The sequence below is a fragment of the Nerophis lumbriciformis genome, linkage group LG38, assembly GCF_033978685.3.
Source record: "Nerophis lumbriciformis linkage group LG38, RoL_Nlum_v2.1, whole genome shotgun sequence".
NCBI lineage: Eukaryota > Metazoa > Chordata > Actinopteri > Syngnathiformes > Syngnathidae > Nerophis > Nerophis lumbriciformis.
The window spans coordinates 20,321,983-20,394,071 of NC_084585.2; positions in this window are offsets into that span (position 1 = coordinate 20,321,983).

The following is a 72,089-nucleotide window of genomic DNA, read 5'->3' on the forward strand; positions in this document are numbered from 1 at the left end:
TACTCATAATGACAGTATAACTGCCATATTCAAAATAACAGTTATTTAAACATAACTCCTAAACCAAACATGCTAAATGGCTAATAATGCCTGGAGAAATGTATCTTTGCGAGTTTTACTAGAAACAAATATTTTTAAGGTTTGTAAAGAAATGTTTTTTTTTTTTTTTACTCAATACGATGGTATAACTGTCTCTCTGAGCTGCCACCTTAACGTGGTAGAGGAGTTTGCGTGTCCCAATGATCCTAGGAGCTATGTTGTCCCTGGTAGGGTCTCCCAAGACAAACTGGTCCTATGAGGGATCAGACAAAGAGCAGCTCGAAGACCTCCATGAATAATAAAAAACAAGGACCCAGATTTCCCTCGCCCGGACGCGGGTCACCGGGACCCCCTCTGGAGCCAGGAGGTGGGGCACGATGGCGAGCGCCTGACATGGGGCCCGGCCGGGCACAGCCCGAAGAGGCAACGTGGGTCCCCCCTCCAATGGGCTCACCATCCATAGCAGGGGTCATAGAGGTCGGGTGCGATGTGAGCTGGGCGGCAGCCGAAGGCAGGGCACTTGGCGGTCCGATCCTCGGCTACAGAAGCTAGCTCTTGGGACGTGGAACGTCACCTCGCTGGGGGGGAAGGAGCCTGAGCTAGTGCGCGAAGTGGAGAAGTTCCGGTTAGATATAGTCGGACTCACTTCGACGCACAGCAAGAGCTCTGGAACCAGTTCTCTCGAGAGGGGCTGGACTCTCTTCCACTCTGGTGTTGCCGGCAGTGAAAGGCGACGGGCTGGGGTGGCAATTCTTGTTTCCCCCCGGCTCAGAGCCTGTACGTTGGAGTTCAACCCGGTGGACGAGAGGGTAGCTTCCCTCCGCCTTCGGGTGGGGGAACGGGTCCTGACTGTGGTTTGCGCTTACGCGCCAAACCGCAGCTCAGAGTACCCACCCTTTTTGGATTCACTCGAGGGAGTACTTGAGAGTGCTCCCCCGGGTGATTCCCTCATGCTACTGGGGGACTTCAATGCTCATGTTGGCAACGACAGTGAAACCTGGAGAGGCGTGATTGGGAAGAATGGCTGCCCGGATCTGAACCCGAGCGGTGTTTTGTTATTGGACTTTTGTGCCCGTCACAGATTGTCCATAACGAACACCATGTTCAAACATAAGGGTGTCCATATGTGCACTTGGCACCAGGACACCCTAGGCTGCAGTTCCATGATCGACTTTGTAGTTGTGTCATCGGATTTGCGGCCTCATGTTTTGGACACTCGGGTGAAGAGAGGGGCGGAGCTTTCTACCGATCACCACCTGTTGGTGAGTTGGCTGCGATGGTGGGGGAGGATGCCGGACAGACCTGGCAGGCCCAAACGCATTGTGAGGGTTTGCTGGGAACGTCTGGCAGAGTCTCCTGTCAGAGAGAGTTTCAATTCCCACCTCCGGAAGAACTTTGAACATGTCACGAGGGAGGTGCTGGACATTGAGTCCGAATGGACCATGTTCCGCGCCTCTATTGTCGAGGCGGCTGATTGGAGCTGTGGCCGCAAGGTAGTTGGTGCTTGTCGTGGCGGTAATCCTAGAACCCGTTGGTGGACACCGGCGGTGAGGGATGCCGTCAAGCTGAAGAAGGAGTCCTATCGGGTTCTTTTGGCTCATAGGACTCCTGAGGCAGCGGACAGGTACCGACAGGCCAAGCGGTGTGCGGCTTCAGCGGTCGCAGAGGCAAAAACTCGGACATGGGAGGAGTTCGGGGAAGCCCTGGGAAATGACTTCCGGACGGCTTCGAAGCAATTCTGGACCACCATCCGCCGCCTCAGGAAGGGGAAGCAGTGCACTATCAACACCGTGTATGGCGAGGATGGTGTTCTGCTGACCTCGACTGCGGACTGTGGATCGGTGGAGGGAATACTTCGAAGACCTCCTCAATCCCACCAACACGTCTTCTTATGAGGAAGCAGTGCCTGGGGAGTCTGTGGTGGGCTCTCCTATTTCTGGGGCTGAGGTTGCTGAGGTAGTTAAAAAGCTCCTCGGTGGCAAGGCCCCAGGGCTAGATGAGATCCGCCCGGAGTTCCTTAAGGCTCTGGATGCTGTGGGGCTGTCTTGGTTGACAAGACTCTGCAACATCGCGTGGACATCGGGGGCAGTACCTCTGGATTGGCAGACCGGGGTGGTGGTTCCTCTCTTTAAGAAGGGGAACCGGAGGGTGTGCTCTAACTATCGTGGGATCACACTCCTCAGCCTTCCCGGTAAGGACTATTCAGGTGTACTGGAGAGGAGGCTACGCCGGATAGTCGAACCTCGGATTCAGGAGGAACAGTGTCTTTACAAACCTTACAATTTTTTATTATTTTTTCCAGGAAAACTCACAAAGATACATTGCTCCAGGCATTATTAGCCATTTTGCATTTGTGGTTTAGGAATTATGTTTAAATACATGTCATGTTCAATGTGGCAGTTATATTGTCATTATGAGTGAAACCAATTTTTTGTATTTGTAAACCTTACCAAAATACCTAATTCTGGTAAAAATCACATAGATACAATATTACAGGCATTTTTAGACATAATGCATGTTTGGTTTTGGAGTTATGTTTATACAACTTTCATATTTAGTATGACAGTTATACCATTATATTGAGTAAAAAAAAAAAATTGTGTCTTTATAAACCTTTTTTTTTTCCAGTAAAACTCACAAAGATACATTTATCCAGGTATAATTAGCCATTTATCATGTTTGGTTTAGGAATTGTGTTTAAATAACTGTCATATTGAGTGTGGCAGTTATACTGTCATTATGAGTAAAACCTATTTTTTTGTACCACATCGATACAATATTACAGGAATTTTTAGACATAAAGCATGTTTGGTTTTGGAGTTATGTTTATATAACTTTCATATTTAGTATGAAAGTTATACCATCAAATTGAGTAAAAAAACAAACAAAATATTGTTTTCCAGTAAAATTCACAAATATACCTTTCTCTAGGCATTATTAGTCATTTTGCATTTGTGTTTTAGGAGTTATGTTTAAATAACTGTCATATTGAGTGTGGCAGTTATACTGTCACTATGAGTAAAACCTAATTTTTGTTTTTGTAAACCTTACCAAAATACCTGATTCTGATAAAACTCACATATTGCATATTTGGTTTTGGAGTTGTGTTTATATAACTTTCATTAATAGTGTGACAGCTATACTGTAATATTGTGTAAAAAAAAAAAAAACTTGTGTCTTTACAAACCTTACAAAATATTTTTTCCAGTTAAACTCACAAAGATACATTCCTCAAGGCATTATTAGCCATATTATCAGATTGATTGTGACAGTATACGTATTTATGAGTTAAACTAATATTTTGTATGAGTAAAACCTAATTTTTGTATTTTTCAACATTACCAAAATACCTGATTCTTGTAAAACTCACATAGATACAATATTACAGGCATTTTTAGACATAATGCATGTTTGGTTTTGGAGTTATGTTTATATAACTTTTACATTTATTATGACAGTTATACAAACATATTGAATAAAAAAAACTAACTTGTGTCTTTACAAACCTTACAAAATAATTTTATTTTCCAGTTAAACTCACAAATATACCTTTCTCCAGGCAGTATTAGCCATTTAGCATGTTTAAATTAGGAGTTATGTTTAAATAACTGTAATTTTGAACGTGGCAGTTATACTGTCATTATGAGTAAAACCTACTTTTTGTATTTGTAAACCTTACCAAAATACCTGATTCTGGTCAAACTCACATAGATTTAATACTACAGGCATTTTTAGACATAATGCATGTTTGGTTTTGGCGTTATGTTTATATAACTGTCATTTTGAATCTGGTAGTTATACTGTCATTATGAGTAAAAAAACTAACTTCTGTCTTTACAAACCTTACAAAATATTTTTTTTTTCCAGTTAAACTCACAAAGATACATTTACCCAGGCATTATTAGCCATTTAACATGTTTGGTTTCGGAGTTATGTTTAAATAACTGTCAAATTGAGTGTGGCAGTTATACTGTCATTATGAGTAAAACCTATTTTTTGTATTTGTAAACCTTACCAAAATACCTGATTCTGGTAAAACCCACATCGATACAATATCACAGGCATTTTTAGACACAAAGTATGTTTGGTTTTGGAGTTATGTTTATATAACTTTCATATTTAGTATGACAGTTATACCATCATATTGAGTAATAAAACACTAATTTGTATCTTTACAAACCTTACAAAATATTGTTTTCCAGTAAAATTCACAAATATACATTTCTCTAGGCATTATTAGTCATTTTGCATTTGTGTTTTAAAGTTAAAGTTAAAGTTAAAGTCCCAATGATTGTCACACACACACTAGGTGTGGTGAAATTTGTCCTCTGCATTTGACCCATCCCCTTGATCACCCCCTGGGAGGTGAGGGGAGCAGCAGTGCTGCGCCCGGGAATCATTTTTGGTGATTTAACCCCCAATTCCAACCCTTGATGCTGAGTGCCAAGCAGGGACGTAATGGGTCCCATTTTTTATAGTCTTGGTATGACTCGGCCGGGGTTTGAACTCACAACCTACCGATTTCAGGGCGGACACTCTAACCACTAGATAGGAGTTATGTTTAAATAACTGTCATATTGAGGGTGACAGTTATACTGTCACTATGAGTAAAACCTAATTTTTTGATTTGTAAACTTTACCAAATACACTGTTAAATAAACATAACTCCAAAACCAAACTTGTAATATGTCTAAAAATACCTGTAATATTGTATCTATGTGAGTTTTACCAGAATCAGGTAATTCGGTAAGGTTTAGATATACACAAATTTGGTTTTACTCATAATGACAGTATAACTGCCACATTTAATATGACAGTTATGTAAACATAACTCCTATACCACACATGCAAAATGGTTAAAAATGCTTGGAGAAATGTATCTTTGTGAGTTTTACTGGAAAAAACGAATTTGTAAGGTTTATAAAGATACAAGTTAAATGTTTTACTCAATATGATGATATAACTGTCATACTAAATATGAAAGTTATATTAACATAACTCCAAAACCAATGTTCGTTTTACGAGAATCACGTATTTTGGAAAGGTTTACAAAAACAAAAAATAGGTTTTACTCATAATGACAGTATAACTGCCACATTCAATATGACAGTTATGTAAACATAACTCCTAAACCACACATGCAAAATGGTTAATAATGCCTGGAGAAATGTATCTTTTTAAGTTTTACATGGAAAAAAAACAATTTTGTAAGGTTTGTAAAGACTGCGATGAGGTGTCGACTTGTCCAGGGTGTACCCCGCCTTCCGCCCGATTGTACCTGAGATAGGCTCCAGCGCGCCCCCCGCGACCCCAAAGGGAATAAGCGGTACAAAATGGATGGATGAATGGGTTTGTAAAGACACAAGTTATTTTTTTCTTACTCAATATGACAGTAAAACTGTCATACTAAATGTAAAAAAATTATAAACATAACTCCAAAACCAAACATGCATTATGTCTAAAAATGCCTGTAATATTGTATTCATGTGAGTTTAACTAGAATCAGTTGTTTTTGTAAGGTTTGCAAATACAAAATATTGGTTTTACTCACTATGACAGTACACTGTCACATTCAATCTGACAGTTATTTAAACATAACTCCTAAACCACACATACAAAATGACTAATAACGCCTGGAGAAAAGTTTATTTGTGAGTTTTAAACTGTCAGATTGAATGTGACAGTATACTGTCATAGTGAGTAAAACCAATATTTTGTATTTGCAAAACTTACAAAAACAACTGATTCTAGTTAACTCACATGGATACAATATTACAGGCATTTTTAGACATAATGCATGTTTGGTTTTGGAGTTATGTTTATACTACTTTTACATTTAGTATGACAGTTATACTGTCCAACCATCCATCCATTTTCAACCGTTTATTCCCTTCGGGGTGGCGGGGGGCGCTGGAGCCTATCTCAGCTACAATCGGGCGGAAGGCGGGGTACACCCTGGAAAAGTCGCCACCTCATCATATTAATATAACTCCAAAACCAAACATGCATTATGTCTAAAAATGCCTGTAATATTGTATCCATGTGAGTTTTACTAGAATAAGTTGTTTTTGTAATTTTTGCAAATACAAAATACTGGTTTTACTCACTATGACAGTATACTGTCACATTCAATCTGACAGTTTAAAACTCACAAATAAACTTTTCTCCAGGCGTTATTAGTCATTTTGTATGTGTGGTTTAGGAGTTATGTTTAAATAACTGTCAGATTGAATGTGACAGTATACTGTCATAGTGAGTAAAACCAATATTTTGTATTTGAAAACCTTACAAAAACAACTGATTCTAGTAAAACTCACATGGATACAATATTACAGGCATTTTTAGACATAATGCATGTTTGGTTTTGGAGTTATAATTATATAACTTTTACATTTAGTATGAGAGTTATACTGTCATATTGAGTAAAAAAGAAAACAACTTGTGTCTTTAAAAACCTTACAAAATATTTTTTTTCCCCCAGTAAAACTCACAAAGATAAATTTTTCCAGGCATTATTAGCCATTTTGCATGTGAGGTTTAGGAGTTATATTTAAATAACTGTCATATTGCGTGTGGCAGTTATACTGTCATTATGAGTAAAACCTAATTGTTGTATTTGTAAACCTTACCAAAATACCTGATTGTAGTAAAACTCACATAGATACAATATTACAGGCATTTTTAGACGGATTGCATGTTTGGTTTTAGAGTTATGTTTATATAACTTTCATATTTAGTATGACAGTTATACTGTCATATTGAGTAAAAGAAACTAATTTGTGTCTATGCAAACCATACAAAATATTTTTTTCCAGTAGCAGGTATTTTGGTAAGGTTTACAAATAAAAAAATTTGGTTTTACTCATAATGACAGTATAACTGCCACGTTCAAAATGACAAATATTTAAACATAACTCCTAAACCAAACATGCTATATGGCTAATAATGCCTGGAGAAAGGTGTCTTTGTGAGTTTTACTGGAAAAACATTATTTTGTATGGTTTGTAAACACACAAGTTAGTTTTGTTTTACTCAATATGACAGTATAACTGTCATACTTAATGTAAAAGTTGTATAAACATAACTACAAAACCAAACATGCATTATATCTAAAATTGCCTGTAATGATGTATCCATGTGAGTTTTACTAGAATCAGTTGTTTTTGTAAGTTTTGGGAATACAAAATATTGGTTTTACTCACTATGACAGTATACTGTCACATTCAATCTGACAGTTATTTAAACATAACTCCTAAACCACACATTCAAAGTGACTAATAATGCCTGGAGAAATGTATTTTTGTGAGTTTTACTGGAAAAAAAATATTTTGTAAGGTTTGTTTGGACACAAGTTAGTTTTTTTTACTCAATATGATGGTACGGACGGCGTGGCGCGGTGGAAGAATGGCCGTGCGCGACCCGAGGGTCCCTGGTTCAATCCCCACCTAGTACCAACCTCGTCATGTCCGTTGTGTCCTGAGCAAGACACTTCACCCTTGCTCCTGATGGGTGCTGGTTAGCGCCTTGCATGGCAGCTCCCTCCATCAGTGTGTGAATGTGTGTGTGAATGGGTAAATGTGGAAGTAGTGTCAAAGCGCTTTGAGTACCTTGAAGGTAGAAAAGCGCTATACAAGTACAACCCATTGATCATTTATCATTTATAACTGTCTTACTAAATTTAAAAGTTATATAAACATAACTTCAAAACCAAACATGCAATCCATCTAAAAATGCCTGTAATATTGAATCTATGTGAGTTTTACCACAAACAGGTATTTTGGTAAGGTTCACAAATACAACAATTAGGTTTTACTCATAATGACAGTATAACTGCCACACGCAATATGACAGTTATTTAAATATAACTCCTAAACCTCACATGCAAAATGGCTAATAATGCCTGGAAAAATTTATCTTTGTGAGTTTTACTGGGAAAAAAAAATATTTTGTAAGGTTTTTAAAGACACAAGTTATTTTTTTTTTTTACTCAATATGACAGTATAACTGTCATACTAAATGTAAAAGTTATATAATTATAACTCCAAAAACAAACATGCATTATGTCTAAAAATGCCTGTAATATTGTATCCATGTGAGTTTTAGTAGAATCAGTTGTTTTTGTAAGGTTTTCAAATACAAAATATTGGTTTTACTCACTATGACAGTATACTGTTACATTCAATCTGACAGTTATTGAAACATAACTCCTAAACCACACATGCAAAATGGCTAATATTGCCTGGAGAAATTTATTTTTGTGAGTTTTACTGAAAAAAAAATATTTTGTAAGGTTTGTTCGGACACAAGTTTGTTTTTTTTATTCAATATGATGGTATAACTGTCTTACTAAATTTGAAAGTTATATAAACATAACTTCAAAACCAAACATGCAATCCGTCTAAAAATGCATGTAATATTGAATCTATGTGAGTTTTACCACAAACAGGGATTTTGGTAAGGTTTACAAATACAAAAATTTGGTTTTACTTATAATGACAGTATAACTGCAACGTTCAAAATGACAGTTATTTAAACATAACTCCTAAACCAAACATGCTAAATGGCTAATAATGACTGGAGAAATGCATCTTTGTGAGTTTTCCTGAAAAAAACAACATTTTAGTAAGGTTTGTAAAGACACAAGTTAGTTGTTTTTTACTCCATATGACAGTATAACTGTCATACTAAATGTAAAATGTATATAAACAAAACTCCAAAACCAAACATGCATTATGTCTAAAAATGCCTGTAACATTGTATCCATGTGAGTTTTACTAGAATCAGTTGTTTTTTTAAGGTTTGAAAATAGAAAATATTGAATTTACTCACTATGACAGTATGCTGTCACATTCAATCTGACAGTTATTTAAACATAACTCCTAAACCACACATACAAAATGACTAATAATGCCTTTGTGAGTTTTACTGAAAAAAAAAAAAATATATTTTGTAAGGTTTGTAAAGACACAAGTTAGTTTTGTTTTTTACTTAATATGACAGTAAAACTGTCATACTAAATATGAAAGTTATATAAACATAACTCCAAAACCAAACTTGCATTATGTTCAAAAAATGCCTGTAATATTGTATCTATGTGAGTTTTACTACAATCAGGTATTTTGGTAAGGTTTACAAATACAAAAATAAGGTTTTACTCACTATGACAGTATACTGCTGTCATTTTGAGTAAAAAAAAATTGTGTTGTAAAAAATATTTTTTTCCAGAAAAATTCACAGAGATACATTTCTCCAGGCATTATTAGTCATTTTGAATATGTGGTTTAGGAGTTATGTTTAAATAACTGTCAGATCGAATGTGACAGTATACTGTCATAGTGAGTAAAACCAATATTTTGTATTTGCAAAACTTACAAAAACAACTGATTCTAGTATAACTCACATGGATACATCATTTCAGGCATTCTTAGACATAATGCATGTTTGGTTTTGGAGTTATGTTTATATAACTTTTCCATTTAGTATGACAGTTATACTGTCTTTTTGAGTTAGAAAAAACTAACTTGTGTCTTTACAAACCTTACAATTTTTATTTATTTTTTTCCAGTAAAACTCACAAAGATACTTTTCTCCAGGCATTATTAGCCATTTAGCATGTTTTGTTTATGAGTTATGTTTAAAAAAATTTGGCGGTTATCCGTCAATATGAGTAAAACCTAATTTTTGTATTTGTAATCCTTACCAAAATACCTGATTCTGGTAAAAATCAAATATATTCAATATTACAGCCACTTTTTTTAAGAATTGCAAGTTTGGTTTTGGAGTTATGTTTATAAAACTTTCATTTTTAGTATGACAGTTATACCATCATATTGAGTTAAAAAAAAAAAAAAAACAGTATCTTTACAAACCTTACAAAATATTTTTTTCCAGTAAAAATCACAAAGATACATTTTTCCACGCATTATTAGTCATTTTGCATGTGTGTTTTAGGAGTTATGTTTAAATAACTGTCATATTGAGCGTGGCAGTTATACTGTCATTATGAGTAAAACCTAATTTTGGTATTGTAAACCTTACCAAAATACCTGATTCTGATAAAACTCACATATATTTAATATTACAGGCATTTTTAAATGGATTGCATGTTTGGTTTTTGAGTTTGGTTTTGGAGTTATGTTTCTATAACTTTTTTTAGTTTGACAGTTATACCGTCATATTGAGTAAAAAAACTTGTGTCTTTGTAAACCTTACAAAAGATCATTACTCTAGTAAAACTAACAAAGATACTTTTCTCCAGGTTTAATAGCCATTTTCATGTGTCGTTTATGACTTATGTTTAAATAACTGTCATATTGAGTGTGGCACTTATAATGTCACTATCAGTAAAACCTATTTTTTTTATTTGTCAACCTTACCAAAATACCTCATTTTGGTAAAACTCACATAGATTCAATATTACAGACATTTTTAGATGGATTGCAAGTTTGGTTTTGGAGTCATGTTTATATATTTTCTGCATGTAGTATGACAGTTATACTGTCATATTGAGTAAAAAAAACTAACGTGTGTCTTTACAAACCTTACAAATTGTTTTTCCTAGTAAAACTCACAAAGATACATTTCTCCAGGCATTATTAGCCATTTTGCATGTGTGGTTTAGGAGTTATGTTTACATAACTGTCAGACTGAATGTGACAGTATACTGTCATAGTGAGTAAAACCTAATTTTTGTATTTGTAAACCTTACTAAAATACCTGATTCTGGTAAAACTCACATAGATACAATATTACACATAGACATAAAACATGTTTGGTTTTGCAGTTATGTTTATACAACTTTCATATTTAGTATGACAGTTATACCATCATATTGAGTAAAAAAACTAATTTGTGTCTTTACAAACCTTACAAAATATTTTTTTTTCGTTAAATTTCACAAAGATACATTTTTCCAGGCATTATTAGTCATTTTGCATTTGTTTTTTTAGGAGTTATGTTTAAAAAACTGTCATATTGCGTGTGGCAGTTATACTGTCATTATGAGTAAAACCTAATTTTTGTATTTGTAAACCTTACCAAAATACCTGATTTTGGTTAAACTCACATAGATTCATAATTACAGGCATTTTTAGACGGATTGAAAGTTTGGTTTTAGAGTTATGTGTATATAACTTCCATATTTAGTATGAAAGTTATACTGTCAAATTGAGTAAAAAATAACAAACTTGTAATTTTAAAAACCTTAAAAAATATTTTTTTTCCAATAAAATTCAGAGAGATACATTTTTCTCGGCATTATTAGTCATTGTGCATGTGTGGTTTAGGAGTTATGTTTAAATAGCTGTCAGATTGAATGTGACAGTACACTGTCATAGTGAGTAAAACCAATATTTTGTATTTGCAAAACTTACAAAAACAACTGATTTTAGTAAAACTCACATTGATACAATATCCATCCATCCATCTTCCTCCGCTTATCCGAGGTCGGGTCGCGGGGGCAGCAGCCTAAGCAGGGAAGCCCAGACTTCCCTCTCCCCAGCCACTTCGTCCAGCTCCTCCCAGGGGACCCCGAGGCGTTCCCAGGCCAGCCGGGAGATATAGTCTTCCCAACGTGTCCTGGGTCTTCCCCGCGGCCTCCTACCGGTCAGACGTGCCATAAACACCTCCCTAGGGAGGCGTTCGGGTGGCATCCTGACCAGATGCCCGAACCACCTCATCTGGCTCCTCTCGATGTGGAGGAGCAGCGGCTTTACTTTGAGCTCCTCCCGGATGGCAGAGCTTCTCACCCTATCTCTAAGGGAGAGCCCCGCCATCCGGCGGAGGAAACTCATTTCGGCCGCTTGTACCCGTGATCTTGTCCTTTCGGTCATAACCCAAAGCTCATGACCATAGGTGAGGATGGGAACGTAGATCGACCGGTAAATTGAGAGCTTTGCCTTCCGGCTCAGCTCCTTCTTCACCACAACGGATCGATACAGCGTCCGCATTACTGAAGACGCCGCACCGATCCGCCTGTCGATCTCACGATCCACTCTTCCCCCACTCGTGAACAAGACTCCGAGGTACTTGAACTCCTCCACTTGGGGCAAAATCTCCTCCCCAACCCGGAGATGGCACTCCACCCTTTTCCGGGCGAGAACCATGGACTCGGACTTGGAGGTGCTGATTCTCATCCCAGTCGCTTCACACTCGGCTGCGAACCGATCCAGTGAGAGCTGAAGATCCTGGCCAGATGAAGCCATCAGGACCACATCATCTGCAAAAAGCAGAGACCTAATCCTGCAGCCACCAAACCAGTCGAAGTGAGTCCGACTATATCTAGCCGGAACTTCTCCACCTCGCGCACTAGCTCAGGCTCCTTCCCCCCCAGCGAGGTGACGTTCCACGTCCCAAGAGCTAGCTTCTGTAGCCGAGGATCGGACCGCCAAGTGCCCTGCCTTCGGCTGCCGCCCAGCTCACATTGCACCCGACCTCCATGACCCCTGCTATGGGTGGTGAGCCCATTGGAGGGGGGACCCACGTTGCCTCTTCGGGCTGTGCCCGGCCGGGCCCCATGGGGGCAGGCCCGGCCACCAGGTGCTCGCCATCGTGCCCCACCTCCGGGCCTGGCTCCAGAGGGGGGCCCCGGTGACCCGCGTCCGGGCGAGGGAAATCTGGGTCCTTGTTTTTTATATTTCATGGAGGTCTTCGAGCTGCTCTTTGTCTGATCCCTCACCTAGGACCAGTTTGTCTTGGGAGACCCTACCAGGGGGCATAAAGCCCCCGGACAACATAGCTCCTAGGATCATTGGGACACGCAAACTCCTCTACCACGTTAAGGTGGCAGCTCAGAGAGGAGTGATACAATATTACAGGCATTTTTTATCGGATGTCCATCCATCCATCCATTTTTTTACCGCTTATTCCCTTCGGGGTCGCGGGGGGCGCTGGAGCCTATGTCAGCTACAATCGAGCGGAAGGCGGGGTACACCCTGGAAATGTCGCCACCTCATCATATTAAGTAAAAAAAACTAAATTGGTTCTTTACAAACCTTACAAAATATGTTTTTCCAGTAATCTCACAAAGATACATTTCTCCAGGCATTATAGCCATTTTGCATGTGTGGTTTGGTAGTTATGTTTAAATAACTGTCAAATTGAATGTGACAGTATACTATCATGGTGAGTAAAACCAATATTTTGTAATTGCAAACCTTACTACAACAATTGATTTTCGTAAAACTCGCAAGGATACAAAATTACAGGTATTTTTAAACATAATGCATGTTTTGTTTTGGAGTTATGTTTATATATGTTTTACATTTAGTATTAGAGTTATACTGTCATATTGAGTAAAAAAAACTAACTTGTGTCTTTATAAACCTTAAAAAAAAATGTTTTCCAGTAAAACTCACAAAGATACATTTCTCCAGGCATGATTAGCCATTAACCATGTTTGGTTTAGAGTTATGTTTAAATAACTGTCATATTGCGTGTGGCAGATATACTGTCATTATGAGTAAAACCTATTTTTTGTATTTGTAAAATTACCAAAATAACTTATTCTGATAAAACTCACATGGATAAAATATTACAGGATTTTTTTTAGACATAAAGCATGTTTCCATCATATTGAGTAAAAAAAACTAACTTGTGTCTATACAAACTTTACAAAATATTTTTTTTCCAGTAAAACTCACAAAAATACATTTCTCCAGTTATTATTAGCCACTTTGCATCCGTGGTTTAGAATTTGTGTTTAAATAACAGTCAGATTGAATGTGACAGTATACTGTCATAGTGAGTAAAACCAAATTTTTGTATTTGTAAACCTTAACAAAATAACTGATTCTAGTAAAACTCACATAGATTCAATATTACAGGCATTTTTAGACGGATTGCATGTTTGGTATTGGAGTTATGTTTATATAACTTTTACATTTATTATGACAGTTATACAAACATATTGAATAAAAAAAAACTATATTGTGTCTTATCAAACCTTACAAAATATTTTTTTTCCTGTAAAACTCACAAAGATACATTTCTCCAGGCATTATTAGCCATTTTGCATTTGTGGTTTAGGAGTTATGTTAACATAACCGTCATATTGAGGGTGGCAGTTATACTGTCATTATGAGTAAAACCTAATTTTTGTATTTATAAACCTTACCAAAATTCCTGATTCTGGTAAAACTCACATAGATACAATATTACAGGCATTTTTAGACATAATGCATGTTTGGTTTTGGAGTTATGTTTATATACATTTTTCCAGGCATTATTAGCTATTTATCATGTTTGGTTTAGGAGTTATGTTTAAATAACTGTCATATCAAATAATGCAGTTATACTGTCATTATGAGTAAAACCCAAGTTTTATATTTGTAAACCTTACCAAAATACCTGATTCTGGTAAAACTCATATAGATTCAATATTACAGGCAGTTTAAGACGGATTGCAAGTTTGGTTTAGGAGTTTGGTTTTGGAATGATGTTTATATTACTTTTATATTTATCCATCCATCCATCCATCTTCTTCCGCTTATCCGAGGTCGGGTCGCGGGGGCAGCAGCCTAAGCAGGGAAGCCCAGACTTCCCTCTCCCCAGCCACTTCGTCCAGCTCTTCCTGTGGGACCCCGAGGCGTTCCCAGGCCAGCCGGGAGACATAGTCTTCCCAACGTGTCCTGGGTCTTCCCCGTGGCCTCCTACCGGTCGGACGTGCCCTAAACACCTCCCTAGGGAGGCGTTCGGGTGGCATCCTGACCAGATGCCCGAACCACCTCATCTGGCTCCTCTCGATGTGGAGGAGCAGCGGCTTTACTTTGAGCTCTCCCCGGATGGCAGAGCTTCTCACACCCTATCTCTAAGGGAGAGCCCCGCCACCCGGCGGAGGAAACTCATTTCGGCCGCTTGTACCCGTGATCTTGTCCTTTCGGTCATAACCCAAAGCTCATGACCATAGGTGAGGATGGGAACGTAGATCGACCGGTAAATCGAGAGCTTTGCCTTCCGGCTCAGCTCCTTCTTCACCACAACGGATCGATACAGCGTCCGCATTACTGAAGACGCCGCATCGATCCGCCTGTCGATCTCACGATCCACTCTTCCCTCACTCGTGAACAAGACTCCGAGGTACTTGAACTCCTCCACTTGGGGCAAGATCTCCTCCCCAACCCGGAGATGGCACTCCACCCTTTTCCGAGCGAGAACCATGCACTGGGACTTGGAGGTCCGAGTCCATGGTCCATCCCAGTCGCTTCACACTCGGCTGCGAACCGATCCAGTGAGAGCTGAAGATCCTGGCCAGATGAAGCCAACAGGACCACATCATCTGCATAAAGCAGAGACCTAATCCTGCAGCCACCAAACCAGATCCCCTCAACGCCTTGACTGCGCCTATAAATTCTGTCCATAAAAGTTATGAACAGAATCGGTGACAAAGGGCAGCCTTGGCGGAGTCCAACCCTCACTGGAAACGTGTCCGACTTACTGCCGGCAATGCGGACCAAGCTCTGGCACTGAGCATACAGAGAGCGGACTGCCACAATCAGACAGTCCGATACCCCATACTCTCTGAGCACTCCCCACAGGACTTCCCGAGGGACACGGTCGAATGCCTTCTCCAAGTCCACAAAACACATGTAGACTGGTTGGGCAAACTCCCATGTACCCTCAAGGACCCTGCCGAGAGTATAGAGCTGGTCCACAGTTCCACGACCAGGACGAAAACCACACTGTTCCTCCTGAATCCGAGGTTCGACTATCCGGCGTAGCCTCCTCTCCAGTACACCTGAATAGACCTTACCGGGAAGGCTGAGGAGTGTGATCCCACGATAGTTAGAGCACACCCTCCGGTTCCCCTTCTTAAAGAGAGGAACCACTACCCCGGTCTGCCAATCCAGAGGTACTGCCCCCGATGTCCACGCGATGTTGCAGAGTCTTGTCAACCAAGACAGCCCCACAGCATCCAGAGCCTTAAGGAACTCCGGGCGGATCTCATCTAGCCCTGGGGCCTTGCCACCGAGGAGCTTTTTAACTACCTCAGCAACCTCAGCCCCAGAAATAGGAGAGCCCACCACAGACTCCCCAGGCACTGCTTACTCATAAGAAGACGTGTTGGTGGGATTGAGGAGGTCTTCGAAGTATTCCCTCCACCGATCCACAGTCCGCAGTCGAGGTCAGCAGAACACCATCCTCGCCATACACGGTGTTGATAGTGCACTGCTTCCCCTTCCTGAGGCGGCGGATGGTGGTCCAGAATTGCTTCGAAGCCGTCCGGAAGTCATTTTCCAGGGCTTCCCCGAACTCCTCCCATGTCCGAGTTTTTGCCTCTGCGACCGCTGAAGCCGCACACCGCTTGGCCTGTCGGTACCTGTCCGCTGCCTCAGGAGTCCTATGAGCCAAAAGAACCCGATAGGACTCCTTCTTCAGCTTGACGGCATCCCTCACCGCCGGTGTCCACCAACGGGTTCTAGGATTACCGCCACGACAAGCACCAACTACCTTGCGGCCACAGCTCCAATCAGCCGCCTCGACAATAGAGGCGCGGAACATGGTCCATTCGGACTCAATGTCCAGCACCTCCCTCGTGACATGTTCAAAGTTCTTCCGGAGGTGGGAATTGAAACTCTCTCTGACAGGAGACTCTGCCAGACGTTCCCAGCAAACCCTCACAATGCGTTTGGGCCTGCCAGGTCTGTCCGGCATCCTCCCCCACCATCGCAGCCAACTCACCAACAGGTGGTGATCGGTAGAAAGCTCCGCCCCTCTCTTCACCCGAGTGTCCAAAACATGAGGCCGCAAATCCGATGACACAACTACAAAGTCGATCATGGAACTGCGGCCTAGGGTGTCCTGGTGCCAAGTGCACATATGGACACCCTTATGTTTGAACATGGTGTTCGTTATGGACAATCTGTGACGGGCACAAAAGTCCAATAACAAAACACCGCTCGGGTTCAGATCCGGGCAGCCATTCTTCCCAATCACGCCTCTCCAGGTTTCACTGTCGTTGCCAACATGAGCATTGAAGTCCCCCAGTAGCATGAGGGAATCACCCGGGGGAGCACTCTCAAGTACTCCCTCGAGTGAATCCAAAAAAGGTGGGTACTTTGAGCTGCGGTTTGGCGCGTAAGCGCAAACCACAGTCAGGACCCGTTCCCCCACCCGAAGGCGGAGGGAAGCTACCCTCTCGTCCACCGGGTTGAACTCCAACGTACAGGCTCTGAGCCGGGGGGAAACAAGAATTGCCACCCCAGCCCGTCGCCTTTCACTGCCGGCAACACCAGAGTGGAAGAGAGTCCAGCCCCTCTCGAGAGAACTGGTTCCAGAGCTCTTGCTGTGCGTCGAAGTGAGTCCGACTATATCTAACCGGAACATCTCCACTTCGCGCACTAGCTCAGGCTCCTTCCCCCCCAGCGAGGTGACGTTCCACGTCCCAAGAGCTAGCTTCTGTAGCCGAGGATCGGACCGCCAAGTGCCCAGCCTTCGGCTGCCGCCCAGCTCACATCGCACCCGACCTCTATGACCCCTGCTATGGATGGTGAGCCCATTGGAGGGGGGACCCACGTTGCCTCTTCGGGCTGTGCCCGGCCGGGCCCCATGTCAGGCGCTCGCCATCGTGCCCCACCTCCGGGCCTGGCTCCAGAGGGGGTCCCGGTGACCCGCGTCCGGGCGAGGGAAATCTGGGTCCTTGTTTTTTATTATTCATGGAGGTCTTCGAGCTGCTCTTTGTCTGATCCCTCATAGGACCAGTTTGTCTTAGGAGACCCTACCAGGGACAACATAGCTCCTAGGATCATTGGGACACGCAAACTCCTCTACCACGTTAAGGTGGCAGCTCAGAGAGACAGTTATACCATCGTATTGAGTAAAAAAACAAAAAAACATTTCTTTACAAACCTTAAAAATATTTGTTTCTAGTAAAACTCGCAAAGATACATTTCTCCAGGCATTATTAGCCATTTAGCATGTTTGGTTTAGGAGTTATGTTTAAATAACTGTTATTTTGAATATGGCAGTTATACTGTCATTATGAGTAAAACCCAATTTTTGTATTTGTAAACCTTACAAAAAAATACCTGATTCTGGTCAAACTCACATAGATTCAATATTACAGGCATTTTTAGACGTATTGCAAGTTTGGTTTTGGAGTAATGTTTATTTAACTTTCATATTTAGTGTGACAGTTATACTGTCATATTAAGTGAAAAAACTAACTTGTTTCTTTACAAACCTTATAAAAAAAACGTTTTCCAGGAAAACTCACAAAGATACATTTTTCCTGGCATTATTAGCCATTTTGTAATTGTGGTTTAGGAGTTACAGTATGTTTAAATAACTGTCAGATTGAATGTGACAGTATACTGTCATAGTGAGTAAAACCTAATTTTTGTATTTGTAAACCTTACCAAAAATACCCGATTCTGGTAAAAATCACATAGATACAATATTGCAGGCATTTTTAGACATAATGCATGTTTGGTTTTGGAGTTATGTTTATACAACTTTTATATTTAGTATGACAGTTATACTATCATATTGAGTAAAAAAAAAATAACTTGTGTCTTCACAAACCTTACAAAAAAATATTTTCCCAGTAAAACTCACAAAGATACATTTCTCCAGGCATAATTAGCCATTTATTACTGTCATAATGAGTAAAAAACTACTTTTTGTGTTTGCAAGCCTTAAAATAGCATATGTTTCGAGTAAAACTCACAAGGATGCATTGTTTCAGGCTTTTTTAACCTATTTGCATGTGTGGTTAGGGAGTTAAGCTTAAATAACAGTCAAATTGAATGTAGCAGTCATTATGTCATTATGTCATTATGAGTAAACCCCTAATTTATGTAATTGTACACCTTACCAAATTAACTGATTCTTTTAAAACTCTCAGAGATACAATATTTTAGGCATTTTTAGACATAATGCATGTTTAGTTTTGGAGTTATGTTTATATAACTTTCATATTTGGTATGACAGTTATACTGTCATATTGCATTAAAAAAACTAACTTGCCTCTTTGCAAAACTTACAAAATATATTTTTTCTAGTAAAACTAACAAAGATACATGTCTTCAGGCATTATTAGACATGTTGCATGTTTGGTGTAGGAATTATGTTGAAAAACATTTTTATTGCTTATTTCTCATTATCTCAGGATTTTAAGAACTTTACTGTCATAATGAGTAAAAAACTACTTTTTGTGTTTGCAAGCCTTAAAATAGCAAATGTTTCGAGTAAAACTCACAAGGATGCATTGTTTTAGGCTTTATTAACCTATTTGCATGTGTGATTAGGAAGTTATGTTTAAATAACAGTCAAATTGAATGTAGCAGTTATACTGTCATTATGAAAAAAAAACAATTTTTGTATTTGTAAACCTTACCAAATTACCTGATTCTGGTAAAACTCACATAGATACAATATTTTAGGCATTTTTAGACATAATGCATGTTCAATTTTGGAGTTATGTTTATATATATTTCATATTTGGTATGACAGTTATACTGTCATATTGAATTAAAAAAACTAACTTGCCTCTTTGCAAAACTTACAAAATATAATTTTTCTAGTAAAACTAACAAAGATACATATCTTCACGCATTATCAGACATGTTGCATGTTTGGTGTAGGAATTATGCTGAAAAACATTTTTATTGCTTATTTCGCATTACCTCAGGTTTTAAAGAACATTACTGTCAAAATGAGTAAAAAACTACTTTTTGTGTTTGCAAGCCTTAAAATAGCATATGTTTCGAGTAAAACTCACAAGGATGCATTGTTTTAGGCTTTATTAACCTATTTGCATGTGTGATTAGGAAGTTATGTTTAAATAACAGTCAAATTGAATGTAGCAGTTATACTGTCATTATGAAAAAAAACTATTTTTGTATTTGTAAACCTTACCAAATTACCTGATTCTGGTGAAACTCACATAGATACAATATTACAGGCAATTTTAGACATAATGCATGTTCAGTTTTGGAGTTATGTTTATAAATAAATAATGATAAATGGGTTGTACTTGTATAGCGCTTTTCTGCCTTCAAGGTACTCAAAGCGCTTTGACACTACTTCCATATTTACCTATTCACACACACATTCACACACTGATGGAGGGAGCTGCCATGCAAGGCGCTAACCAGCACCCATCAGGAGCAAGGGTGAAGTGTCTTGCTCAGAACACAACGGACATGACGAGGTTGGTACTAGGTGGGGATTGAACGAGGGACCCTCGGGTCGCGCACGGCCATTCTTCCACTGCGCCACGCCGTCCCAATTATATAACTTTCATATTTGGTATGACAGTTAGACTGTCATATTGAATTAAAAAAACTAACTTGCAAACTTACAAAAGATAATTTTTCTAGTAAAACTAACAAAGATACACGTCTTCAGGCATTATTAGACATGTTGCATGTTTGGTGTAGGAATTATGTTGAAAAACATTTTTATTGCTTATTTTGCATTATCTCAGGATTTTAAGAACATTACTGTCAAAATGAGTAAAAAACTACTTTTTGTGTTTGCAAGCCTTAAAATAGCATATGTTTCGAGTAAAACTCACAAGGATGCATTGTTTTAGGCTTTATTAACCTATTTTGCATGTGTGGTTAGGGAGTTATGTTTAAATAACAGTCAAATTGAATGTAGCAGTTAACTGTCATTATGAGTAAACCCCTAATTTATGTAATTGTACACCTTACCAAAATAACTGATTCTTGTAAAACTCACATAGATACAATATTTTAGGCATTTTTAGACATAATGCATGTTCAGTTTTGGAGTTATGTTTATATAACTTTCATATTTGGTATGACAGTTATACTGTCATATTGGATTAAAAAAACTAACTTGAGTCTTTGTAAAACTTACAAAAGATAATTTTTCTAGTATAACTAACAAAGATACATGTATCCATGCATTATTAGACATGTTGCATGTTTGGTGTAGGAATTATGATGAAAAACATTTTTATTGCTTATTTCGCATTATCTCAGGATTTGTAGAACATTACTGTCATAATGAGTAAAAAACTACTTTTTGTGTTTGCAAGCCTTAAATAGCAAATGTTTCGAGTAAAACTCACAAGGATGCATTGTTTTAGGCTTTATTAACCTATTTGCATGTGTGTTAGGAAGTTATGTTTAAATAACTGTAAAATTGAATATAGCAGTTATACTGTCATTATGAGAAAAACCCAATTTTTGTATTTGTAAAATTCACATAGATACAATATTTTAGGCATTTTTAGACATAATGCATGTTCAGTTTTGGAGTTATGTTTAAATAACTTTTACATTTAGTTTGACAGTTATACTGTTATATTGAATTAAAAAAACTAACTTGCGTCGTTGCAAAACTTACAAAAGATACATTTTCTAGTAAAATTAACAAAGATACATGTCTTCAGGCATTATTAGACATGTTGCATGTTTGGTGTAGGAATTATGTTGAAAAACATTTTCATTGCTTTTTTCGCATTATCTCAGGATTTTAAGAACATTACTGGCATATTGAGTAAAAAACTACTATGACATTATACTGTCACATTCAATCTGACTGTTATTTAAACATAACTCCTAAACCATGCAAGCAAAATGTCAAATACTGCCTGGAGAAATGTATCTTTGTAAGTTTTACAGGAAAAAAATAGTTTGTAAGGTTTGTAAAGACACAAGTTAGCTTTTTTTTACTCAATATGACAGTATAACTGTCATACTAAATATGAAAGTTGAATAGATATAACACCAAAACCAAACTTGCAATCTGTCTAAAAATGCCTGTAATATTGAATATATGTGAGTTTTACCAGAATCGGTTATTTTGGTAAGGTTTACAAATACAAAAATTGGGTTTTACTCATAATGACAGTATAACTGCCATATTCAAAATAACAGTTATTTAAACATAACTCCTAAACCAAATATGCTAAATGGCTAATAATGTCTGGAGAAATGAATCTTTGTGACTTTTACTAGAAAAAAAATATTTTGTAAGGTTTGTAAAGACAAAAGTTAGTTTTTTTTTTTTACTCAATATGATGGTATTTCTGTCATTCTAAATATGAAAGTTAGATAAACATAATTCCAAAACCAAACTCCTAAACCAAACTTGCAGTCTGTCTTAAACTGCCTGTTGTATTGAATCTATGTGAGTTTTGCCAGAATCAGGTTTTTTGGTAAGGTTTATAAATACAAAACTTGGGTTTTACTCATAATGACAGTATAACTGCAACATTTGATATGACAGGTATGACATGACTCCTAAACCAAACATGATAAATGACTAATAATGCCTGGAGAAATGTATCTTTGTGAGTTTTACTGGAAAAAAATAATGTGTAAGGTTTATAAAGACACAAATTATTATTTTTTTTTTAATATGATTTGTCATACTAAATATGAAAGTTATATAAACATAACTCCAAAACCAAAATGCATTTTGTCTAAAAATGCCTGTAATATTGTATCTTTTTTAGTTTTACCAGAATCAGGTATTTTGGTAAAGGTGACAAATACAACTTTGTCAACAGTATACTGTCATAATGACAGTATACTGCCACATTCAATATGACATTTATTTAAACATAACTCCAAAACCAAACATGCATTATGTCTAAAAATTCCTATAATTTTTTATGTACGTGAGTTTTACTAGAATTAGTTGTTTTTGTAAGGTTTACAAATACAAAATATTAGTTTTACTCATAATGAGAGTATACTGTCACAATCAATCTGACAAAATGGCTAATAATGCCTGGAGGAATGAATCTTTGTGAATTTTACTGGAACAAATATTTTGTAAGGTTTGTAAAGACACACGCTAGTTTTTTTTAACTTAATTTTACAGTATAGCTGTCATACTATATATGAAAGTTTTATAAACATAACTCCAAAACCAAACATGCAATCCGTCTAAAAATGTCTATAATATTTATTATATGTAAGTTTTATCAGAATCAGGTATTTTGGTAAGGTTTACAAATCACTCATAGTGACAGAATAACTGCCACACTCAATATGTCAGTTATTTAAACATAACTACTAAAACACAAATGCAAAATGACTAAAAATGACTAGAGAAATGTATATTTGTGAATTTTACAGGAAAACAATATTTTGTAAGGTTTGTAAAGACACAAATTAATTTTATTTACTTAATATGATGGTATAACTGTCATACTAAATATGAAAGTTATATAAACATAACTCCAAAACCATACATACTTTATGTCTAATAATTCCTGTAATATTGTATCGATGTGGGTTTTACAAGAATCAGGTATTTTGGTAAGGTTTACAAATACAAAAAATAGGTTTTACTCATAATGACAGTATAACTGCCACACTCAATATGACACTTATTTAAACATTACTCCTAAACAAAACATGTTAAATGGCTAATAATGCCTAGGGAAATGTATCTTTGTGAGTTTAACTGGAAAAAAAACATTTTGTAAGGTTTGTAAAGACAGAAGTTAGTTTCTTTACTCATAATGACAGTATAACTACCACTTCAAAATGACAGTTATATAAACATAACTCCAAAACCAAACATGCATTATATTTAAAAATGCCTGTAATATTAAATCTATGTGAGTTTGACCAAAATCAGGTATTTTGGTAAGGTTTACAAATACAAAAAGTAGGTTTTACTCATAATGACAGTATAACTGCCACATTCAAAATTACAGTTATTTAAACATAACTCCTAATTTAAACATGCTAAATGGCTAATACTGCCTGGAGAAAGGTATATTTGTGAGTTTAACAGGGAAAAAAAAAATTTTTGTAAGGTTTGTAAAGACACAAGTTAGGTTTTTTTATTCAATATGTTTGTATAACTGTCATAATAAATGTAAAAGTTACATAAACATAACTCCAAAACCAAACATGCATTAAGTATAACTGTCACACTCAATCTGACAGTTAATTAAACATAACTCCTAAAACACAAATGCAAAATGACTAATAATGCCTAGAGAAAGGTATATTTGTGAATTTTACTGGAAAACAATATTTTGTAAGGTTTGTAAAGATACAAATTATTTTTTGTTTTTTACTCAATATGATGGTATAACTTTCATACTAAATATGAAAGTTATATAAACATAACTCCAAAACCAAACATGCTTTATGTCTAAAAATTCCTGTAATATTGTATCGATGTGGGTTTAACCAGAATCAGGTATTTTGGTAAGGTTTACAAATACAAAAAATAGGTTTTACTCATAATGACATTATAACTGCCACACTCAATACGACAGTTGTTTAAACATAACTCCTAAACCAAACATGATAAATGGCTAAATATGCCTGGAGAAATGTATCTTTGTGAGTTTTACTGGGAAAACATTTTTTGTAAGGTTTATAAAGACACAAGTTTTTTTTTTCTTTACTCAATATGATGGTATAACTGTCATACTAAATATACAAGTTGTATAAACATAACTCCAAAACCAAACATGCATTATGTCTAAAAATGCCTGCAATATTGTATCTATGTGATTTTTACCAGAATCAGGTATTTTTGGTAAGGTTTACAAATACAAAAATTAGGTTTTACTCACTATGACAGTATACTGTCACATTCAATCTGACAGTTATTTAAACATACTGTAACTCCTAAACCACAATTACAAAATGGCTAATAATGCCTGGAAAAATTTATCTTTTTGAGTTTTCCTGGAATTTTTTTTTTTTTATAAGGTTTGTAAAGAAACAAATTAGTTTTTTTACTTAATATGACAGATTAACTGTCATACTGAATATGAAAGTTAAATAAACATAACTCCAAAACCAAACTTGCAATACGTCTAAAAATGCCTGTTATATTGAATCTATGTGAGTTTTACCAGAATCAGGTATTTTGGTAAGGTTTACAAATACAAAAATTGGGTTTTACTCATAATGACATTAACTGCCATATTCGAAATAACAGTTATTTAAACATAACTCCTGAACCAAACATGCTAAATGGCTAATAATGCCTGGAGAAATGTATCTTTGTGAATTTTACTAGAAAAAATATTTTGTAAGGTTTGTAAAGACAAGTTTTTTTTTTTTTTTACTCAATATGATGGTATAACTGTCGAACTAATTATAAAAGTAATATAAACATAATTCCAAAACCAAACTCCTAAACCAAACTTGCAATCCGTCTTAAACTGCCTGTAATATTGAATCTATATGTGTTTTACCAGAATCAGGTATTTTGGTAAGGTTTACAAATACAAAACTTTGGTTTTACTCATAATGACAGTATAACTGCATTATTTGATATGACAGTTATTTAAACATAACTCCTAAACCAAACATGATAAATGGCTAATAATGCCTGGAAAAATGTATATAAACATAACTCCAAAACCAAACATGCATTATGTGTAAAAATGCCTGTAATATTGTATCTATGTGAGTTTTACCAGAATAAGGTATTTTGGTAAGGTTTATAAATACAACATTTAGGTTTTACTCATAATGACAGTATAACTGCCATATTCAAAATAACAGTTATTTAAACATAACTCCTAAACCAAACATGCTAAATAGCTATAAATGCCTGGAGAAATGTATCTTTGTGAGTTTTACTAGAAAAAAATATTTTGTAAGGTTTGTAAAGACAAAAGTTATTTTTTTTTACTCAATATGATGGTTTAACTGTCAAACTAAATATAAAAGTAATATAAACATAATTCCAAAACCAAACTCCTAAACCAAACTTGCAATCCGTCTTAAACTGCCTGTAATATTGAATCTATATGAGTTTGACCAGAATCAGGTATTTTGGTAAGGTTTACATTTGTAAACTTGGGTTTTACTCATAATGACAGTATAACTGCATTATTTGATATGACAGTTATTTAAACATAACTCCTAAACCAAACATGATAAATGGCTATTAATGCCTGGAGAAATGTATACAAACATAACTCCAAAACCGAACATGCATTATGTCTAAAAATGCCTTTAGTATTGTATCTATGTGAGTTTTACCATAATCAGGTATTTTGGTAAGGTTTACATATACACAAACTTGGTTTTACTCATAATGACAGTATAACTGCCACTTTTAATATGACAGTTATGTAAACATAACTCCTATACCACACATGCAAAATGGTTAATAATGCCTGGAGAAATGTATCTTTGTGATTTTTACTAGAAAAAAATATTTTGTAAGGTTTGTAAAGACGAAAGTTAGTTTTTTTTTTACTCAATATGATGGTATAACTGTCATACTAAATATGAAAGTTATATAAACATAATTCCAAAACCAAACTCCTAAACCAAACTTGCAATCTGTCTTAAACTGCCTGTAATATTGAATCTATGTGAGTTTTACCAGAATCAGGTATTTTGGTAAGGTTTACAAATACATAACTTGGGTTTTACTCATAATGACAGTATAACTGCAACATTTGATATGACAGTTATTTAAACATCACTCCTAATCCAAACATGATAAATGGCTAATAATGCCTGGAGAAATGTATCATGGTGAGTTTTACTGGAAACAAATAATTTGTAAGGTTTATAAAGACACAAGTTAGGTTTTTTTTATTTAATATGATGGTATAACTGTCATACTAAATATGAAAGTTATATAAACATAACTCCAAAACCAAACATGCATTATGTCTAAAAATGCCTGTAATATTGTATCTATGTGAGTTTTACCAGAATCAGGTATTTTGGTTAAGGTTGACAAATACAAAAATTAGGTTTTACTCATAATGACAGTATAACTAACACATTGACTGCCACCAAACATGCATTATGTCTAAAAATGCTTATAATTTTGTATCCATGTTAGTTTTACTAGAATCAGTTGTTTTTGTAAGGTTTACAAATACAAAATATTAGTTTTACTCATAATGACAGTATACTGTCACAATTAATCTGACAAAATGGCTAATAATGCCTAGAGGAATGTATCTTTGTGAGTTTTACCGGAAAAAATATTTTGTATGGTTTGTAAAGACACAAGTTAGTTGTTTTTTTTACACAATTTAACAGTATAGCTGTCATACTATATATGAAAGTTATATAAACATAATTCCAAAACCAAATATGCAATCCGTCTAAAAATGCCTGTAATATTGAATATATGTGAGTTTTATCAGAATCAGGTATTTTGGTAAGGTTTACGAATACAAAAATTAGGTTTTACTCATAGTGACAATATAACTGCCACACTCAGTATGACAGTTAATTAAACATAACTCCTAAAACACAAATGCAAAATGACTACTAATGCCTAGGGAAATGTATATTTGTGAATTTTACTGGAAAACAATGTTTTGTAAGGTTTGTAAATATACAAATTAGTTTTTTTTTACTCAATATATGATGGTATAACTGTCATACTAAATATGAAAGTTATATAAACATTACTCCAAAACCAAACATGCTTTATGTCTAAAAATTCCTGTAATATTGTATCGATGTGGGTTTTACCAGAATCAGGTATTTTGGTAAGGTTTACAAATACAAAATATATGTTTTACTCATAATGACAGTATAACTGCCACACTCAATATGACAGTTATTTAAACATAACTCCTAAACCAAACATGATAAATGACTAATTATGCCTGGAGAAATGTATCTTTGTGAGTTTTACTGGGGGAAAAAAAATTGTAAGGTTTATAAAGACACAAGTTATTATTTTTTTTACTCAATATGATGGTAAAACTGTCATACTGAATATGAAAGTTGTATAAAAATAACTCCAAAACCAAACATGCATTATGTCTAAAAATGCCTGCAATATTGTATCTATGTGATTTTTACCAGAATCAGGTAATTTTGGTAAGGTTTACAAATACAAAAATTAGGTTTTACTCACTATGACAGTATACTGTCACATTCAATCTGACAGTTATTTAAACATATTGTAACTCCTAAACCACAAATACAAAATGGCTAATAATGCCTGGAGAAATGTATCTTTGTGAGTTTTCCTGGAAAAAAACAAAACAATTTATAAGGTTTGTAAAGTCACAAGTTAGTTTTTTTACTTAATATGACAGTAGAACTGTCATACTAAATATGAAAGTTAAATAAACATAACTCCAAAACCAAACTTGCAATACGTCTTAAAATGCCTGGAATATTGAATCTATGTGAGTTTTACCAGAATCAGGTATTTTGGTAAGGTTTACAAATACAAAAATTGGGTTTTACTCATAATGACAGTATAACTGCCATATTCAAAATAACAGTTATTTAAACATAACTCCTAAACCAAACATGCTAAATAGCTAATAATGCCTGTAGAAATGTATCTTTGTGAGTTTTACTAGAAAAAAATATTTTGTAAGGTTTGTAAAGACAAAAGTTTTTTTTTTTTTTACTCAATATGATGGTATGACTGTCAAACTAAATATAAAAGTAATATAAACATCATTCCAAAACCAAACTCCTAAGCCAAACGTGCAATCCGTCTTAAACTGCCTGTAATATTGAATCTATATGAGTTTTACCAGAATCAGGTATTTTGGTAAGGTTTACAAATACAAAACTTGGGTTTTACTCATAATGACAGTATAACTGCATTATTTGATATGACAGTTATTTAAACATAACTCCTAAACCAAACATGATAAATAGCTAATAATGCCTGGAAAAATTTATATAAACATAACTCCAAAACCAAACATGCATTATGTCTAAAAATGCCTGTAATATTGTATCATTGTGAGTTTTACCAGAATCAGGAATTTTGGTAAGGTTTATAAATACAAAAATTAGGTTTTACTCATAATGACAGTATAACTGCCACCCTCAATATGACAGTTATGTTAACATAACTCCTAAACCACACATGCAAAATGGCTAATAATGCCTGGAGAAATGTATCTTTGTGAATTTTACAGGAAAAAAAATATTTTGTAAGGTTTGATAAGACACAAAATAGTTTTTTTTATTTAATATGTTTGTATAACTGTCATAATAAATGTAAAAGTTATATAAACATAACTCCAATACCAAACATGCAATCCGTCTAAAAATGCCTGTAATATTGAATCTATGTGAGTTTTACTAGAATCAGGTATTTTGTTAAGATTTACAAATACAAAAATTAGGTTTTACTCACTATGACAGTATACTGTCACATTCAATCTGACTGTTATTTAAACACAAATTCTAAACCACAGATGCAAAATGGCTAATAATAACTGGAGAAATGTATTTTTGTGAGTTTTACTGGAAAAAAAATATTTTGTAAGGTTTGTATGGACACAAGTTAGTTTTTTTTTTACTCAATATGATGGAAACATGCTTTATGTCTAAAAAAATCCTGTAATATTTTATCCATGTGAGTTTTCAGTTATTTTGGTAATTTTACAAATACAAAAAATAGGTTTTACTCATAATGACAGTATATCTGCCACACTCAATATGACAGTTATTTAAACATAGCTCCACCCACTCAGCAGATGATTTTATGAATTTCTTTAATAAGAAAATTGAACTCATTAGAAAGGAGATTAAAGACAATGCATCGCAGCTATAACTGGGTTCTATTAACACAGATACGACTGTATCTACGAAGGATACCGCCCTCCAAAATAGTTTCTCTCTCTTTGATGAAATAACACTAGAGGAATTGTTAAGATGTGTCAATGGGACAAAACAAACATGTCTACTTGACCCATTTCCTGGGAAACTTATTAAGGAGCTATTTGTATTATTAGGTCCATCAGTGCTAAATATTATAAACTTATCACTTTCCTCTGGCACTGTTCCACTAGCATTCAAAAAAGCGGTTATTCATCCTTTGCTCAAAAGACCTAACCTCGATCCTGACCTCATGGTAAACTACCGGCCGGTGTCCCACCTTCCGTTTATCTCGAAAATCCTCGAAAAAATTGTCGCACAGCAGCTAAATGAACACTTAATGTCTAACAATCTCTGTGAACCTTTTCAATCCGGTTTCAGGGCAAATCACTCTACGGAGACAGCCCTCGCAAAAATGACTAATGATCTACTGCTAACGATGGATTCTGATGCGTCATCTATGTTGCTGCTTCCTGATCTTATCGCTGCTTTCGATACCGTCGATCATAACATTTTATTAGAGCGTATCAAAACATGTATTGGTATGTCAGACTTAGCCTTGTCGTGGTTTAACTCTTATCTTACTGACAGGATGCAGTGCGTCTCCCATAACAATGTGACCTCGGACTATGTTAAGGTAACGTGCGGAGTCCCCCAAGATTCGGTTCTTGGCCCTGCACTCTTTAGTATTTACATGTTGCCGCTAGGCGACATCATACGCAAATACGGTGTTAGCTTTCATTGCTATGCTGATGACACCCAACTCTACATGCCCCTAAAGCTGACCAACACGCCGGATTGTAGTCAGCGGGAGGCGTGTCTTAATGAAATTAAACAATGGATGTCCGCTAACTTCTTGCAACTCAACACTAAGAAAACGGAAATGCTGATTATCGGTCCTGCTAAACACCGACATTTATTTGATAATACCACCTTAACATTTGACAACCAAACAATTACACAAGGCGACTCAGTAAAGAATCTGGGTATTATCTTCGACCCAACTCTCTCCTTTGAGTCACACATTAAGAGTGTTACTAAAACGGCCTTCTTTCATCTCTGTAATATCGCTAAAATTCGTTCCATTTTGTCCACTATCAATCAATCAATCAATCAATCTTTATTTATATAGCCCTAAATCACAAGTGTCTCAAAGGGCTGCACAAGCCACAACGACATCCTCGGTACAAAGCCCACATACGGGCAAGGAAAAACTCACCCCAGTGGGACGTCGATGTGAATGACTATGAGAAACCTTGGAGAGGACCGCATATGTGGGTAACCCCCCCCCCTCTAGGGGAGACCGAAAGCAATGGATGTCGAGTGGGTCTGACATAATATTGTGAGAGTCCAGTCCATAGTGGATCCAACATAATAGTAAGAGTCCAGTCCATAGTGGGGCCAGCAGGACACCATCCCGAGCGGAGACGGGTCAGCAGCGTAGAGATGTTCCCAGCCGATGCACAGGCGAGCGGTCCACCCCGGGTCCCGACTCTGGACAGCCAGCACTTCATCCATGGCCACCGGACCTGTGCCCCCCCCCCCCTCAAGGAAAAGGGGAGCAGAGGAGAAAAGAAAAGTAACGGCAGATCAACTGGTCCAACAGGGGGGATATTTAAAGGCTAGAGTATACAAATGAGTTTTAAGATGGGACTTAAATGCTTCTACTGAGGTAGCATCTCTAATTGTTACCGGGAGGGCATTCCATAGTACTGGAGCCCGAATAGAAAACGCTCTATAGCCCGCAGACTTTTTTTGGGCTCTGGGAATCACTAATAAGCCGGAGTTCTTTGAACGCAGATTTCTTGCCGGGACATATGGTACAATACAATCGACAAGATAGGACGGAGCTAGACCGTGTAGTATTTTATACGTAAGTAGTAAAACCTTAAAGTCACTTCTTAAGTGCACAGGAAGCCAGTGCAGGTGAGCCAGTATAGGCGTAATATGATCAAACTTTCTTGTTCTTGTCAAAAGTCTAGCAGCCGCATTTTGTACCAACTGTAATTTTTTAATGCTAGACATAGGGAGACCCGAAAATAATACGTTACAGTAGTCGAGACGAGACGTAACGAACGCATGAATAATGATCTCAGCGTCGCTAGTGGATAAAATAGAACGAATTTTAGCGATATTACGGAGATGAAAGAAGGCCGTTTTAGTAACACTCTTAATGTGTGATTCAAACGAGAGAGTTGGGTCGAAGATAATACCCAGATTCTTTACTGATTCGCCTTGTGTAATTGTTTGGTTGTCAAATGTTAAGGTGGTATTATTAAATAAATGTCGGTGTTTAGCAGGACCGATAATCAGCATTTCCGTTTTCTTGGCGTTGAGTTGCAAGAAGTTAGCGGACATCCAATGTTTAATTTCATTAAGACACGCCTCCAGCTGACTACAATCCGGCGTGTTGGTCAGCCTTAGGGGCATGTAGAGTTGGGTGTCATCAGCATAGCAATGAAAGCTAACACCGTATTTGCGTATGATGTCGCCTAGCGGCAGCATGTAAATACTAAAGAGTGCAGGGCCAAGAACCGAACCCTGAGGAACTCCGCACGTTACCTTAACATAGTCAGAGGTCACATTATTATGGGAGACGCATTGCATCCTGTCAGTAAGATAAGAGTTAAACCACGACAAGGCTAAGTCTGACATACCAATACGTGTTTTGATACGCTCTAATAAAATATTATGATCGACGGTATCGAAAGCAGCGCTAAGATCAAGAAGCAGCAACATAGATGACGCATCAGAATCCATCGTCAGCAGTAGATCATTAGTCATTTTTGCGAGGGCTGTCTCCGTAGAGTGATTTGCCCTGAAACCGGATTGAAAAGGTTCACAGAGATTGTTAGACACTAAGTGTTCATTTAGCTGCTGTGCGACAATTTTTTCGAGGATTTTCGAAATAAAGGGAAGGTGGGACACCGGTCGGTAGTTTACCATGAGGTCAGGATCAAGGTTAGGTCTTTTGAGCAGAGGATGAATAACCGCTTTCTTGAATGCTAGGGGAACAGTGCCAGAGGAAAGTGATAAGTTTATAATATTTAGCACTGATGGACCTAATAATACAAAAAGCTCCTTGATAAGTTTCCCAGGAAGTGGGTCAAGTAAACATGTTGTTTGTTTTATCCCACTTACACGCTGTAATAGTTCCTCTAATGTTATTTCATCAAAAAGAGAGAGACTATTTTGTATTGCAGTATCCGTCGTAGATACAGTTGTATCTGTGTTCATAGAACCCAGGTGTAGCTGGGATGCGTTGTCTTTAATCTCCTTTCTAATGAGTTCAATTTTCTTATTAAAGAAATTCATAAAGTCATCTGCCGAGTGGGTGGAGCTATTGGGAGGAGTCCCTTGTTGGGTTAGCGATGCTACTGTACTAAACAAAAATTTAGGGTCGTTTTTGTTGAGGCGGATGAGATTTGAGTAATATTTAGCTTTAGCTAAGGTAAGCATGCGTTTATACGATATTAAACTATCACTCCATGCTTGATGGAAAACCTCAAGCTTGGTCGCGCGCCATTTGCGTTCCAACTTTCTACATGATAATTTATGAGCTCTGGTTTCCTCTGTAAACCATGGGGTGCGCCTTTTAGGGGCCCTTTTTTGTTTTAGCGGTGCTATACTATCAATGGTTTTGCGCAGGGCATTGTCAAAGTTGTTAGTGAGGTTATCAATAGAGCCGACATAATTTGGGAATGGTGCCATTACCGAAGGCAGTAGGTCAGCAAGAGTCATCGTTGTGGCGGCATTAATGTTGCGGCTGCTATAGCAGTTATTATTATTATTAGTTTGTTGACAATGAGTCAGAACTTCGAATTTTATAAGGTAATGATCGGACATTACTTTAGTATACGGGAGTACCATAACTTTGGAGGTGGTGACACCCCTGACCAGCACTAGATCTATCATATTGCCGTTGCGATGCGTAGGTTCATTTATTATTTGTGTAAGACCACAGCTATCAATTATAGTCTGGAGCGCCACGCACTGAGGGTCCGATGGGGTATTCATATGGATATTAAAGTCCCCCATTATGATTATATTGTCTGCGTGCGTCACTAGATCAGCAACGAACTCTGAGAATTCATTAATAAAGTCCGAGTAGGGCCCTGGGGGGCGGTAGATAACAGCCATATCTAGCGACGCTGAGATCATTATTCATGCGTTCGTTACGTCTCGTCTCGATTACTGTAACGTATTATTTTCGGGTCTCCCTATGTCTAGCATTAGAAGATTACAGTTGGTACAAAATGCGGCTGCTAGACTTTTGACAAGAACAAGAAAGTTTGATCATATTACGCCTATACTGGCTCACCTGCACTGGCTTCCTGTGCACTTAAGATGCGACTTTAAGGTTTTACTACTTACGTATAAAATACTACACGGTCTAGCTCCAGCCTATCTTGCCGATTGTATTGTACCATATGTCCCGGCAAGAAATCTGCGTTCAAAGAACTCCGGCTTATTAGTGATTCCCAGAGCCCAAAAAAAGTCTGCGGGCTGTAGAGCGTTTTCTATTCGGGCTCCAGCACTATGGAATGCCCTCCCGGTAACAGTTAGAGATGCTACCTCAGTAGAAACATTTAAGTCCCATCTCAAAACTCATTTGTATACTCTAGCCTTTGAATAGCCCCCCTTTTTTTAGACCAGTTGATCTGCCGTTTCTTTTCTTTTCTCCTCTGCTCCCCCCTATCCCTTGTGGAAGGGGAGACACACAGATCCGGTGGCCATGGATGGGGTGCTGGCTGTCCGGGGTCGGGACCCGGGGTGGACACCGCTCGCCTGTATATCGGTTGGGAACATCTCTGCGCTGCTGACCCGTCTCCGCTCGGGATGGTTTCCTGCTGACCCCACTGTGGACTGGACTCTTACTGTTATGCTGGATCCACTATGGACTGGACTCTCACAATATTATGTTAGACCCACTCGACATCCATTGCATTCGGTCTCCCTAGAGGGGGGGGTTACCCACATATGCGGTCCTCTCCAAGGTTTCTCATAGTCATTCACATCGACGTCCCACTGGGGTGAGTTTTTCCTTGCCCTTATGTGGGCTGTACCGAGGATGTCGTTGTGGCTTGTGCAGCCCTTTGAGACACTTGTGATTTAGGGCTATATAAATAAACATTGATTGATTGATTGATAACTCTAAACCAAACATGGTTAATAGGCTATAATGCCTGGAGAAATGTATCTTTGTGAGTTTTACTGGAAACATTTTTTTTTAAAGGTTTATAAAGACACAAGTTCGTTTTTTTTACTCAATATGACAGTATAACTGGAATACTAAATGTAAAAAATATAAAAACATAACTCCAAAACCAAACATGCATTATGTTTAAAAATGCCTGTAATTTTGTATCCATGCGAGTTTTACTAAAATCAATTGTTGTAGTAAGGTTTGCAACTACAAAATATTGGTTTTACTCACCATGATAGTATACTGTCACATTCAATTTGACAGTTATTTAAACATAACTACCAAACCACACATGCGAAATGGCTATAATGCCTGGAGAAATGTATCTTTGTGAGATTACTGTCATTATGAGTAAAACCTAATTTTTGTATTCGTAAACCTTACCAAAATACCCGATTCTGATAAAACTCACATACATTCAATATTACAGGCATTTTTAGACGGATTGCATATTTGGTTTTGGAATTATGTTTATATAACTTTCATATATAGTATGACATCTATACTGTTAAATTGTGTAAAAAAACAACTAACTTGTGTCTTTACAAACCTTACAAAATATTTTTTCCAGTAAAACTCACAAAGATACATTCCTCTAGGCATTATTAGCCATTTTGTCAGATTAATTGTGACAGTATACTGTCATTATGAGTAAAACTAATATTTTGTATTTGTAAACCTTACAAAAACAACTGATTCTAGTAAAACTCACATGGATACAAAATTATAAGCATTTTTAGACATAATGCATGTTTGGTGGCAGTCAATGTGGCAGTTATACTGTCATTATGAGTAAAACCTAATTTTTGTATTGGTCAACCTTAACCAAAATACCTGATTCTGGTAAAACTCACATAGATACAATATTACAGGCATTTTTAGACATAATGCATGTTTGGTTTTGGAGTTATGTTTATATAACTTTCATATTTAGTATGACAGTTATACCATCATATTAAATAAAAAAACTAACTTGTGTCTTTATAAACCTTACAAATTATTTGTTTCCAGTAAAACTCACCATGATACATTTCTCCAGGCATTATTAGCCATTTATCATGTTTGGATTAGGAGTTATGTTTAAATAACTGTTATTTTGAATATGGCAGTTATACAGTCATTATGAGTAAAACCTAAATTTTGTATTTATAAACCTTACCAAAATACCTGATTCTGGTAAAACTCACATAGATACAATATTACAGGCATTTTTAGACATAATGCATGTTTGGTTTTGGAGTTATGTTCATATACATTTTTCCAGGCATTATTAGCCATTTATCATGTTTGGTTTAGGAGTTATGTTTAAATAACTGTCATATCAAATAATGCAGTTATACTGTCATTATGAGTAAAACCCAAGTTTTGTATTTGTAAACCTTACCAAAATACCTGATTCTGGTAAAACTCATATAGATTCAATATTACAAGCAGTTTAAGACGGATTGCAAGTTTGGTTTAGGAGTTTGGTTTTGGAATTATGTTTATATTACTTTTATATTTAGTTTGACAGTTAAACCATCATATTGAGTAAAAAAAAATAACTTTTGTCTTTATAAACCTTACAAAATATTTTTTTCTAGTAAAACTCACAAAGATACATTTCTCCAGGCATTTATAGCTATTTAGCATGTTTGGTTTAGGAGTTATGTTTAAATAACTGTTATTTTGAATATGGCAGTTATACTTTCATTATGAGTAAAACCCAATGTTTGTATTTGTAAACCTTACCAAAATACCTGATTCTGGTAAAACTCACATAGATACAATATTGCAGGCATTTTTAGACATCATGCATGTTTGGTTTTGGAGTTATGTTTATACAACTTTTATATTTAGTATGACAGTCATACAATCCTATTGAGTAAAAAAAATAAAAATAACTTGTGTCTTTATAAACCTTACAAAATGTTCCCAGTAAAACTCACAAAGATACATTTCTCCAGGCATAATTAGCCTTTTATCATGTTTGGTTTAGGAGTTATGCTTAAACAACTGTCATATTGAGTGTGGCAGTTATACTGTCATTGTGAGTAAAACCTATTTTTTGTATTTGTAAATTTTACCAAAATACCTGATTCTGGTAAAACCCACATCGATACAATATTGCAGGGATTTTTAGACATAAAGCATGTTTGGTTTTGGAGTTATGTTTATATAACTTTCATATTTAGTATGAAAGTTATACCATCATATTGAGTAAAAAACAAAAAATAATTTGTATCTTTACAAACCTTACAAAATTTTGTTTTCCAGTAAAATTCACAAATATACCTTTCTCTAGGCATTATTAGTCATTTTGCATTTGTGTTTTAGGAGTTATGTTTAATTAACTGTCATATTGAGTGTGGCAGTTATACTGTCACTATGAGTAAAACCTAATTTTAGCTTTTGTAAACCTTACCAAAATACCTGATTCTGATAAAACTCACATGTATTCAATATTACAGGCATTTTTAGATGGATTGCATATTTGGTTTTGGAGTTGTGTTTATATAACTTTCATATATAGTATGACAGCTATACTGTTAAATTGTGTAAAAAAAAAAACTAACTCGTGTCTTTACCAAAATACCTGATTCTGGTAAAACTCATATAGATTCAATATTACAGGCAGTTTAAGACGGATTGCAAGTTTGGTTTAGGAGTTTGTTTTTGGAATTATGTTTATATTAATTTTATATTTAATTTGACAGTTATATTAAGAACATTACTGTCATATTGAGTAAAAAATTACTTTTAGTGTTTGCAAGCCTTAAAAAAGCATATGTTTCGAGTAAAACTCACAAGGATGCACTGTTTTAGGACTTTTTGCATGTGTGGTTAGGAAGTTATGTTTAAATAACTGTCAAATTGAATGTAGCAGTTATCTGTCATTATGAGTAAACTCTAATTTTTGTATTTGTAAACCTTACCAAATTTTCTGATTCTTTTAAGACTATCATAGATGTAATAATTTAGTCATTTTTAGACATAATGCATGTTCAGATTTGGAGTTATGTTTATAAAACTTTTATATTTGGTATGATATTTATACTGTCCTGTTGAATTAAAAAAACTAACTTGCGTCATGGCAAAACTTACAAAAGATAATTTTTCTAGTAGAAATTAAAAAAGATACATGTCTTCAGGCATTATTAGACATGTTGCATGTTTAGTGTAGGAATTATGTTGAAAAACATTTTTATTGATGATTTCGCATTATCTCAGGATTTTAAGAACATAACTGTCATAATGAGTAAAAAACTACTTTTTGTGTTTGCAAGCCTTAAAATAGCATATGTTTCGAGTAAAACTCACAAGGATGCATTGTTTTAGGCTTTATTAACCTCTTTTGCATGTGTGGTTAGGAAGTTATGTTTAAATAACTGTCAAATTGAATGAAGCAGTTATACTGTCATTATGAAAAAAAAAAAATTGTATTTGTAAACATTACCAAATTACCTGATTCTGGTGAAACTCACATAGATACAATATTTTAGGCATTTTTAGACATAATGCATGTTCAATTTTGGAGTTATGTTTATATGTATTTCATATTAGGTAAGACAGTTATACTGTCATATTGAATTAAAAAAACTAACTTGCCTCTTTGCAAAACTTACAAAATATAATTTTTCTAGTAAAACTAACAAAGATACATATCTTCACGAATTATTCGATATGTTGCATGTTTAGTGTAGGAATTATGTTGAAAAACAATTTTATTGCTTATTTCGCATTATCTCAGGGTTTTAAGAACATTACTGTCATAATGAGTAAAAAAACTACTTTTTGTGTTTGCAAGCCTTACAATAGCATAAGTTTCGAGTAAAAGTCACAAGGATGCAATGTTTTAGGCTTTATTAGCCTATTTTGCATGTGTGGTTAGGGAGTTATGTTTAAATAACAGTCAAATTGAATGTAGCAGTTATCTGTCATTATGAGTAAACCCCTAATTTATGTAATTGTACAACTTACCAAATTAACTGATTCTTGTAAAACTCACATAGATACAATATTTTAGGCATTTTTAGACATCATGCATGTTTAGTTTTGGAGTTATAACTTTCATATTTGGTATGACAGTTATACTTTCATATTGAATTAAAAAAACCAACTTGCCTCTTTGCAAAACTTACAAAAGATAATTTTTCTAGTAAAACTAACAAAGATAAATATCTTCACGCATTATTAGACATGTTGCATGTTTGGTGTAGGAATTATGTTGAAAAACATTTTTATTGCTTATTTTGCATTATCTCAGGATTTTAAGAACATTACTGTCATGAATAAAAAATTACTTTTTGTGTTTGCAAGCCTTAAAATAGCATATGTTTCGAGTAAAACTCACATGGATGCATTGTTTTAGGCTTTATTAGCCTATTTGCATGTGTGGTTACGAAGTTATGTTTAAATAACTGTAAAATTGAATATAGCAGTTATACTGTCATTATGAGAAAAACCCAATTTTTGTATTTGTAAAATTCACATAGATACAATATTTTAGGCATTTTTAGACATAATGCATGTTCAGTTTTGGAGTTATGTTTAAATAACTTTTACATTTAGTTTGACAGTTATACTGTTATATTGAATTAAAAAAACTAACTTGCGTCGTTGCAAAACTTACAAAAGATACATTTTCTAGTAAAATTAACAAAGATACATGTCTTCAGGCATTATTAGACATGTTGCATGTTTGGTGTAGGAATTATGTTGAAAAACATTTTTATTGCTTATTTCGCATTATCTCAGGATTTTAAGAACATTACTGGCATATTGAGTAAAAAACTACTATGACATTATACTGTCACATTCAATCTGACTGTTATTTAAACATAACTCCTAAACCATGCAAGCAAAATGTCAAATACTGCCTGGAGAAATGTATCTTTGTAAGTTTTACAGGAAAAAAATAGTTTGTAAGGTTTGTAAAGACACAAGTTAGCTTTTTTTTACTCAATATGACAGTATAACTGTCATACTAAATATGAAAGTTGAATAGATATAACACCAAAACCAAACTTGCAATCTGTCTAAAAATGCCTGTAATATTGAATATATGTGAGTTTTACCAGAATCGGTTATTTTGGTAAGGTTTACAAATACAAAAATTGGGTTTTACTCATAATGACAGTATAACTGCCATATTCAAAATAACAGTTATTTAAACATAACTCCTAAACCAAATATGCTAAATGGCTAATAATGTCTGGAGAAATGAATCTTTGTGAGTTTTACTAGAAAAAAAATATTTTGTAAGGTTTGTAAAGACAAAAGTTAGTTGTTTTTTTTACTCAATATGATGGTATTTCTGTCATACTAAATATGAAAGTTAGATAAACATAATTCCAAAACCAAACTCCTAAACCAAACTTGCAGTCTGTCTTAAACTGCCTGTAATATTGAATCTATGTGAGTTTTGCCAGAATCAGGTATTTTGGTAAGGTTTACAAATACAAAACTTGGGTTTTACTCATAATGACAGTATAACTGCAACATTTGATATGACAGGTATTTAAACATGACTCCTAAACCAAACATGATAAATGACTAATAATGCCTGGAGAAATGTATCTTTGTGAGTTTTACTGGAAAAAAATAATGTGTAAGGTTTATAAAGACACAAATTATTATTTTTTTTTTAATATGATGAACTGTCTGTCATACTAAATATGAAAGTTATATAAACATAACTCCAAAACCAAAATTCATTTTGTCTAAAAATGCCTGTAATATTGTATCTTTTTTAGTTTTACCAGAATCAGGTATTTTGGTAAAGTTGACAAATACAACTTTGTCAACAGTATACTGTCATAATGACAGTATACTGCCACATTCAATATGACATTTATTTAAACATAACTCCAAAACCAAACATGCATTATGTCTAAAAATTCCTATAATTTTTCATCTACGTGAGTTTTAGTAGAATTAGTTGTTTTTGTAAGGTTTACAAATACAAAATATTAGTTTTACTCATAATGAGAGTATACTGTCACAATCAATCTGACAAAATGGCTAATAATGCCTGGAGGAATGAATCTTTGTGAATTTTACTGGAACAAATATTTTGTAAGGTTTGAAAAGACACACGCTAGTTTTTTTTAACTTAATTTTACAGTATAGCTGTCATACTATATATGAAAGTTTTATAAACATAACTCCAAAACCAAACATGCAATCCGTCTAAAAATGTCTATAATATTTATTATATGTAAGTTTTATCAGAATCAGGTATTTTGGTAAGGTTTGCAAATCACTCATAGTGACAGTATAACTGCCACACTCAATATGACAGTTATTTAAACATAACTACTAAAACACAAATGCAAAATGAGTAAAAATGCCTAGAGAAATGTATATTGGTGAATTTTACAGGAAAACAATATTTTGTACGGTTTGTAAAGACACAAATTAGTTTTTTTTACTTAATATGATGGTATAACTGTCATACTAAATATGAAAGTTATATAAACATAACTCCAAAACCATACATACTTTATGTCTAATAATTCCTGTAATATTGTATCGATGTGGGTTTTACAAGAATCAGGTATTTTGGTGCATGTTGGGTTTTGGAGTTATGTTTATACTACTTTTACATTTAGTATGACAGTTATACTGTCCAACCATCCATCCATTTTCTACCGTTTATTCCCTTCGGGGTGGCGGGGGGCGCTGGAGCCTATCTCAGCTACAATCCGGCGGAAGGCGGGGTACACCCTGGAAAAGTCGCCACCTCATCATATTAATATAACTCCAAAACCAAACATACATTATGTCTAAAAATGCCTGTAATATTGTATCCATGTGAGTTTTACTAGAATAAGTTGTTTTTGTAATTTTTGCAAATACAAAATACTGGTTTTACTCACTATGACAGTATACTGTCACATTCAATCTGACAGTTTAAAACTCACAAATAAACTTTTCTCCATGCGTTATTAGTCATTTTGTATGTGTGGTTTAGGAGTTATGTTTAAATAACTGTCAGATTGAATGTGACAGTATACTGTCATAGTGAGTAAAACCAATATTTTGTATTTGAAAACCTTACAAAAACAACTGATTCTAGTAAAACTCACATGGATACAATATTACAGGCATTTTTAGACATAATGCATGTTTGGTTTTGGAGTTATAATTATATAACTTTTACATTAAGTATGAGAGTTATACTGTCATATTGAGTAAAAAAGAAAAAAACTTGTGTCATTAAAAACCTTACAAAATATATTTTTTTTCCCAGTAAAACTCACAAAGATAGATTTTTCCAGGCATTATTAGCCATTTTGCATGTGAGGTTTAGGAGTTATATTTAAATAACTGTCATATTGCGTGTGGCAGTTATACTGTCATTATGAGTAAAACCTAATTGTTGTATTTGTAAACCTTACCAAAATACCTGATTGTAGTAAAACTCATATAGATACAATATTACAGGCATTTTTAGACGGATTGCATGTTTGGTTTTAGAGTTATGTTTATATAACTTTCATATTTAGTATGACAGTTATACTGTCATATTGAGTAAAAGAAACTAATTTGTGTCCATACAAACCATACAAAATATTTTTTTCCAGTAACAGGTATTTTGGTAAGGTTTACAAATAAAAAAAATTGGTTTTACTCATAATGACAGTATAACTACCATGTTCAAAATGACAAATATTTAAACATAACTCCTAAACCAAACATGCTATATGGCTAATAATAACTGGAGAAAGGTGTCTTTGTGAGTTTTACTGGAAAAACATTATTTTGTATAGTTTGTAAAGACACAAGTTAGTTTTGTTTTACTCAATATGACAGTATAACTGTCATACTTAATGTAAAAGTTGTATAAACATAACTACAAAACCAAACATGCATTATATCTAAAATTGCCTGTAATGATGTATCCATGTGAGTTTTACTAGAATCAGTTGTTTTTGTAAGTTTTGGGAATACAAAATATTGGTTTTACTCACTATGACAGTATACTGTCACATTCAATCTGACAGTTATTTAAACATAACTCCTAAACCACACATTCAAAGTGACTAATAATGCCTGGAGAAATGTATTTTTGTGAGTTTTACTGGAAAAAAAATATTTTGTAAGGTTTGTTTGGACACAAGTTAGTTTTTTTTACTCAATATGATGGTATAACTGTCTTACTAAATTCAAAAGTTATATAAACATAACTTCAAAACCAAACATGCAATCCATCTAAAAATGCCTGTAATATTGAATCTATGTGAGTTTTACAACAAACAGGTATTTTGGTAAGGTTCACAAATACAACAATTAGGTTTTACTCATAATGACAGTATAACTGCCACACGCAATATGACAGTTATTTAAATATAACTCCTAAACCTCACATGCAAAATGGCTAATAATGCCTGGAAAAATTTATCTTTGTGAGTTTTACTGGGAAAAAAAAATATTTTGTAAGGTTTTTAAAGACACAAGTTATTTATTTTTTTTACTCAATATGACAGTATAACTGTCATACTAAATGTAAAAGTTATATAATTATAACTAAAAAAAAAACCATGCATTATGTCTAAAAATGCCTGTAATATTGTATCCATGTGAGTTTTAGTAGAATCAGTTGTTTTTGTAAGGTTTTCAAATACAAAATATTGGTTTTACTCACTATGACAGTATACTGTTACATTCAATCTGACAGTTATTTAAACATAACTCCTAAACCACACATGCAAAATGGCTAATAATGCCTGGAGAAATTTATTTTTGTGAGTTTTACTGGAAAAAATATATTTTGTAAGGTTTGTTCCGACACAAGTTTTTTTTTTTTATTCAATATGATGGTATAACTGTCTTACTAAATTTGAAAGTTATATAAACATAACTTCAAAACCAAACATGCAATCCGTCTAAAAATGCATGTAATATTGAATCTATGTGAGTTTTACCACAAACAGGGATTTTGGTAAGGTTTACAAATACAAAAATTTGGTTTTACTCATAATGACAGTATAACTGCAACGTTCAAAATGACAGTTATTTAAACATAACTCCTAAACCAAACATGCTAAATGGCTAATAATGACTGGAGAAATGCATCTTTGTGAGTTTTCCTGAAAAAAACAACATTTTAGTAAGGTTTGTAAAGACACAAGTTAGTTGTTTTTTACTCCATATGACAGTATAACTGTCATACTAAATGTAAAATGTATATAAACAAAACTCCAAAACCAAACATGCATTATGTCTAAAAATGCCTGTAACATTGTATCCATGTGAGTTTTACTAGAATCAGTTGTTTTTTTAAGGTTTGAAAATAGAAAATATTGAATTTACTCACTATGACAGTATGCTGTCACATTCACTCTGACAGTTATTTAAACATAACTCCTAAACCACACATACAAAATGACTAATAATGCCTTTGTGAGTTTTACTGAAAAAAAAATAAATATATTTTGTAAGGTTTGTAAAGACACAAGTTAGTTTTTTTTTTTTACTTAATATGACAGTAAAACTGTCATACTAAATATGAAAGTTATATAAACATAACTCCAAAACCAAACATGCATTATGTTCAAAAAATGCCTGTAATATTGTATCTATGTGAGTTTTACTACAATCAGGTATTTTGGTAAGGTTTACAAATACAAAAATAAGGTTTTACTCACTATGACAGTATACTGCTGTCATTTTGAGTAAAAAAAAATTGTGTTGTAAAAAATATTTTTTTTCCAGAAAAATTCACAGAGATACATTTCTCCAGGCATTATTAGTCATTTTGAATATGTGGTTTAGGAGTTATGTTTAAATAACTGTCAGATCGAATGTGACAGTATACTGTCATAGTGAGTAAAACCAATATTTTGTATTTGCAAAACTTACAAAAACAACTGATTCTAGTATAACTCACATGGATACATCATTTCAGGCATTCTTAGACATAATGCATGTTTGGTTTTGGAGTTATGTTTATATAACTTTTCCATTTAGTATGACAGTTATACTGTCTTTTTGAGTTAGAAAAAACTAACTTGTGTCTTTACAAACCTTACAATTTTTATTTATTTTTTTCCAGTAAAACTCACAAAGATACTTTTCTCCAGGCATTATTAGCCATTTAGCATGTTTTGTTTATGAGTTATGTTTAAAACAATTTGGCGGTTATCTGTCAATATGAGTAAAACCTAATTTTTGTATTTGTAATCCTTACCAAAATACCTGATTCTGGTAAAAATCAAATATATTCAATATTACAGCCATTTTTTTTACGAATTGCAAGTTTGGTTTTGGAGTTATGTTTATAAAACTTTCATTTTTAGTATGACAGTTATACCATCATATTGAGTTAAAAAAAAAAAAAAAACAGTATCTTTACAAACCTTACAAAATATTTTTTTCCAGTAAAAATCACAAAGATACATTTTTCCACGCATTATTAGTCATTTTGCATGTGTGTTTTAGGAGTTATGTTTAAATAACTGTCATATTGAGCGTGGCAGTTATACTGTCATTATGAGTAAAACCTAATTTTGGTATTGTAAACCTTACCACAATACCTGATTCTGATAAAACTCACATATATTTAATATTACAGGCATTTTTAAATGGATTGCATGTTTGGTTTTTGAGTTTGGTTTTGGAGTTATGTTTCTATAACTTTTTTTAGTTTGACAGTTATACCGTCATATTGAGTAAAAAAACTTGTGTCTTTGTAAACCTTACAAAAGATCATTACTCTAGTAAAACTAACAAAGATACATTTCTCCAGGTTTAATAGCCATTTCCATGTGTCGTTTATGACTTATGTTTAAATGACTATCATATTGAGTGTGGCACTTATAATGTCACTATCAGTAAAACCTATTTTTTTTATTTGTCAACCTTACCAAAATACCTCATTTTGGTAAAACTCACATAGATTCAATATTACAGACATTTTTAGACGGATTGCAAGTTTGGTTTTGGAGTCATGTTTATATATTTTCTGCATGTAGTATGACAGTTATACTGTCATATTGAGTAAAAAAAACTAACGTGTGTCTTTACAAACCTTACAAATTGTTTTTCCTAGTAAAACTCACAAAGATACATTTCTCCAGGCATTATTAGCCATTTTGCATGTGTGGTTTAGGAGTTATGTTTACATAACTGTCAGATTGAATGTGACAGTATACTGTCATAGTGAGTAAAACCTAATTTTTGTATTTGTAAACCTTACCAAAATACCTGATTCTGGTAAAACTCACATAGATACAATATTACACATAGACATAAAACATGTTTGGTTTTGCAGTTATGTTTATACAACTTTCATATTTAGTATGACAGTTATACCATCATATTGAGTAAAAAAAACTAATTTGTGTCTTTACAAACCTTACAAAATTTTTTTTTTTCATTAAATTTCACAAAGATACATTTTTCCAGGCATTATTAGTCATTTTGCATTTGTTTTTTTAGGAGTTATGTTTAAAAAACTGTCATATTGCGTGTGGCAGTTATACTGTCATTATGAGTAAAACCTAATTTTTGTATTTGTAAACCTTACCAAAATACCTGATTTTGGTTAAACTCACATAGATTCATAATTACAGGCATTTTTAGACGGATTGCAAGTTTGGTTTTAGAGTTATGTGTATATAACTTTCATATTCAGTATGACAGTTATACTGTCAAATTGAGTAAAAAATAACAAACTTGTAATTTTAAAAACCTTAAAAAATATTTTTTTCCAATAAAATTCAGAGAGATACATTTTTCTCGGCATTATTAGTCATTTTGCATGTGTGGTTTAGGAGTTATGTTTGAATAGCTGTCAGATTGAATGTGACAGTACACTGTCATAGTGAGTAAAACCAATATTTTGTATTTGCAAAACTTACAAAAACAACTGATTTTAGTAAAACTCACATTGATACAATATCCATCCATCCATCTTCCTCCGCTTATCCGAGGTCGGGTCGCGGGGGCAGCAGCCTAAGCAGGGAAGCCCAGACTTCCCTCTCCCCAGCCACTTCGTCCAGCTCCTCCCAGGGGACCCCGAGGCGTTCCCAGGCCAGCCGGGAGATATAGTCTTCCAAACGTGTCCTGGGTCTTCCCCGCGGCCTCCTACCGGTCAGACGTGCCATAAACACCTCCCTAGGGAGGCGTTCGGGTGGCATCCTGACCAGATGCCCGAACCACCTCATCTGGCTCCTCTCGATGTGGAGGAGCAGCGGCTTTACTTTGAGCTCCTCCCGGATGGCAGAGCTTCTCACCCTATCTCTAATGGAGAGCCCCTCCACCCGGCGGAGGAAACTCATTTCGGCCGCTTGTACCCGTGATCTTGTCCTTTCGGTCATAACCCAAAGCTCATGACCATAGGTGAGGATGGGAACGTAGATCGACCGGTAAATTGAGAGCTTTGCCTTCCGGCTCAGCTCCTTCTTCACCACAACGGATCGATACAGCGTCCGCATTACTGAAGACGCCGCACCGATCCGCCTGTCGATCTCACGATCCACTCTTCCCCCACTCGTGAACAAGACTCCGAGGTACTTGAACTCCTCCACTTGGGGAAAAATCTCCTCCCCAACCCGGAGATGGCACTCCACCCTTTTCCGGGCGAGAACCATGGACTCGGACTTGGAGGTGCTGATTCTCATCCCAGTCGCTTCACACTCGGCTGCGAACCGATCCAGTGAGAGCTGAAGATCCTGGCCAGATGAAGCCATCAGGACCACATCATCTGCAAAAAGCAGAGACCTAATCCTGCAGCCACCAAACCATTCGAAGTGAGTCCGACTATATCTAGCCGGAACTTCTCCACCTCGCGCACTAAATCAGGCTCCTTCCTCCCCAGCGAGGTGACGTTCCACGTCCCAAGAGCTAGCTTCTGTAGCCGAGGATCGGACCGCCAAGTGCCCTGCCTTCGGCTGCCGCCCAGCTCACATTGCACCCGACCTCCATGACCCCTGCTATGGGTGGTGAGCCCATTGGAGGGGGGACCCACGTTGCCTCTTCGGGCTGTGCCCGGCCGGGCCCCATGGGGGCAGGCCCGGCCACCAGGTGCTCGCCATCGTGCCCCACCTCCGGGCCTGGCTCCAGAGGGGGGCCCCGGTGACCCGCGTCCGGGCGAGGGAAATCTGGGTCCTTGTTTTTTATATTTCATGGAGGTCTTCGAGCTGCTCTTTGTCTGATCCCTCACCTAGGACCAGTTTGTCTTGGGAGACCCTACCAGGGGGCATAAAGCCCCCGGACAACATAGCTCCTAGGATCATTGGGACACGCAAACTCCTCTACCACGTTAAGGTGGCAGCTCAGAGAGGAGTGATACAATATTACAGGCATTTTTTAATGGATGTCCATCCATCCATCCATTTTCTACCGCTTATTCCCTTCGGGGTCGCGGGGGGCGCTGGAGCCTATGTCAGCTACAATCGAGCGGAAGGCGGGGTACACCCTGGAAATGTCGCCACCTCATCATATTAAGTAAAAAAAACTAAATTGGTTCTTTACAAACCTTACAAAATATGTTTTTCCAGTAATCTCACAAAGATACATTTCTCCAGGCATTATAGCCATTTTGCATGTGTGGTTTGGTAGTTATGTTTAAATAACTGTCAAATTGAATGTGACAGTATACTATCATGGTGAGTAAAACCAATATTTTGTAATTGCAAACCTTACTACAACAATTGATTTTCGTAAAACTCGCATGGATACAAAATTACAGGCATTTTTAAACATAATGCATGTTCTGTTTTGGAGTTATGTTTATAAATGTTTTACATTTTGTATTAGAGTTATACTGTCATATTGAGTAAAAAAAACTAACTTGTGTCTTTATAAACCTTAAAAAAAAATGTTTTCCAGTAAAACTCACAAAGATACATTTCTCCAGGCATGATTAGCCATTAACCATGTTTGGTTTAGAGTTATGTTTAAATAACTGTCATATTGCGTGTGGCACTGTCATTATGAGTATAACCTATTTTTTGTATTTGTAAAATTACCAAAATAACTTATTCTGATAAAACTCACATGGATAAAATATTACAGGATTTTTTTTAGACATAAAGCATGTTTCCATCATATTGAGTAAAAAAAACTAACTTGTGTCCGTACAAACTTTACAAAATATTTTTTTTCCAGTAAAACTCACAAAAATACATTTCTCCAGTTATTATTAGCCACTTTGCATCCGTGGTTTAGAATTTGTGTTTAAATAACAGTCAGATTGAATGTGACAGTATACTGTCATAGTGAGTAAAACCTAATTTTTGTATTTTTAAACCTTAACAAAATACCTGATTCTAGTAAAACTCACATAGATTCAATATAACAGGCATTTTTAGACGGATTGCATGTTTGGTATTGGAGTTATGTTTATATAACTTTTACATTTATTATGACAGTTATACAAACATATTGAATAAAAAAAAAACTATTTTGTGTCTTATCAAACCTTACAAAATATTTTTTTTCCTGTAAAACTCACAAAGATACATTTCTCCAGGCATTATTAGCCATTTTGCATTTGTGGTTTAGGAGTTATGTTACATAACCGTCATATTGAGGGTGGCAGTTATACTGTCATTATGAGTAAAACCTAATTTTTGTATTATAAACCTTACCAAAATTCCTGATTCTGGTAAAACTCACATAGATACAATATTACAGGCATTTTTAGACATAATGCATGTTTGGTTTTGGAGTTATGTTTATATACATTTTTCCAGGCATTATTAGCTATTTATCATGTTTGGTTTAGGAGTTATGTTTAAATAACTGTCATATCAAATAATGCAGTTATACTGTCATTATGAGTAAAACCCAAGTTTTGTATTTGTAAACCTTACCAAAATACCTGATTCTGGTAAAACTCATATAGATTCAATATTACAGGCAGTTTAAGACGGATTGCAAGTTTGGTTTAGGAGTTTGGTTTTGGAATGATGTTTATATTACTTTTATATTTATCCATCCATCCATCCATCTTCTTCCGCTTATCCGAGGTCGGGTTGCGGGGGCAGCAGCCTAAGCAGGGAAGCCCAGACTTCCCTCTCCCCAGCCACTTCGTCCAGCTCTTCCTGTGGGACCCCGAGGCGTTCCCAGGCCAGCCGGGAGACATAGTCTTCCCAACGTGTCCTGGGTCTTCCCCGTGGCCTCCTACCGGTCGGACGTGCCCTAAACACCTCCCTAGGGAGGCGTTCGGGTGGCATCCTGACCAGATGCCCGAACCACCTCATCTGGCTCCTCTCGATGTGGAGGAGCAGCGGCTTTACTTTGAGCTCTCCCCGGATGGCAGAGCTTCTCACACCCTATCTCTGAGGGAGAGCCCCGCCACCCGGCGGAGGAAACTCATTTCGGCCGCTTGTACCCGTGATCTTGTCCTTTCGGTCATAACCCAAAGCTCATGACCGGGTTAGCGAGAACCATGCACTGGGACTTGGAGGTCCGAGTCCATGGTCCATCCCAGTCGCTTCACACTCGGCTGCGAACCGATCCAGTGAGAGCTGAAGATCCTGGCCAGATGAAGCCAACAGGACCACATCATCTGCATAAAGCAGAGACCTAATCCTGCAGCCACCAAACCAGATCCCCTCAACGCCTTGACTGCGCCTATAAATTCTGTCCATAAAAGTTATGAACAGAATCGGTGACAAAGGGCAGCCTTGGCGGAGTCCAACCCTCACTGGAAACGTGTCCGACTTACTGCCGGCAATGCGGACCAAGCTCTGGCACTGAGCATACAGAGAGCGGACTGCCACAATCAGACAGTCCGATACCCCATACTCTCTGAGCACTCCCCACAGGACTTCCAGAGGGACACGGTCGAATGCCTTCTCCAAGTCCACAAAACACATGTAGACTGGTTGGGCAAACTCCCATGTACCCTCAAGGACCCTGCCGAGAGTATAGAGCTGGTCCACAGTTCCACGACCAGGACGAAAACCACACTGTTCCTCCTGAATCCGAGGTTCGACTATCCGGCGTAGCCTCCTCTCCAGTACACCTGAATAGACCTTACCGGGAAGGCTGAGGAGTGTGATCCCACGATAGTTAGAGCACACCCTCCGGTTCCCCTTCTTAAAGAGAGGAACCACCACCCCGGTCTGCCAATCCAGAGGTACTGCCCCCGATGTCCACGCGATGCTGCAGAGTCTTGTCAACCAAGACAGCCCCACAGCATCCAGAGCCTTAAGGAACTCCGGGCGGATCTCATCTAGCCCTGGGGCCTTGCCACCGAGGAGCTTTTTAACTACCTAAGCAACCTCAGCCCCAGAAATAGGAGAGCCCACCACAGACTCCCCAGGCACTGCTTCCTCATAAGAAGACGTGTTGGTGGGATTGAGGAGGTCTTCGAAGTATTCCCTCCACCGATCCACAGTCCGCAGTCGAGGTCAGCAGAACACCATCCTCGCCATACACGGTGTTGATAGTGCACTGCTTCCCCTTCCTGAGGCGGCGGCTGGTGGTCCAGAATTGCTTCGAAGCCGTCCGGAAGTCATTTTCCAGGGCTTCCCCGAACTCCTCCCATGTCCGAGTTTTTGCCTCTGCGACCGCTGAAGCCGCACACCTGTCGGTACCTGTCCGCTGCCTCAGGAGTCCTATGAGCCAAAAGAACCCGATAGGACTCCTTCTTCAGCTTGACGGCATCCCTCACCGCCGGTGTCCACCAACGGGTTCTAGGATTACCGCCACGACAAGCACCAACTACCTTGCGGCCACAGCTCCAATCAGCCGCCTCGACAATAGAGGCGCGGAACATGGTCCATTCGGACTCAATGTCCAGCACCTCCCTCGTGACATGTTCAAAGTTCTTCCGGAGATGGGAATTGAAACTCTCTCTGACAGGAGACTCTGCCAGACGTTCCCAGCAAACCCTCACAATGCGTTTGGGCCTGCCAGGTCTGTCCGGCATCCTCCCCCACCATCGCAGCCAACTCACCAACAGGTGGTGATCGGTAGAAAGCTCCGCCCCTCTCTTCACCCGAGTATCCAAAACATGAGGCCGCAAATCCGATGACACAACTACAAAGTCGATCATGGAACTGCGGCCTAGGGTGTCCTGGTGCCAAGTGCACATATGGACACCCTTATGTTTGAACATGGTGTTCGTTATGGAAAATCTGTGACGGGCACAAAAGTCCAATAACAAAACACCGCTCGGGTTCAGATCCGGGCAGCCATTCTTCCCAATCACGCCTCTCCAGGTTTCACTGTCGTTGCCAACATGAGCATTGAAGTCCCCCAGTAGCATGAGGGAATCACCCGGGGGAGCACTCTCAAGTACTCCCTCGAGTGAATCCAAAAAGGGTGGGTACTCTGAGCTGCGGTTTGGCGCGTAAGCGCAAACCACAGTCAGGACCCGTTCCCCCACCCGAAGGCGGAGGGAAGCTACCCTCTCGTCCACCGGGTTGAACTCCAACGTACAGGCTCTGAGCCGGGGGGAAACAAGAATTGCCACCCCAGCCCGTCGCCTTTCACTGCCGGCAACACCAGAGTGGAAGAGAGTCCAGCCCCTCTCGAGAGAACTGGTTCCAGAGCTCTTGCTGTGCGTCGAAGTGAGTCCGACTATATCTAACCGGAACTTCTCCACTTCGCGCACTAGCTCAGGCTCCTTCCCCCCCAGCGAGGTGACGTTCCACGTCCCAAGAGCTAGCTTCTGTAGCCGAGGATCGGACCGCCAAGTGCCCAGCCTTCGGCTGCCGCCCAGCTCACATCGCACCCGACCTCTATGACCCCTGCTATGGATGGTGAGCCCATTGGAGGGGGGACCCACGTTGCCTCTTCGGGCTGTGCCCGGCCGGGCCCCATGTCAGGCGCTCGCCATCGTGCCCCAACTCCGGGCCTGGCTCCAGAGGGGGTCCCGGTGACCCGCGTCCGGGCGAGGGAAATCTGGGTCCTTGTTTTTTATTATTCATGGAGGTCTTCGAGCTGCTCTTTGTCTGATCCCTCATAGGACCAGTTTGTCTTGGGAGACCCTACCAGGGGGCATAAAGCCCCCGGACAACATAGCTCCTAGGATCATTGGGACACGCAAACTCCTCTACCACGTTAAGGTGGCAGCTCAGAGAGACAGTTATACCATCATATTGAGTAAAAAAAAAAAACAACATTTCTTTACAAACCTTAAAAATATTTGTTTCTAGTAAAACTCGCAAAGATACATTTCTCCAGGCATTATTAGCCATTTAGCATGTTTGGTTTAGGAGTTATGTTTAAATAACTGTTATTTTGAATATGGCAGTTATACTGTCATTATGAGTAAAACCCAATTTTTGTATTTGTAAACCTTACCAAAATACCTGATTCTGGTCAAACTCACATAGATTCAATATTACAGGCATTTTTAGACGTATTGCAAGTTTGGTTTTGGAGTAATGTTTATTTAACTTTTATATTTAGTATGACAGTTATACTGTCATATTAAGTGAAAAAACTAACTTGTTTCTTTACAAACCTTATAAAAAAAAACGTTTTCCAGGAAAACTCACAAAGATACATTTTTCCTGGCATTATTAGCCATTTTGTAATTGTGGTTTAGGAGTTACAATATATTTAAATAACTGTCAGATTGAATGTGACAGTATACTGTCATAGTGAGTAAAACCTAATTTTTGTATTTGTAAACCTTACCAAAAATACCTGATTCTGGTAAAAATCACATAAATACAATATTGCAGGCATTTTTAGACATAATGCATGTTTGGTTTTGGAGTTATGTTTATACAACTTTTATATTTAGTATGACAGTTATACTATCATATTGAGTAAAAAAAGAATAACTTGTGTCTTCATAAACCTTACAAAAAAATGTTTTCCCAGTAAAACTCACAAAGATACATTTCTCCAGGCATAATTAGCCATTTATTACTGTCATAATGAGTAAAAAACTACTTTTTGTGTTTGCAAGCCTTAAAATAGCATTTGTTTCGAGTAAAACTCACAAGGATGCATTGTTTCAGGCTTTTTTTTATCCTATTTGCATGTGTGGTTAGGGAGTTAAGCTTAAATAACAGTCAAATTGAATGTAGCAGTTAACTGTCATTATGAGTAAACCCCTAATTTATGTAATTGTACACCTTACCAAATTAACTGATTCTTGTAAAACTCTCAGAGATACAATATTTTAGGCATTTTTAGACATAATCCATGTTTAGTTTTGGAGTTATGTTGATATAACTTTCATATTTTGTATGACAGTTATACTGTCATATTGCATTAAAAAAACTAACTTGCCTCTTGCAAAACTTACAAAATATATTTTTTCTAGTAAAACTAACAAAGATACATGTCTTCAGGCATTATTAGACATGTTGCATGTTTGGTGTAGGAATTATGTTGAAAAACATTTTTATTGCTTATTTCGCATTATCTCAGGATTTTAAGAACTTTACTGTCATAATGAGTAAAAAACTACTTTTTGTGTTTGCAAGCCTTAAAATAGCAAATGTTTCGAGTAAAACTCACAAGGATGCATTGTTTTAGGGTTTATTAACCTATTTGCATGTGTGATTAGGAAGTTATGTTTAAATAACAGTCAAATTGAATGTAGCAGTTATACTGTCATTATGAAAAAAAAAAAAATGTTGTATTTGTAAACCTTACCAAATTACCTGATTCTGGTGAAACTCACATATATACAATATTACAGGCAATTTTAGACATAATGCATGTTTAGGTTTGGAGTTTTGTTTATATAACTTTCATATTTGGTATGACAGTTATACTGTCATATTGAATTAAAAAAACTTATTTGCCTCTTTGCAAAACTTATAAAAGATCATTTTTCTAGTAAAACTAACAAAGATACATGTCTTCAGGCATTATTAGACGTGTTGCATGTTTGGTGTAGGAATTATGTTGAAAAACATTTTTATTGCTTATTTTGCATTATCTCAGGATTTTAAGAACATTACTGTCAAAATGAGTAAAAAACTACTTTTTGTGTTTGCAAGCCTAAAATAGCATATGTTTCGAGTAAAACTCACAAGGATGCATTGTTTTAGGCTTTATTAACCTATTTTGCATGTGTGGTTAGGGAGTTATGTTTAAATAACAGTCACATTGAATGTAGCAGTTAACTGTCATTATGAGTAAACCCCTAATTTATGTAATTGTACACCTTACCAAAATAACTGATTCTTGTAAAACTCACATAGATACAATATTTTAGGCATTTTTAGACATAATGCATGTTCAGTTTTGGAGTTATGTTTATATAACTTTCATATTTGGTATGACAGTTATACTGTCATATTGAATTAAAAAAACGTATTTGCCTCTTTGCAAAACTTACAAAATATAATTTTTCTAGTAAAACTAACAAAGATACATATCTTCACGCATTATCAGACATGTTGCATGTTTGGTGTAGGAATTATGTTGAAAAACATTTTTATTGCTTATTTCACATTATCTCAGGATTTTAAGAACATTACTGTCATAATGAGTAAAAAAATACTTTTTGTGTTTGCAAGCCTTAAAATAGCATATGTTTCGAGTAAAACTCACAAGGATGCATTGTTTTAGGCTTTATTAACCTATTTGCATGTGTGATTAGGAAGTTATGTTTAAATAACAGTCAAATTGAATGTAGCAGTTATACTGTCATTATGAAAAAAAAAACAATTTTTGTATTTGTAAACCTTACCAAATTACCTGATTCTGGTAAAACTCACATAGATACAATATTTTAGGCATTTTTAGACATAATGCATGTTCAATTTTGGAGTTGTGTTTATATATATTTCATATTTGGTATGACAGTTATACTGTCATATTGAATTAAAAAAACTAACTTGCCTCTTTGCAAAACTTACAAAATATAATTTTTCTAGTAAAACTAACAAAGATACATATCTTCACGCATTATCAGACATGATGCATGTTTGGTGTAGGAATTATGTTGAAAAACATTTGTATTGCTTATTTCGCATTATCTCAGGATTTTAAGAACATTACTGTCATAATGAGCAAAAAACTACTTTTTGTGTTTGCAAGCCTTAAAATAGCATATGTTTCGAGTAAAACTCACAAGGATGCATTGTTTTAGGCTTTATTAACCTATTTGCATGTGTGATTAGGAAGTTATGTTTAAATAACAGTCAAATTGAATGTAGCAGTTATACTGTCATTATGAAAAAAAAAAAAATGTTGTATTTGTAAACCTTACCAAATTACCTGATTCTGGTGAAACTCACATATATACAATATTACAGGCAATTTTAGACATAATGCATGTTTAGGTTTGGAGTTTTGTTTATATAACTTTCATATTTGGTATGACAGTTATACTGTCATATTGCATTAAAAAAACTAACTTGCCTCTTGCAAAACTTACAAAATATATTTTTTCTAGTAAAACTAACAAAGATACATGTCTTCAGGCATTATTAGACATGTTGCATGTTTGGTGTAGGAATTATGTTGAAAAACATTTTTATTGCTTATTTCGCATTATCTCAGGATTTTAAGAACTTTACTGTCATAATGAGTAAAAAACTACTTTTTGTGTTTGCAAGCCTTAAAATAGCAAATGTTTCGAGTAAAACTCACAAGGATGCATTGTTTTAGGGTTTATTAACCTATTTGCATGTGTGATTAGGAAGTTATGTTTAAATAACAGTCAAATTGAATGTAGCAGTTATACTGTCATTATGAAAAAAAAAAAAATGTTGTATTTGTAAACCTTACCAAATTACCTGATTCTGGTGAAACTCACATATATACAATATTACAGGCAATTTTAGACATAATGCATGTTTAGGTTTGGAGTTTTGTTTATATAACTTTCATATTTGGTATGACAGTTATACTGTCATATTGAATTAAAAAAACTTATTTGCCTCTTTGCAAAACTTATAAAAGATCATTTTTCTAGTAAAACTAACAAAGATACATGTCTTCAGGCATTATTAGACGTGTTGCATGTTTGGTGTAGGAATTATGTTGAAAAACATTTTTATTGCTTATTTTGCATTATCTCAGGATTTTAAGAACATTACTGTCAAAATGAGTAAAAAACTACTTTTTGTGTTTGCAAGCCTAAAATAGCATATGTTTCGAGTAAAACTCACAAGGATGCATTGTTTTAGGCTTTATTAACCTATTTTGCATGTGTGGTTAGGGAGTTATGTTTAAATAACAGTCACATTGAATGTAGCAGTTAACTGTCATTATGAGTAAACCCCTAATTTATGTAATTGTACACCTTACCAAAATAACTGATTCTTGTAAAACTCACATAGATACAATATTTTAGGCATTTTTAGACATAATGCATGTTCAGTTTTGGAGTTATGTTTATATAACTTTCATATTTGGTATGACAGTTATACTGTCATATTGAATTAAAAAAACGTATTTGCCTCTTTGCAAAACTTACAAAATATAATTTTTCTAGTAAAACTAACAAAGATACATATCTTCACGCATTATCAGACATGTTGCATGTTTGGTGTAGGAATTATGTTGAAAAACATTTTTATTGCTTATTTCACATTATCTCAGGATTTTAAGAACATTACTGTCATAATGAGTAAAAAAATACTTTTTGTGTTTGCAAGCCTTAAAATAGCATATGTTTCGAGTAAAACTCACAAGGATGCATTGTTTTAGGCTTTATTAACCTATTTGCATGTGTGATTAGGAAGTTATGTTTAAATAACAGTCAAATTGAATGTAGCAGTTATACTGTCATTATGAAAAAAAAAACAATTTTTGTATTTGTAAACCTTACCAAATTACCTGATTCTGGTAAAACTCACATAGATACAATATTTTAGGCATTTTTAGACATAATGCATGTTCAATTTTGGAGTTGTGTTTATATATATTTCATATTTGGTATGACAGTTATACTGTCATATTGAATTAAAAAAACTAACTTGCCTCTTTGCAAAACTTACAGAATATAATTTTTCTAGTAAAACTAACAAAGATACATATCTTCACGCATTATCAGACATGATGCATGTTTGGTGTAGGAATTATGTTGAAAAACATTTGTATTGCTTATTTCGCATTATCTCAGGATTTTAAGAACATTACTGTCATAATGAGCAAAAAACTACTTTTTGTGTTTGCAAGCCTTAAAATAGCATATGTTTCGAGTAAAACTCACAAGGATGCATTGTTTTAGGCTTTATTAACCTATTTGCATGTGTGATTAGGAAGTTATGTTTAAATAACAGTCAAATTGAATGTAGCAGTTATACTGTCATTATGAAAAAAAAAAAAATGTTGTATTTGTAAACCTTACCAAATTACCTGATTCTGGTGAAACTCACATATATACAATATTACAGGCAATTTTAGACATAATGCATGTTTAGGTTTGGAGTTTTGTTTATATAACTTTCATATTTGGTATGACAGTTATACTGTCATATTGAATTAAAAAAACTTATTTGCCTCTTTGCAAAACTTATAAAAGATCATTTTTCTAGTAAAACTAACAAAGATACATGTCTTCAGGCATTATTAGACATGTTGCATGTTTGGTGTAGGAATTATGTTGAAAAACATTTTTATTGCTTATTTTGCATTATCTCAGGATTTTAAGAACATTACTCTCAAAATGAGTAAAAAACTACTTTTTGTGTTTGCAAGCCTAAAATAGCATATGTTTCGAGTAAAACTCACAAGGATGCATTGTTTTAGGCTTTATTAACCTATTTTGCATGTGTGGTTAGGGAGTTATGTTTAAATAACAGTCAAATTGAATGTAGCAGTTAACTGTCATTATGAGTAAACCCCTAATTTATGTAATTGTACACCTTACCAAAATAACTGATTCTTGTAAAACTCACATAGATACAATATTTTAGGCATTTTTAGACATAATGCATGTTCAGTTTTGGAGTTATGTTTATATAACTTTCATATTTGGTATGACAGTTATACTGTCATATTGGATTAAAAAAACTAACTTGAGTCTTTGTAAAACTTACAAAAGATAATTTTTCTAGTATAACTAACAAAGATACATGTATCCATGCATTATTAGACATGTTGCATGTTTGGTGTAGGAATTATGATGAAAAACATTTTTATTGCTTATTTCGCATTATCTCAGGATTTGAAGAACATTACTGTCAAAATGATTAAAAAACTACTTTTTGTGTTTGCAAGCCTTAAAATAGCATATGTTTCGAGTAAAACTCACAAGGATGCATTGTTTTAGGCTTTATTAACCTATTTGCATGTGTGATTAGGAAGTTATGTTTAAATAACAGTCAAATTGAATGTAGCAGTTATACTGTCATTATGAAAAAAAACTATTTTTGTATTTGTAAACCTTACCAAATTACCTGATTCTGGTGAAATTCACATAGATACAATATTACAGGCAATTTTAGACATAATGCATGTTCAGTTTTGGAGTTATGTTTATAAATAAATAATGATAAATGGGTTGTACTTGTATAGCGCTTTTCTGCCTTCAAGGTACTCAAAGCGCTTTGACACTACTTCCATATTTACCTATTCACACACACATTCACACACTGATGGAGGGAGCTGCCATGCAAGGCGCTAACCAGCACCCATCAGGAGCAAGGGTGAAGTGTCTTTCTCAGAACACAACGGACATGACGAGGTTGGTACTAGGTGGGGATTGAACAAAGGGGCCCTCGGGTCGCGCACGGCCATTCTTCCACTGCGCCACGCCGTCCCAATTATATATCTTTCATATTTGGTATGACAGTTAGACTGTCATTTTATAAATAAAGTTGATTTGATTTGATTTGATATTGAATTAAAAAAACTAACTTGCCTCTTTGCAAAACTTACAAAAGATAATTTTTCTAGTAAAACTAACAAAGATACACGTCTTCAGGCATTATTAGACATGTTGCATGTTTGGTGTAGGAATTATGTTGAAAAACATTTTTTTTGCTTATTTCGCATTATCTCAGGATTTTAAGAACATTACTGGCATATTGAGTAAAAAACTACTATGACAGTATACTGTCACATTCAATCTGACTGTTATTTAAACATAACTCCTAAACCATGCAAGCAAAATGTCAAATAATGCCTAGAGAAATGTATCTTTGTAAGTTTTACAGGAAAAAATAGTATACTGTCATACTAAATATGAAAGTTGAATAAATATAACACCAAAACCAAACTTGCAATCCGTCTAAAAATGCCTGTAATATTAAATATATGTGAGTTTTACCAGAATCGGTTATTTTGGTAAGGTTTACAAATACAAAAATTGGGTTTTACTCATAATGACAGTATAACTGCCACACTCAATATGACACTTATTTAAACATTACTCCTAAACAAAACATGTTAAATGGCTAATAATGCCTGGGGAAATGTATCTTTGTGAGTTTAACTGGAAAAAAAATATTTTGTAAGGTTTGTAAAGACAGAAGTTAGTTTTTTTACTCATAATGACAGTATAACTACCACTTCAAAATGACAGTTATATAAACATAACTCCAAAACCAAACATGCATTATATTTAAAAATGCCTGTAATATTAAATCTACGTGAGTTTGACCAAAATCAGGTATTTTGGTAAGGTTTACAAATACAAAAAGTAGGTTTTACTCATAATGACAGTATAACTGCCACGTTCAAAATTACAGTTATTTAAACATAACTCCTAATTTAAACATGCTAAATGGCTAATACTGCCTGGAGAAAGGTATATTTGTGAGTTTAACTGGGAAAAAAAAATATTTTGTAAGGTTTGTAAAGACACAAGTTAGGTTTTTTTATTCAATATGTTTGTATAACTGTCATAATAAATGTAAAAGTTACATAAACATAACTCCAAAACCAAACATGCATTAAGTATAACTGTCACACTCAATCTGACAGTTAATTAAACATAACTCCTAAAACACAAATGCAAAATGACTAATAATGCCTAGAGAAAGGTATATTTGTGAATTTTACTGGGAAACAATATTTTGTAAGGTTTGTAAAGATACAAACTATTTTTTGTTTTTTACTCAATATGATGGTATAACTTTCATACTAAATATGAAAGTTATATAAACATAACTCCAAAACCAAACATGCTTTATGTCTAAAAATTCCTGTAATATTGTATCGATGTGGGTTTAACCAGAATCAGGTATTTTGGTAAGGTTTACAAATACAAAAAATAGGTTTTACTCATAATGACAGTATAACTGCCACACTCAATACGACAGTTGTTTAAACATAACTCCTAAACCAAACATGATAAATGGCTAAATATGCCTGGAGAAATGTATCTTTGTGAGTTTTACTGGGAAAACATTTTTTGTAAGGTTTATAAAGACACAAGTTTTTTTTTTCTTTACTCAATATGATGGTATAACTGTCATACTAAATATAAAATTTGTATTAACATAACTCCAAAACCAAACATGCATTATGTCTAAAAATGCCTGCAATATTGTATCTATGTGATTTTTACCAGAATCAGGTATTTTTGGTAAGGTTTACAAATACAAAAATTTGGTTTTACTCACTATGACAGTATACTGTCACATTCAATCTGACAGTTATTTAAACATACTGTAACTCCTAAACCACAATTACAAAATGGCTAATAATGCCTGGAAAAATGTATCTTTTTGAGTTTTCCTGGAATTTTTTTTTTTTTATAAGGTTTATAAAGAAACAAATTAGTTTTTTTACTTAATATGACAGATTAACTGTCATACTGAATATGAAAGTTAAATAAACATAACTCCAAAACCAAACTTGCAATACGTCTACAAATGCCTGTTATATTGAATCTATGTGAGTTTTACCAGAATCAGGTATTTTGGTAAGGTTTACAAATACAAAAATTGGGTTTTACTCATAATGACATTAACTGCCATATTCGAAATAACAGTTATTTAAACATAACTCCTGAACCAAACATGCTAAATGGCTAATAATGCCTGGAGAAATGTATCTTTGTGAATTTTACTAGAAAAAATATTTTGTAAGGTTTGTAAAGACAAGTTTTTTTTTTTTTACTCAATATGATGGTATAACTGTCAAACTAATTATAAAAGTAATATAAACATAATTCCAAAACCAAACTCCTAAACCAAACTTGCAATCCGTCTTAAACTGCCTGTAATATTGAATCTATATGTGTTTTACCAGAATCAGGTATTTTGGTAAGGTTTACAAATACAAAACTTGGGTTTTACTCATAATGACAGTATAACTGCATTATTTGATATGACAGTTATATAAACATAACTCCAAAACCAAACATGCATTATGTGTAAAAATGCCTGTAATATTGTATCTATGTGAGTTTTACCAGAATAAGGTATTTTGGTAAGGTTTATAAATACAAAATTTAGGTTTTACTCATAATGACAGTATAACTGCCATATTCAAAATAACAGTTATTTAAACATAACTCCTGAACCAAACATGCTAAATGGCTATTAATGCCTGGAGAAATGTATACAAACATAACTCCAAAACCAAACATGCATTATGTCTAAAAATGCCTTTAGTATTGTATCTATGTGAGTTTTACCAGAATCAGGTATTTTGTTAAGGTTGAAAAATACAAAAATTAGGTTTTACTCATAATGACAGTATAACTGCCACATTGACTGCCACCAAACATGCATGATGTCTAAAAATGCCTATAATTTTGTATCCATGTGAGTTTTACTAGAATCAGTTGTTTTTGTAAGGTTTACAAATACAAAATATTAGTTTTACTCATAATGACAGTATACTGTCACAATCAATCTGACATTTTGGCTAATAATGCCTTGAGGAATGTATCTTTGTGAGTTTTACTGGAAATAATATTTTGTAAGGTTTGTAAAGACACGAGTTATTTTTTTTTTTTTACACAATTTTACAGTATAGCTGTCATACTATATATGAAAGTTATATAAACACAACTCCAAAACCAAATATACAAAATGTGAGTTTTATCATAATCAGGTATTTTGGTAAGGTTTACAAAAACAAAAATTAGGTTTTACTCATAGTGACAGTATAACTGCCACACTCAATAAGACAGTTAATTAAACATAACTCCTAAAACACAAATGCAAAATGACTAATAATGCCTAGAGAAAGGTATATTTGTGAATTTTACTGGAAGACCATATTTGTAAGGTTTGTAAAGATACAAATTATTTTTTGTTTTTTACTCAATATGATGGTATAACTTTCATACTAAATATGAAAGTTATATAAACATAACTCCAAAACCAAACATGCTTTATGTCTAAAAATTCCTGTAATATTGTATCGATGTGGGTTTTACCAGAATCAGGTATTTTGGTAAGGTTTACAAATACAAAAAATAGGTTTTTATTTATAATGACACACAATACAATAACTCCCCCACTCAAAATGACAGTTATTTAAACATAACTCCTAAACCAAACATGATAAATGGCTAATTATGCCTGGAGAAATGTATCTTTGTGAGTTTTGGGAGAAAAAAAAAACATGTAAGATTAATAAAGACACAAGTTTTTTTTTTTTTTACTCAATATGATGGTATAACTGTCGTACTAAATATGAAAGTTGTATAAACATAACTCCAAAACCAAACATGAATTATGTCTAAAAATGCCTGCAATATTGTATCTATGTGATTTTTACCAGAATCAGGTATTTTTGGTAAGGTTTACAAATACAAAAATTAGGTTTTACTCATAATGACAGTATATTGTCACATTCAATCTGACAGTTATTTAAACACAACTCCTAAACCACAAATACAAAATGGCTAATAATGCCTGGAGAAATGTATCTTTGTGAGTTTTCCTGGAAAAACATTTTTTTTTATAAGGTTTGTAAAGACACAAGTTATTTTTTTGTACTTAATATGACAGTATAACTGTCATACTAAATATGAAAGTTAAATAAACATAACTCCAAAACCAAACTTGCAATACGTCTAAAAATGCCTGTAATATTGAATCTATGTGAATTTTACCAGAATCAGGTATTTAGGTAAGGTTTACAAATACAAAAATTGGGTTTTACTCATAATGACAGTATACTGTCAAATTCAATCTGACAGTTATTTAAACATACTGTAACTCCTAAACCACAATTACAAAATGGCTAATAATGCCTGGAACAATGTATCTTTGTGAGTTTTCCTGGAAACTTTTTTTTTAATAAGGTTTGTAAAGAAACAAATTAGTTTTTTTTACTTAATATGACAGTATAACTGTCATACTATATATGAAAGTTAAATAAACATAACTCCAAAACCAAACTTGCAATCCGTCTTAAACTGCCTGTAATATTGAATCTATATGAGTTTTACCAGAATCAGGTATTTTGGTTAGGTTTACAAATACAAAACTTGGGTTTTACTCATAATGACAGTATAACTGCATTATTTGATATGACAGTTATTTAAACATAACTCCTAAACCAAACATGATAAATGGCTAATAATGCCTGGAAAAATGTATATGAACATAACTCCCAAACCAAACATGCATTATGTCTAAAAATGCCTGTAATATTGTATCTATGTGAGTTTTACCAGAATCAGGTATTTTGGTAAGGTTTATAAATACAAAATTTAGGTTTTACTCATAATGACAGTATAACTGCCATATTCAAAATAACAGTTATTTAAACATAACTCCTAAACCAAACATGCTAAATAGCTATAAATGCCTGGAGAAATGTATCTTTGTGAGTTTTACTAGAAAAAAATATTTTGTAAGGTTTGTAAAGAAAAAAGTTTTGTTTTTTTTACTCAATATGATGGTATAACTGTCAAACTAAATATAAAAGTAATATAAACATAATTCCTAAACCAAACTTGCAATCCGTCTTAAACTGCCTGTAATATTGAATATATATGAGTTTTACCAGAATCAGGTATTTTGGTAAGGTTTACATTTGTAAACTTGGGTTTTACTCATAATGACAGTATAACTGCATTATTTGATATGACAGTTATTTAAACATAACTCCTAAACCAAATATGATAAATGGCTATTAATGCCTGGAGAAATGTATACAAACATAACTCCAAAACCGAACATGCATTATGTCTAAAAATGCCTTTAGTATTGTATCTATGTGAGTTTTACCATAATCAGGTATTTTGGTAAGGTTTACATATACACAAACTTGGTTTTACTCATAATGACAGTATAACTGCCACATTTAATATGACAGTTATGTAAACATAACTCCTATACCACACATGCAAAATGGTTAATAATGCCTGGAGAAATGTATCTTTGTGATTTTTACTAGAAAAAAATATTTTGTGAGGTTTGTAAAGACGAAAGTTAGTTTTTTTTTACTCAATATGATGGTATAACTGTCATACTAAATATGAAAGTTATATCAACATAATTCCAAAACCAAACTCCTAAACCAAACTTGCAATCTGTCTTAAACTGCCTGTAATATTGAATCTATGTGAGTTTTACCAGAATCAGGTATTTTGGTAAGGTTTACAAATACATAACTTGGGTTTTACTCATAATGACAGTATAACTGCAACATTTGATATGACAGTTATTTAAACATCACTCCTAATCCAAACATGATAAATGGCTAATAATGCCTGGAGAAATGTATCATGGTGAGTTTTACTGGAAACAAATAATTTGTAAGGTTTATAAAGACACAAGTTAGGTTTTTTTATTTAATATGATGGTATAACTGTCATACTAAATATGAAAGTTATATAAACATAACTCCAAAACCAAACATGCATTATGTCTAAAAATGCCTGTAATATTGTATCTATGTGAGTTTTACCAGAATCAGGTATTTTGGTTAAGGTTGACAAATACAAAAATTAGGTTTTACTCATAATGACAGTATAACTAACACATTGACTGCCACCAAACATGCATTATGTCTAAAAATGCTTATAATTTTGTATCCATGTTAGTTTTACTAGAATCAGTTGTTTTTGTAAGGTTTACAAATACAAAATATTAGTTTTACTCATAATGACAGTATACTGTCACAATTAATCCGACAAAATGGCTAATAATGCCTAGAGGAATGTATCTTTGTGAGTTTTACTGGAAAAAATATTTTGTAAGGTTTGTAAAGACACAAGTTAGTTGTTTTTTTTACACAATTTAACAGTATAGCTGTCATACTATATATGAAAGTTATATAAACATAATTCCAAAACCAAATATGCAATCCGTCTAAAAATGCCTGTAATATTGAATATATGTGAGTTTTATCAGAATCAGGTATTTTGGTAAGGTTTACGAATACAAAAATTAGGTTTTACTCATAGTGACAATATAACTGCCACACTCAGTATGACAGTTAATTAAACATAACTCCTAAAACACAAATGCAAAATGACTACTAATGCCTAGGGAAATGTATATTTGTGAATTTTACTGGAAAACAATGTTTTGTAAGGTTTGTAAATATACAAATTAGTTTTTTTTTTACTCAATATATGATGGTATAACTGTCATACTAAATATGAAAGTTATATAAACATAACTCCAAAACCAAACATGCTTTATGTCTAAAAATTCCTGTAATATTGTATCGATGTGGGTTTTACCAGAACCAGGTATTTTGGTAAGGTTTACAAATACAAAACATAGGTTTTACTCATAATGACAGTATAACTGCCACACTCAATATGACAGTTATTTAAACATAACTCCTAAACCAAACATGATAAATGACTAATTATGCCTGGAGAAATGTATCTTTGTGAGTTTTACTGGGGGAAAAAAAATTGTAAGGTTTATAAAGACACAAGTTATTTTTTTTTTTACTCAATATGATGGTATAACTGTCATACTAAATATGAAAGTTGTATAAAAATAACTCAAAACCAAACATGCATTATGTCTAAAAATGCCTGCAATATTGTATCTATGTGATTTTTACCAGAATCAGGTATTTTTGGTAAGGTTTACAAATACAAAAATTAGGTTTTACTCACTATGACAGTATACTGTCACATTCAATCTGACAGTTATTTAAACATATTGTAACTCCTAAACCACAAATACAAAATGGCTAATAATGCCTGGAGAAATGTATCTTTGTGAGTTTTCCTGGAAAAAAACAAAACAATTTATAATGTTTGTAAAGACACAAGTTAGTTTTTTTACTTAATATGACAGTAGAACTGTCATACTAAATATGAAAGTTAAATAAACATAACTCCAAAACCAAACTTGCAATACGTCTTAAAATGCCTGGAATATTGAATCTATGTGAGTTTTACCAGAATCAGGTATTTTGGTAAGGTTTACAAATACAAAAATTGGGTTTTACTCATAATGACAGTATAACTGCCATATTCAAAATAACAGTTATTTAAACATAACTCCTAAACCAAACATGCTAAATAGCTAATAATGCCTGTAGAAATGTATCTTTGTGAGTTTTACTAGAAAAAAATATTTTGTAAGGTTTGTAAAGACAAAAGTTTTTTTTTTTTTTTTTTTTACTCAATATGATGGTATAACTCTCAAACTAAATATAAAAGTAATATAAACATCATTCCAAAACCAAACTCCTAAACCAAACTTGCAATCCGTCTTAAACTGCCTGTAATATTGAATCTATATGAGTTTTACCAGAATCAGGTATTTTGGTAAGGTTTACAAATACAAAACTTGGGTTTTACTCATAATGACAGTATAACTGCATTATTTGATATGACAGTTATTTAAACATAACTCCTAAACCAAACATGATAAATAGCTAATAATGCCTGGAAAAATGTATATAAACATAACTCCAAAACCAAACATGCATTATGTCTAAAAATGCCTGTAATATTGTATCTATGTGAGTTTTACCAGAATCAGGAATTTTGGTAAGGTTTATAAATACAAAAATTTACTCATAATGACAGTATAATTGCCACCCTCAATATGACAGTTATGTTAACATAACTCCTAAACCACACATGCAAAATGGCTAATAATGCCTGGAGAAATGTATCTTTGTGAATTTTACAGGAAAAAAAATATTTTGTAAGGTTTGATAAGACACAAAATAGTTTTTTTTATTTAATATGTTTGTATAACTGTCATAATAAATGTAAAAGTTATATAAACATAACTCCAATACCAAACATGCAATCCGTCTAAAAATGCCTGTAATATTGAATCTATGTGAGTTTTACTAGAATCAGGTATTTTGTTAAGGTTTACAAATACAAAAATTAGGTCTTACTCACTATGACAGTATACTGTCACATTCAATCTGACTGTTATTTAAACACAAATTCTAAACCACAGATGCAAAATGGCTAATAATAACTGGAGAAATGTATTTTTGTGAGTTTTACTGGAAAAAAAATATTTTGTAAGGTTTGTATAGACACAAGTTAGTTTTTTTACTCAATATGATGTGCTTTATGTCTAAAAAATCCTGTAATATTTTATCCATGTGAGTTTTCAGTTATTTTGGTAATTTTACAAATACAAAAAATAGGTTTTACTCATAATGACAGTATATCTACCACACTCAATATGACAGTTATTTAAACCTAGCTCCACCCACTCAGCAGATGATTTTATGAATTTCTTTAATAAGAAAATTGAACTCATTAGAAAGGAGATTAAAGACAATGCATCGCAGCTATAACTGGGTTCTATTAACACAGATACGACTGTATCTACGAAGGATACCGCCCTCCAAAATAGTTTCTCTCTCTTTGATGAAATAACACTAGAGGAATTGTTAAGATGTGTCAATGGGACAAAACAAACATGTCTACTTGACCCATTTCCTGGGAAACTTATTAAGGAGCTATTTGTATTATAAGGTCCATCAGTGCTAAATATTATAAACTTATCACTTTCCTCTGGCACTGTTCCACTAGCATTCAAAAAAGCGGTTATTCATCCTTTGCTCAAAAGACCTAACCTCGATCCTGACCTCATGGTAAACTACCGGCCGGTGTCCCACCTTCCGTTTATCTCGAAAATCCTCGAAAAAATTGTCGCACAGCAGCTAAATGAACACTTAATGTCTAACAATCTCTGTGAACCTTTTCAATCCGGTTTCAGGGCAAATCACTCTACGGAGACAGCCCTCGCAAAAATGACTAATGATCTACTGCTAACGATGGATTCTGATGCGTCATCTATGTTGCTGCTTCTTGATCTTATCGCTGCTTTCGATACCGTCGATCATAACATTTTATTAGAGCGTATCAAAACACGTATTGGTATGTCAGACTTAGCCTTGTCGTGGTTTAACTCTTATCTTACTGACAGGATGCAGTGCGTCTCCCATAACAATGTGACCTCGGACTATGTTAAGGTAACGTGCGGAGTCCCCCAAGGTTCGGTTCTTGGCCCTGCACTCTTTAGTATTTACATGTTGCCGCTAGGCGACATCATACGCAAATACGGTGTTAGCTTTCATTGCTATGCTGATGACACCCAACTCTACGTGCCCCTAAAGCTGACCAACACGCCGGATTGTAGTCAGCTGGAGGCGTGTCTTAATTAAATTAAACAATGGATGTCCGCTAACTTCTTGCAACTCAACACTAAGAAAACGGAAATGCTGATTATCGGTCCTGCTAAACACCGACATTTATTTGATAATACCACCTTAACATTTGACAACCAAACAATTACACAAAGCGACTCAGTAAAGAATCTGGGTATTATCTTCGACCCAACTCTCTCCTTTGAGTCACACATTAAGAGTGTTACTAAAACGGCCTTCTTTCATCTCTGTAATATCGCTAAAATTCGTTCCATTTTGTCCACTAGCGACGCTGAGATCATTATTCATGCGTTCGTTACGTCTCGTCTCGATTACTGTAACGTATTATTTTCGGGTCTCCCTATGTCTAGCATTAAAAGATTACAGTTGGTACAAAATGCGGCTGCTAGACTTTTGACAAGAACAAGAAAGTTTGATCATATTACGCCTATACTGGCTCACCTGCACTGGCTTCCTGTGCACTTAAGATGCGACTTTAAGGTTTTACTACTTACGTATAAAATACTACACGGTCTAGCTCCAGCCTATCTTGCCGATTGTATTGTACCATATGTCCCGGCAAGAAATCTGCGTTCAAAGAACTCCGGCTTATTAGTGATTCCCAGAGCCCAAAAAAAGTCTGCGGGCTGTAGAGCGTTTTCTATTCGGGCTCCAGCACTATGGAATGCCCTCCCGGTAACAGTTAGAGATGCTACCTCAGTAGAAACATTTAAGTCCCATCTCAAAACTCATTTGTATACTCTAGCCTTTGAATAGCCCCCCTTTTTTTAGACCAGTTGATCTGCCGTTTCTTTTCTTTTCTCCTCTGCTCCCCCCTATCCCTTGTGGAAGGGGAGACACACAGATCCGGTGGCCATGGATGGGGTGCTGGCTGTCCGGGGTCGGGACCCGGGGTGGACCGCTCGCCTGTATATCGGTTGGGAACATCTCTGCGCTACTGACCCGTCTCCGCTCGGGATGGTTTCCTGCTGACCCCACTGTGGACTGGACTCTTACTGTTATGCTGGATCCACTATGGACTGGACTCTCACAATATTATGTTAGACCCACTCGACATCCATTGCATTCGGTCTCCCTAGAGGGGGGGGTTACCCACATATGCGGTCCTCTCCAAGGTTTCTCATAGTCATTCACATCGACGTCCCACTGGGGTGAGTTTTTCCTTGCCCTTATGTGGGCTATACCGAGGATGTCGTTGTGGCTTGTGCAGCCCTTTGAGACACTTGTGATTTAGGGCTATATAAATAAACATTGATTGATTGATTGATAACTCTAAACCAAACATGGTTAATAGGCTATAATGCCTGGAGAAATGTATCTTTGTGAGTTTTACTGGAAAAATTTTTTTTTATGGTTTATAAAGACACAAGTTGGTTTTTTTTACTCAATATGACAGTATAACTGGAATACTAAATGTAAAAAATATATAAACATAACTCCAAAACCAAACATGCATTATGTTTAAAAATGCCTGTAATTTTGTATCCATGCGAGTTTTACTAAAATCAATTGTTGTAGTAAGGTTTGCAACTACAAAATATTGGTTTTACTCACCATGATAGTATACTGTCACATTCAATTTGACAGTTATTTAAACATAACTACCAAACCACACATGTGAAATGGCTATAATGCCTGGAGAAATGTATCTTTGTGAGATTACTGTCATTATGAGTAAAACCTAATTTTTGTATTCGTAAACCTTACCAAAATACCCGATTCTGATAAAACTCACATATATTCAATATTACAGGCATTTTTAGACGGATTGCATATTTGGTTTTGGAATTATGTTTATATAACTTTCATATATAGTATGACAGCTATACTGTTAAATTGTGTAAAAAAACAACTAACTTGTGTCTTTACAAACCTTACAAAATATTTTTTCCAGTAAAACTCACAAAGATACATTCCTCTAGGCATTATTAGCCATTTTGTCAGATTAATTGTGACAGTATACTGTCATTATGAGTAAAACTAATATTTTGTATTTGTAAACCTTACAAAAACAACTGATTCTAGTAAAACTCACATGGATACAAAATTATAAGCATTTTTAGACATAATGCATGTTTGGTTTTGGAGTTATGTTTATATAACTTTCATATTTAGTATGACAGTTATACCATCATATTAAATAAAAAAACTAACTTGTGTCTTTATAAACCTTACAAATTATTTGTTTCCAGTAAAACTCACCATGATACATTTCTCCAGGCATTATTAGCCATTTATCATGTTTGGATTAGGAGTTATGTTTAAATAACTGTTATTTTGAATATGGCAGTTATACAGTCATTATGAGTAAAACCTAAATTTTGTATTTATAAACCTTACCAAAATACCTGATTCTGGTAAAACTCACATAGATACAATATTACAGGCATTTTTAGACATAATGCATGTTTGGTTTTGGAGTTATGTTCATATACATTTTTCCAGGCATTATTAGCCATTTATCATGTTTGGTTTAGGAGTTATGTTTAAATAACTGTCATATCAAATAATGCAGTTATACTGTCATTATGAGTAAAACCCAAGTTTTGTATTTGTAAACCTTACCAAAATACCTGATTCTGGTAAAACTCATATAGATTCAATATTACAGGCAGTTTAAGACGGATTGCAAGTTTGGTTTAGGAGTTTGGTTTTGGAATTATGTTTATATTACTTTTATATTTAGTTTGACAGTTAAACCATCATATTGAGTAAAAAAAAATAACTTTTGTCTTTACAAACCTTACAAAATATTTTTTTCTAGTAAAACTCACAAAGATACATTTCTCCAGGCATTTATAGCTATTTAGCATGTTTGGTTTAGGAGTTATGTTTAAATAACTGTTATTTTGAATATGGCAGTTATACTTTCATTATGAGTAAAACCCAATGTTTGTATTTGTAAACCTTACCAAAATACCTGATTCTGG